Source organism: Aythya fuligula, chromosome 3 (genome assembly GCF_009819795.1).
Source record: "Aythya fuligula isolate bAytFul2 chromosome 3, bAytFul2.pri, whole genome shotgun sequence".
NCBI lineage: Eukaryota > Metazoa > Chordata > Aves > Anseriformes > Anatidae > Aythya > Aythya fuligula.
Window position 1 is genome coordinate 72,524,556 of NC_045561.1, and position 72,089 is coordinate 72,596,644.

Here is a 72,089-nt window from a genome sequence, read left to right on the forward strand (position 1 = left end):
CATCGCGATGCCCTCCCCGTCCGGCCCCACCTTCCCAGGTGCCCTTATGCAACAGGTTTGAGGCCCTGGAGCTCGACAGACCAGTAGCTGAGGAAGAGGTAGCAAGTGTTCCCAGGAGGATGCCTAGGGTGAGGAGGTTGACTCCATGCCTCAGGACTGCCTCCATCAAGAAAGACAGAAGGGTTATTGTTGTTGGAGACTCTATTCTTAGGGGAACAGAGGGCCCTATATGTCAGCCTGACCCTACCCGTAGGGAAGTCTGCTGCCTCCCTGGGGCCAGGGTCAGGGACATTGCCAGGAAGCTTCCCAACCTGGTACGCCCCTCTGATTATTATCCTCTTTTGATAGTCCAGGCGGGCAGTGACAACATTGAAGAGAGAAGCCCGAAGGCTATCAAACGAGACTTTAGGGGGCTGGGATGGTTAGTGGATGGAGCGGGAGTGCAGGTGGCGTTTTCATCCATCCCTACGGTGGCAGGGAGGGGTACAGAGAGGACACAGAAAGCCCACCTGTCAAACACGTGGCTCAGGGGCTGGTGCCAACGCAGAAATCTTGGGTTTTTTGACCATGGGACACTTTACTCAGCACCTGGCCTGATGGCCGCAGACGGTCCCTATCTTTTAGGGGAAAAAGGATCTTGGACCAGGAGCTGGCAGGGCTCATTGAGAGGGCTTTAAACTAGGTAAGAAGTGGGATGGGGCTGAAGCAAGGATTGTTGGGGCTGTGCCAGGGGGAATAATAGCAAGGCTGGGGGATAAGGTAATGGCCCAGCTGAAGTGCATCTACACCAATGCACGCAGCATGGGTAACAAACAGGAGGAGCTGGAAGCCATCGTGCAGCAGGCAGGCTACGACTTGGTTGCCATCACGGAGACGTGGTGGGACCAGTCTCATGACTGGAGTGCTGCAATGCCTGGCTATAAGCTCTTCAGAAGGGACAGGCAGCACAGAAGGGGTGGTGGTGTGGCTCTCTATATTAGAGAGTCTTTCGAGGTTGTAGAACTCGAGGCTGGGAATGACAAGGTTGAGTCCCTTTGGGTTAGGATCGGCAGGGACAACAAGGCTAGTGTCCTGGTCGGGGTCTGCTATAGACCACCGAACTAGGATGAGGAGACGGATGAGGAGTTCTACAGGTAGCTGACAGAAGTTGCAAAATCTTCAGCGCTTGTACTCGTGGGGGACTTCAACTTCCCTGACATATCCTGGAAGCACAACACAGCCCTGAGAAAGCAGTCTAGGAGGTTTCTGGAGAGCGTGGAAGATAGCTTCCTGACGCAGCTGGTTAGTGAACCTACCAGAGGTAGTGCCCCGCTAGACCTTCTCTTCACAAACAGAGAAGGACTGGTGGAGGATGTGATTGTCGGGAGCTGTCTTGGGCAGAGTGACCACGAAATGGTGGAGTTCACTATTCTTGGCGAGGCCAGGAAGGGGACCAGTAAAACCGCTGTATTGGACTTCTGGAGGGCTGACTTTGTGCTGCTCAGGACACTAGTTGGTGGAGTTCCTTGGGAGGCGGTTCTGAAGGGCAGAGGGGTCCAGGAAGGCTGGGCGCTCTTCAAGAGGGAAATCTTAATGGCGCAGGAACAGTCTGTCCCCACGTGCCCAAAGACGAGCTGGCGGGGAAGAAGACCAGCCTGGCTCAACAGAGAATTGTGGCTTGATCTTAGGAGAAAAAAGAGGGTTTATAATCTTTGGAAAAGTGGGCAGGCCACTAGGGAGGACTATAAGGATGTAGCGAGGCTGTGCAGGGACAAAATTAGGAAGGCCAAAGCTCATCTGGAGCTCAATCTGGCTACTGCCGTTAAAGATAACAAAAAATGTTTTTATAAATACATCAACACAAAAAGGAGGACTAAGGAGAATCTCCATCCTTTACTGGATGCGGGGGGAAACTTAGTTACAAGAGATGAGGAAAAGGCGGAGGTGCTCAATGCCTTCTTTGCCTCAGTCTTTAGCGGCAATATCGGTTGTTCTCTGGATACCCAGTACCCTGAGCTGGTGGAAGGGGATGGGGAGCAGGATGTGGCCCTCACTATCCATGAAGAACTGTTTGGTGACCTGCTACGGCACTTGGATGTGCACAAGTCGATGGGGCCGGATGGGATCCACCCAAGGGTACTGAGAGAACTGGCAGAGGAGCTGGCCAAGCCACTATCCATCATTTATCAGCAGTCCTGGCTATCGGGGGAGGTCCCAGTTGACTGGTGGCTAGCAAAAGTGATGCCCATCTACAAGAAGGGCCGGAGGGCAGACCCGGGAAACTACAGGCCTGTCAGTTTGACCTCAGTGCCAGGGAAGCTCATGGAGCAGATCCTCCTGAGAGTCATCATGCAGCACTTGCAGGGCAAGCAGGCGATCAGGCCCAGTCAGCATGGGTTTATGAAAGGCAGATCCTGCTTGACGAACCTGATCTCCTTCTATGACAAAGTGACGCGCTGGGTGGATGAGGGAAGGGCTGTGGATGTGGTCTACCTTGACTTCAGCAAGGCTTTTGACACCGTCTCCCACAGCATTCTCCTCAAGAAACTGGCTGCTCTTGACTTGGACTGGCGCATGCTTCGTTGGGTTAGAAACTGGCTGGATAGCCGGGCCCAAAGAGTCGTGGTGAATGGAGTCAAGTCCAGTTGGAGGCCAGTGGCGTTCCCCAGGACTCGGTGCTGGGGCCAGTCCTCTTTAATATCTTCATTGATGATCTGGACGAGGGCATCGAGTGCACCCTCAGTAAGTTTGCAGATGACACCAAGCTATGCGCGTGTGTCGATCTGCTTGAGGGTAGGAAAGCTCTGCAGGAGGATCTGGATAGGCTGCACCGATGGGCTGAGGTCTACTGCATGAAGTTCAACAAGGCCAAGTGCCAGGTCCTCCACCTGGGGCACAATAACCCCAAGCAGAGCTACAGGCTGGGAGATGAATGGTTGGAGAGCTGCCAGGCAGAGAAGGACCTGGGAGTGATGGTGGATAGTCGGCTGAATATGAGCCAGCAGTGTGCTCAGGTGGCCAAGAAGGCCAACGGCATCCTGGCTTGTATCAGAAACAGTGTGACCAGCAGGGCTAGGGAGGTGATTGTCCCCCTGTACTCGGCTCTGGTGAGGCCACACCTCGAGTACTGTGTTCAGTTTTGGGCCCCTCGCTACAAGAAGGACATCGAGGTGCTGGAGCGAGTCCAGAGAAAGGCGACGAAGCTGATGAGGGGTCTGGAGAACAAGTCCTACGAGGAGCGGCTGAGGGAGCTGGGCTTGTTCAGCCTGGAGAAAAGGAGGCTCAGGGGCGACCTTATTGCTCTCTACAGGTACCTTAAAGGAGGCTGTAGCGAGGTTGGGGTTGGCCTGTTCTCCCACGTGCCTGGTGACAGGACGAGGGGGAATGGGCTAAAGTTGCGCCAGGGGAGCTTTAGGTTAGATGTTAGGAAGAACTTCTTTATCGAAAGGGTTGTTAGACATTGGAACAGGCTGCCCAGGGAAGTGGTGGAGTCACCATCCCTGGAAGTCTTTAAAAGACATTTAGATGTTGAACTTAGGGAAATGGTTTAGTGGGGACTGTTAGCGTTAGGTCAGAGGTTGGACTCGATGATCTTGAGGTCTCTTCCAACCTAGAAATTCTGTGATTCTGGGATTCTCTGATCATGCTTCACCATGGTCCTCACCACAGGCCACAGGGGACTTCTGCACCGGCGCCTGGAGCACCTCTCCCCCTCCTTCTTCACTGACCTTGGCGCCTGCAAGGCTATTTTTCTCACTCCTCTCACTCTCCCAGCTGCTGTGTGGTGCAGCGTTTTTTTTCCTTGTCTTAAATATGCTTTCACAGAGGTGCAAAACAACATCACTTATTGGCTCAGCTCTGGAAAACAATGGGGCCCTTACCAAACATGGGGCAGCTTCTAGATCCTTCTCACAGAAACCACCCCTATGGCCCCCTGCTACCAAAACCTTGCCATGTAAACCCACTACACCAGATCACAGCATTGAGCCTGATGGAGTTCAAAAAGTATCTGGATGATGCTCTCAGATATATGGTCTGATTTTTAGGTAGTTTTGTGTGAAAACAGGATTTACACTTGATGATCCTTGTGAGGCGCTTCCACCTGAATATATTATACGATTCTAAGGACACAGCATGCAGTTCAGGGACTGTATGATTCCAGAATCACTGGGAAAATAAACTGGGATCATCTGATTTGCCTTTTAAATAGTAGGGACACCTTTTTGCCCTGAAACAAGGATACTACTATTCAGATACTACTGATGAAGCAACAGGAATTTTCGACTTACTAGTAAACAGAACTTCTAAACCTCATCAATGCTTTCACTATACGTCACCATATAAAATAAAGGCTAAATGTGTGTCAGTGTTCCATGGTGCTGTAGGAGCACCTCCTGTGGTGTCTACTCAAGCTTGAATGTACCCCCACACCTATTTAGTTAGCACACACCTTTGCATGTAGCTTTGGCTTGTGCCATATTGTAATCATTTAGATGCTGGCTGGGGCTGCTCCAAGAGATGGCATAAGTCTGGGATGTTTCCTAGTGAATACACTGAAGTAAGACCACCCTGCGGGGGAAAGGGAGAAAGTTTAGGTAGGAGTATTGCTGTATACTTCAGCCTGAGGACTGGCTTTAACCCAAGACCATTTTATTTGTTAGCACAGAAGTCACCTTTACAGATGCTTAAAAAGACAGTCTGCCCTACAAAGGTTATAGTCTAAAATTAAGGCAAGAGTTATCAGGTAGACACAAAGACAGCTTCAAGAAAACTGTGAAAGAGGAACAGCAGTAGACAATGATCTTCTGAGTCTCTGACTCCTGTTTCCACTTGAAACATTATAAGAAAAATGATTTTTGGTTTGTCTATGTGTTACAGACATTGTCTTCAAAAATACTGTAAATGCAAGGACATCTCTGGTCCACTTAAATCTAAATAATTAACATTCACTTCCAGATAACAGCTATTTACTAAAATATACAGTCATGGTAGAGTCATTTGCTTCATCATTATTTACTAGTGACTGTTTCACTGAGATACAGGAGGAGCTAGACAGCAGGAAGAGTCTCTGGTACAAGTCTGTACACTTAATGGTTATAGCTTTACTCACACCTAAGTGACTCACTGTCTGAATGTATTTCAGATTCTTTATTTTTATTTTTATTTTTATTTTTATTTTTGATTATTGTGTGAGTTGAAGGAAGTCCTTAAAATTGTATTTGCCTGCCTTTTAGTTGCCCGACTAAAGATCAGATACTCTTTTACAGAACAAATGTATAGTCATGCAAATTGGGGCAAATGCTATCCTACCATTTTTCAGCAGCACTCGTAATGACAAAGAAGTAGAGGAACTCCACTGTTCATAAAGACAGAATGTAGATCTCTTATGTGAAGGCACAGGATGAACAGTTCCTCCTTGACATCTCCCATAGATGGGCCAATTTGGTAGAGACCTTCCCCAGTTAAGTATGCCTTAGGGAGGGACTGAGGATAAACAAGTTAATTTATTATGAAAGAATTCATAGAATTTATATGAATTCAGTTTTAGTGAAAAATACTTAAGTTCTTCAAAGGGGAAGAGATTGATGATTTCTATTCCAGATATATTTTGCCTTTTCTCATTGAGAGCTTGCCTGCTCTGCAGACTACTTTATTAGCCTGCATATTAGGATTAATAATTAAAGTAGTAATATATTTTTAACTATAAAATTGCAAATGCAACCATAATGCAGTTGCATAGAGTCTACTTAGCATGCTTGCTGTAAAAAGGAACTTATGAAATTTTCATGAATGTTTTATATTGCAGATAGGCAGAATCATTCAGTGTTTAATGCTGCTTAATAATAACATTACAAACAGTTTTCTAAGGAGGCAAGCTGTGCTGCCAAATATATACGCTGTCACCCATCCCACCAAAAATAAGCCTTCTGATGATTACAAGCTTATACTGTACATAATTTGCACATGCACACTCACCGATGTGTTCCCTCATCTCTCTCTATATATATACTTACGGACCTTCATATGGAGTAAGCAGCAAAGCATGATGCTCATCTTTTAAATAGGTAATAACTTCAGCCTCACTGAGTTACCGTTTCCCCCCCACAACTCCATGCATCTGCCTGGGTAGATGACAAAAATAAGGTGAACAGTGAACGATAGAGCATTATGACATTTTAATCAATGTTTTTAGTCACATTTCAGCTAATAGAGGAGCTGAAACTAGAAAGAATGAGAGGCAGTGAGTTAAGGAGAAAAGCCTTTGACATTACATGTGTCACTCCTTATCAGCATGTTCTCTTCTAAGCAGATACCATATATCTCTTTCAACACTTTCTATACTGTCTAATATGTTGGAAATGAGGGAATAATTTACAGGAAAAATGTACATAACCTTAGAGTGAGCTTTTGTTGTTGCTCATTTTTCAAAATTCTGGCTATGTTCGTTCATGATTATGTATGTCACATGAGATTGCTCCTGCTTCCTGTCTGGAAGAATATAACTTTCCAATCAGGAAGGGGGTAAAAGGAAACCACTGAGACTTCAGTTTTATGGAGGATTAGTCAGGAGATGATTAGTCAGTAAGTGACCAAAACCTAAGTAATCTGAGAAAGGTTGTTTTTTTTTTTTTTTTTTTTTTTTTTTTTTTTTTTTTTTTTCCTGAAGTTGCTACCTACAAGATATCAGTCTTAGGTATTCAGGCTGTTGTGACACTTAGTGGCTTGAATGGGAAATTTCACTAAGTTCTCTCATCAGACAAGTATTTGAAGACCAGCTGTAAAAAGGACACATTTTGATTCCTATCTAATTCAGTGTGCCAAGACTCTGGCCAGAATTTTGCCAAGCCTTATCTTAAAAGCAGACAGTCACATTCCTGACACATGAGCAGTTTCTCCCTAATCACTGCTTTGTTATTTGAGTATTTTGATTTAAGAAACTGAAGAAGAGGCAAAAAAAACAGCTTGTTTGTTTATTTGGCCAGAAGTTATTACATAATTGCTTGCACCCATTTGTTTTCCAGTGTCCAGATGAGAGAACATATGAAGTGTCTATGTGAGTGAGCTTATGGAGTCTCCATTGATGTCTAATGCACAACAGAATCACAGTCTGCAGGGGGATGCTCTCTGACCTGTTTGGATGTAGCTGCAGAATCTGGTCATTCCTTCATATTTCAGTACATACAAATTTATTTTCCTGCAAAAGAGCAGAGCACAGTTTCTTTTTTCATAACAAACTTCCTATGATATATTTGTTCTTCAGCATTTTTGTTCCTCAAGCCTTACTTTCGTGATTATCTCAATTGTTTCTCTAAACAAATGCTCACCTGATTTAGGATCAACCAGCCCTGTTTTATAAGCTTTTGTTACACTGGAAGACAAAATTATTTTGAAAGCCAGTAAGGTGTGTGAATTTCCTGAAGGAATTTACATCTTATAGCTCTATTTTACCTGAAGATTACAAAATTATATTAATTAGTTAAATGCGGTTCATTGAATATATTGTTCTTCCCCCTCCCCTTTTAATTTAGTGAGAATTCATCCCAGTTCAGTGTGTCTGTGCAAGGTTCAGGATTTGCTAATTATATTTTGCCACTTTAGAAGTAAATACAACTTTTTTTGAGCCTTCTACTAGTGGATGCATTTACTTCATATTATGACCTGAATGAAGAGGCACTTTGTTCCTACTGCCAACAGTTATCTCATGTTATTTTTATCCATGTACTGATAGTAACATGTTATTCAAGATAACAAAATGTGTGATCCATTCATCCAGAAAATAAAGTTTATCATATTAAATAAGTATGGGTAGCAACATTTTTGAACTGCTGTAATGATGTCCTCCCTCTTCCACGTAATTATAAATAAATAAGTAAGTAAATAAATAAATAAATAAGTTAATATGAATAAGGCTGGAATGATTTAGAATATCTACAACCAGGCAAGCTTTGAGAGTAATTTTTCATCAGTCAGAACAGTGTACAATTACAGCTCAACCATCTTTGAACACTTGTAGTAGCAATGTTTGTGGGACCTAGCTCTTCTCAGTAAAAAATATTGGTTGAAAGTGTCCTTTCCCTAATTCATATTTTGGGGCTACATAATGAAATAAGATAAAACACAGCAGGACTCCCTTTTTAGTTAGCATATAAGTTATACACCAAGAATTAGACTCCCTGATGGGCCACCAAATACTTGGATTTGGAGTCATTATTGATCATGAAAAACTCTAAAGAATTTAATAGACATTATACTAATAGCAGTCTTAGGATTATTAGATTTACCCCCTGTTATCTTCCCTCTAGCAATCGACAGAAAATTGCTGCTTTCACAACACTGTAGCTGCTCTCTGCCTCCTTCCCAACTAATGAGGCATTATACTGCTTTCAGCAGCTGGAAGTGTGTGTCTTTGTCCAAGGAATGCAGACTTACACCATGGTATGTCTCCACTATGTGTGATTTGCCATTTTAAGTCACTATAAAATACCCTGTGCTCTAAAGCATCCGGAAGAAGGAGGACATAAGACAAATGAGAAAAATGAACATAAGTTGAGAGGTTGTTTATAGCTTTACTGATTTTACAGTCATACCCCTAAGTTAAATCCCAGAAAATATTTTCAACCTTATTCTCAAAAATCCAGAAGCAAATTCTCATTTGATTCTTTATGATGAACTGTTTAAAATGCTTTGTGAAACACAGTACAGTGCAAACACTGTAAACATTGTAATAGACAAATTGCAGACAAATTGAATTGTTGTCACTGAGCTATGCATTAATTATCAAATGATAAATCCATGGCTGTTTATCTGTAGGGAGAAAACATTGGACGCCTATTCATTATTTGCAGAATTTTTCAGCAGTCTTCAGTGAAATAGAAAAGGCTACTGTAGTCCTACAAAGACCTTATGTCTAATCATCACTGAAATCCAAAAATGTCCCCTTGTTAAAAATTTGTTATCGTTATCCTGTGTTTCATGATCATTTCCACATATCTGAACAGTCTTTGGTAATGGGAACCTTTAAAGGAGAGTTAGAGTACTATGTTCATTGTCCTGCCTACTACCATGTGGTCTGGCCTAGCCAATAATAAAGTAATTGATTTTACATTACTTTCCAGTGGCTTAAAGAGCAGTAATTAATCTCCTTACAGTTTTGTTAAATGCAAATCCCATAAAGCTGCCTAATGTGCTTATGAGACCAAAACATCATGCCAGTGGCTTAGGACCTGAATCATGTTGCTAAATGTACCCTTTTGCTTAGCTGCTACTGATAAGCATACAGATGGGAGTGGTGAGATATTGAAAACTGAATTCAGTGGTTTTATGATCATATCTACCACAAACACTACCAAACACAAATACAACAGGGAAACATTTTAGTTTTGGCTAGTGCTCAAGGCTTTGTGTCTGATATAGAATGGTCAATTGAAGATAATGGGGATTTCTCCTTTCCTAGTGTCATTTTGGCAGCAGATTTGAAAGATTTCCACTGAAAAATAGATGCTTTCAGCTACAGCTGATGCTGAAAGTCGTGGCTCTTCAGACATCTCTGAATATATAGAGGCCAATTGACTCAAACCTGGAGATGGAAAGAAAGAAGGCATTAGTACAAATACATCCTCTCTCTTATTTACTAACTTTCAAGACAGCAACAGTTAATAATAATAATAATAATAATAACAATAACAATAACAATAACAATAATAAATGCTTGCTGATCGAATCTGATGACCTAATCTGACCAGCTAATGTACCATTTTACCTAATGCAAAAGTGATCTTTAGCCAGAGGAACATAATACGTTATGTGGTTATTAGCTACAGAAACATTTGTTTTTTATCACAGAGCATGCATACAGAATGCAAAATTAACATGTATGCATTTTCAAAGTCTAAGTTTTCTAGCAGAGAACCTTTAAATAGCATCAGTAACAAAATAAAGGGAATGATCTGACAAGAACACAGTGCAGTCACAATGCTGAATATAGATTTGGCTCCTTCAAGTGTGGATTAAAATGAGCTTGAAATGAAATAAACAGAACAGCCTCAGAAGTTTAGAGCTAAAAGGAAGTCATCCATCACAGTGGAGGAATGTTTGATCTGATGTACAGTAGTTTAGCTCACAAACTTCATTGCTAAAAACATTTATCTCTGTGCTCACTGCAAATTCTAATAATAAAAGTCATGTCCTGAAGAAATTCAATATGACCAGTAATTGTAAGCATCAGTCTTATGGAATGTGTAAAAAATAGACATGGTGGATGTTTAGATACAGTCTGTTTGTGTGTGTGCTTAATGATGATGATGATGATGATAATAATAACAACCATAATAACACTTACATAAATTGCCTCAGTTATTTAACAAGCTTTTATATAATGTACTTAAAGAATATGTCTAAATGTTTACTTTTTAACTGTGCAATTGAATGCTCATGGGAACTTTTCTGTCTTTACTTTACCTTATTCTTTATAGTCCAATCATATTAATCCATTAAGATTCTTATAATACTCGTTGCACATTATGGTTTTCACACTATACAGATGTATTGAGAAATACAGTCTGTCCCAAAGGGATTATTAAAAAATAATAAAAAAATAAGTGAGCAACAGTTCAGAAGTAACCCAAGATGATTATGTTAATGCATAGTTAAAAATACCATCCACAAATAGTCCTCAGTAACAAAAAGAGATTTTTTGTATTTTTTTTTTTTCTCATTTATCAGATACTTTTTAGTTGAAGAACCACTTCTTTTCAGGACAACTCTTCTAACCAGCTGCTGCCATGGCTCACAAGAACATTGACACCTTTAAACCTGTCAGTTCAATTTTGCCCTCAAACTTCTTCTTTTACCATATTCTGAAAGTCTTATAATTCTTCTTGTTGTAGGTCAGGTTCTAAATCAACACATCAAAAGAAACGTACTACAGGCTCCAGAAGATAAAACACCCAAGAGATTTTAGTTTAAAATTCTGTCCAGTGGTGACATAATATCACATCAAGAACAGCTATTGTATTGGCAGTTTTATTGGAATCTTGAGTTAACTAATAGCATTGTTGATCAACTGAATTGAACATTTATGCCCAGATAGGAAAGGGATGAAAACAGTGTCAGCTAAAATGCCTCACATATCTACACAAGTTGTCACTGCAATATGGTCAGATGCCTCTAACAAAGCTCTCTGGAAAACCACAACGTTAACTATAAACATCAGTAGTGGTTTGTTCCTCAGGATGATCTAGCACTATTTTACTAGTACTGTCAGAGATGTCACTATTGGAGAGTTTACACTGAAGTTTATGACAAGTTTAAACAATCTGGAAATCTTAATGTTGTGACTACTATGACAACGGGTATGCCTTGTTAATCAGGTTGGCAGTACTATATAAAAGGCCTTTCATGAAGCCTCGCAGTGATTAAACAATACATTAAATGATTGTATCCTCAGGCTTCACTAACTACAGAGACAGGTGCTATGTGAATAAGGACACAAATTGAAAAGTAACATCACAGATTAAGCTAGTTATTGGAACACTCACAAGCATTAAAGAAGTATAACGTTTGTCAAATATGATCTTGTTGTCAACGTACTCTTCATAATTCATACAGGCAATACTGAAATCCTGTCAAAAGATGGTAGCAGTATTTTGTATCATGACTATCTAGAAGCCTTGTCTATAAAGTTTAAAACCAAATGAAACTTACAAGCAAAGGAAGGCTGAACATTGCTAATTTCAACAGCTGTAATATTATCAATCACTAAAAGTAAATAATGCATACAGTAACTAGCTGCAAAGCAGACAGGTGTCTGACAGCTAGGCTTATTCTGTAACCCAAATCCTTCTATATACTTTAATAGCAGGAAATGGAAATGAGAATACTGACATATTTTGTATGGGGCTTAGCAGCAATACTATTGGACTGCAGAGAAAATTCCTGCTTTAGACATAGTCTTTTGCCCCATTTTGTTTTGGTCAATCACCATAAGTATAAAAGAAGCTCTAACAACACAAGGAATAGCTTTTTCTTGCCACTTAAATTTTAAAAGGTAAGCTGTGAAGACCTATATTAAATAATTTAACACCATAGAATAGAAGAAATTAGTAAACAACTGCTAGAAATATATGATTGTTTTGTAACACTGTTTTTGGTGGGCATCTCAAGAAACTGCAGAATGAATTGTCTGGAACCAGAAATAGATCATCAAGACATAAAAATAAACAAGTGATTCAGATGGATCCTCTTGCTGAAGATCCTAACTGTGATGGTCTTACCTGTTGTTAAAGGATTGGCTTCTCTATTAACTGAGGAAAGATGAAAATAGTGTTAAATCTTCTTAATAAATATATGAGTCATAAAAGAGAGTACAAAAACACAGACTCTTTCTAGTGATCTAAGATGGAAAGAATAATCCTTCACTGTTACTGCAGATGAGTTTATGTATCAGCTCCAGGAAAGTTATAGAACATCAAACAAGGAATAAGTGACAGGAAAAGCAGTAGATTCATCATTGCAGAGAGTCATGTACAATGGATGAACTAACTCTGCAAACTAATTCCTTTAAAAAAGGCAAAGTAAAAGTTGTTCTTGACAAAACCTAAACTGAACAGAAAAATCATTGAAATGATCCTTAAATATATGTTACTTAAAAAAACTCCCTAAGTACTCTTGAATTCCTGAAACCAAGTTATTATGTATTGTAGTGGAAGAATTTCAGTCACATGCCTTATTCTGTCATCTGCATAACTTAAAGAAATACCTCTTCTTGCATTGTCTATCACTATTTGTTGAAGAACACATTTGTCAAAGAAACAGTTCACTCAGGAAAGTCATGTACCACTCAAATATGAACAGTGTTCAGTGTATTAGTAAAGGTCTTCACAAAAATAAAACCTCATGTGCATGTTTGTATACTAGATCACTGAAAGCTTCTTCTCAAAAGATGAAGCCCTAATGGTGGTGGTAACATGCATCTTCGCAACAAATAACTTGCCAACATTTATGTCATTATTGTTCAACATCTACAGGAGTAATCAGTTAACCAATTTCAGCTCACGTCTTAACATACAATTTAAGTCAAAACTAGATATTTATACAAGTTAAAGCCACATTAATATCTGCATGTTCCATGCTACTGATTACTGTATCATAAAGCAAACATACTGCAACCTGATTAAAGCACAATTTCACCTTTGTTGTCAGCAAGCCAACTAGAAAATAATTATCATGGCTTTGGTAGAAGCTGCATTTTTTTCAAACATACTATCTTCTCTCTCCCACTTCCATGCTGGTATCTTATCTTTCATAGGCTATTAATCCTTCCTTTCCTTGTTTCTGATAGCAAGATAAACAGCTTAATGACTCTCTTCACTTGAAACAGTCTTCTGCTTTAGAAGGTACCAGCTACCTTTTCGCACTGTCCAACCAATATCATATATTATTATGTTCAGGGCAATTTTTTTAAGCCTGTATTTAGCTTTGAAGTATGTTGACTCTATTAAAGTTCTTGCTTTCTTGAAAGCTTCCTTTTTTTTTTTTTTTTTTTTTTTCTTCCTTCCATCTTTACTAGTTACCCTAATGAAGGATTTTCTCTTTCTATAAACTCTGACTTGTATCGTATAGACATACCATCTCATTTGGAGCTATCACAGAGTAGCTCTTAATACTCTTAATATAACTCTGACAGTGAGGTCACCCTGTGTGAGTGGTGACAGCTGGATCCAAATATTTGAAAGTTCTCATTGCCATACAAATTAGCCCAAAAGACAGAAGGATTTTAAAGACGTCTTGATATACAGCAGACATTTGAGAAGAGCTCCCTCCACAGATGTCATGGCTGTCAGAACATGACTGCTAGAATAGGCACCTGAGTACCTCTTACTACAGTTTCCGAAGAGAAACACGACTACTGCAGGAGTGGAGATCTACTAAATAGAGCTGATAAGATCATGGAGGGGCCTGGTTATACTTCCTTATACAGAGACTAGAGATAACAGCTCCTTAAAATTGGTGTCTGCACAAAGCAGTATTTAATGGTTTTACTAAGTCTATCAAAAGAGTCTTGCTTAGGAGAGAAATCTAGAGGCTTTGTAGGACAAGCTTAATCGAGAAAGCTAATAATAAAAAATAAATAGGGGGAAAATAAATTAGTTCCCATTAGGGAACTAAATAAATTAATAAATTAGTTCCCATTAGTTCTGTCCTCTGACCATATAAACAGAAGCAGTGAAATCAAAGTAAAGGGAAAGAAAAGGGTTTGCAAAGAATAGAAGTTTTAAAGACAAAGTCAGTATGGGAACTGGCTTCCTGTACAGGCTTTCTTGTGGTGATAAAAATAATATACTTTAGCATGTATAATCTATAGCATTCATGTTGGCATGCACCTAATGCATAGACACTTATCTGAAAAGATCATCTGTCTTGACCTTCTCAAGCTGGCTGCTAGCAGTAGTGTCAGCCACTACTTGTGTCAACTACTGCTAGTGTCAGCTTTATAGAGCTGCAGGCTGTTTGAAGAGCTATCCTGCCATAGCAGGCTTCTGATAAATCCCTCTAGCAAGACATATTGAAACATGCACCTGATTATTGATGGTGTTACTCAGACAATACTAGTCACAATACTTTTGCTTTTCTGCTCTAGAATTGCAGATTTTGTTCTTGTTTCTCAGAGTCTGTTTTCTTTTTCAATAACATGATATTTCTTAAAAAAATATATATATTTTTTTTCCATGTAAGAAAAAGAAGTGTCAGCACAGAAAAAAAATGATTTAATTTATTGCATTTGATTTATTTCCAACATCTGAGCATTTCCTAAAAAGCAAGTGAGATCATGGCCAGACTGACAGACAACCATTATTTTTTTTTACATTTCCATAATGCACAAAAACAGAAGTGTACTGAGCCTCTTTGAACAGAGACTGTAATGGACTGTTACAAAAACATCTTAATAGAAGCCACCACCCATTGGACAAGAAATCCATTGTATAAACATATCTAGAATGTATAAACGTAAAAAATTAGATCTCATGGTAACTTCTCTTTCTTTCTAGATCAAATAAGAATGTATATTTAGAGCATGATTCAATAACAACTTCCATATACAAGTCACAAGTATTGTATATTAAAATGTCATGATTTTTATGAGGGTCTTGTGAGGTTTTGATGTTCTGATTCAGACAATTTTGGAAGCTCTGCATTGGAAAAGATGTAGCTTTCCTTTTCCAAGGTGATCTTATTGCAGCTTTGCAATATTTAAAGGAGACTTATAAAAAAGATGGAGAGCTACTATTTGCTCAGTCAGATAATGACAGAAAAAAGGAAAATGGTTTTAAACTAAAAGAGAAGAGATTTATTTAGATTAGAGGTTAGGAGGAAACTCTTCGCTCAGAGGGTGATGAGGCACTGGAACAGGTTGCCCAGAGAGGTTGTGAATGATGTGATGTGGTTGAGGTTGAACATACCTGGAGATGTTCAAGGCCAGGTTGAATGAAGCCTTGGGCACCCTGATCTAGTGGGTGGCATCCCTGGACCGTGGCAGGGAGATTACATGATCTTTGAAGTTTCTTCCAACCTGAGCCATTCTATAATTATATGATTTCACACCTATGACGATATGATTGCTGTGATCCAACTGGTCAAAGTGGTCGTAACTGTTTTTCTTAGAAAGAAAACATCTTTTCATCAATTTACAAGTTCCAGTACAACCACACAGTAAACTGTTAAGCTAGCTGGCTCTAATATTGAAATCTGAATGACATTTACAACAAGGAGAAGAAAAAGAAAAGGAAAAAAAAATAAATAAACAAAACCCACCTCCAAGAACAAAAACCTTCCTTTATAAGGAATCAACTAATCAGCTGTGATGCTTCATTGCCTGCCATAAAACATTCTTTTTCAAATTTAAACCCATTAGTTTAATGACAGAAAGACTTGTACAATTGCATCTAACCTGCAGGCAAGGTCTGGAATGAGAGATACAGTTATAACACTTTCAGTGAAGATTATAAATAGCACAAACCTTCCTAACAGTGTAATGCATAAGCCACTGCCTACTCCATTAAAAAAAAAAAAAAAAAAAAAAAAAAAAAAAAAAAAAAAAAAGATTGAAGAGTTTTATAGAAAATGTTCTGCTATTTATTGGAATTCTTTGAAGTAAGGCATGTTAATGGCATGAAGAAAAGAAACAGGATGAGGTTTTATGATCTGTGTTATAATGTATGTCAGACAAGATCATTTCAATGATTTTTCTGGCCTTAAAACTTAAGAGCTTATCACTCATTCTTACATATGTCATATGTGCAGGACTTTAACTGGCTATATTATGATGATGAATGATCTTATTTTATGTACAATTTTAATTTTTTTGGGAAAAGTAGACATACATGTATATTATCATTTTCTTAATTTTGTTCATACAACCTGAAAATACCTCCTTTTATCTTTTATTTTACACTGCTTTATAGCAACTTTACTGATAAATATAAGATAGAATATAAATATAAGATAGAATTGAGCTTCTTTTTTTTTTTTTTTTTTTTTTTTCCCAGGACTTGTGCCTTATAAATTCAGTGAAAATTATATTAATATATATGAATTTAATCATGGATTCTATGTGTTATCAACCTACACACAAAGGTGAAAGTGATATTTTCCTTTGATCCTAAGAAATTCAAGAATGTACATTTCAGTGATGTGAACAAAAAACTCAGATTTTGAAAACTTCCTCTAGTGTATTTTTGCTCATCCTTACACTTAGCTTTGAGATTAAGATTCCAAACCTTAAAAATTTCTCTTATTGAAATGAACGTATTAGAATCCACATTTATACTGAAACAAAATATTGGCTTCCAGAGTTCATCTGAAAAATACTGAGTTATTAAGTTTGTACTGTAGGTTCTTTTGTAGCCAGATAGCCAGACAGTGATTTTCCTTCTTTTTTTTTTTTTTTTTTTTTTTTTTTAAAAAAAAAAGAAGCTATAGCCATTGTTAAAAAGTGTTTTTATAATTAAAGTAACGTGGACACATCTCAGCATTGTTTCTTACTTATGATTCCTACTGCCTACAACTACCTGATACATCCACTAAAGTGAGCATGTGAAAGATATAAGCATGAGCATTGAAAGATATAAATCATGTCTTATGTTAACTTTATTCAAATTCTAAGGCAGATAAGAATAACTTAGGTTTGCATGTGGACACAGAGATCTGTACAAGACTCACATTTTCATGTCTTGCCTACTTTCATAAATTACATCTCATCATTTTAATAAAAAACATTTATAGAGTGATAAAGCTGCAATCACCTTTCAAGATATGCCCTGATTCCAACCTCCAGCATTTCCTATTATCTTTCAGGTAATAAGTTTTGTGCAGACATTTGTTTATTTGCTAGACATACGGTACCTAGCATACCATTTACTGTGGAACTCTTGCCTTAACTGACTCTCCACTGTTAATTATTTTTTTTCTCCACAAATTAATTGTTGTTTGTTTTTTTTTTTTTTTTTTTTTTTCTCATAAAAACATAAAGTAATTTAGGTTGGAAAAGACCTTCAAAATCATCGGATCCAACCATCAGCCAGACCTACAATGCCTTTTAATGCCATGTCCACACATCTTTTAAACACCTCCAGGGATGGGGACCCCACCACTTCTCTGGACAGCCCCTTCCAATGCTTGACCAATGCTTGTTGATGTAAGCATTTTTTTCCATGCTCTTCCTGACTTCACTGTGTTGTGTATGACAACCCACTAGTCCCTACTAAGGCTGCAAGGGAAAAAAATGAGGTATTCAATCCAATTTCTATCTTCCTTTATGGCTCTTCATCCAACTGTCTTGCAACAAACCATATAAAGTCAACCTAGTACAAATCTTGTCTGTCTGCCCAAGTTAAGCACTTGCCACCTAATACTCTAAAAATGGCTCTGATTTCAGTCCCAAAGCCTGCTGAGAGTCTAATGCCAACTCTCTACAAACTTTTATGCTGCAGTTTGGATTGTTTCCTTCAGTGATTGGTTGATAAGGCAATTTGATTTTAGATCAAAACTGGCTTTTTTATGCAGTGTTCTCAGCTTATTGGTTCCCTTGATTTCTGACATTTCAGATTGTCATTATCTGTCTGTGTCTGTTTCCTACATGTTGTTATTTGGCTGGAGTAGACTGTCTGGAGCACACCCGAGAACAGTGATAAGGTATCTGGAGCCCTGTTTTGCAAGGTAACATGTAGCTGACATGCTCTGACGAGACAATTAGCTATTGTGCACTGCAGCAAATGATTAAACATCAAGGTGCCTTGTCTTGGGTACCCACAAAACAACAGGGTGACAGACTGGGTGAGAGTGACAACTGAAAGGGAACAGCAAAAGTAAATTAAAAGGCCAAGAAGTATTTTGTTCTCAGAGCAGATAAATACAGTGCTCAAAATACACTTTTCATGCTGCAAAAAAAAAAAAAAATCTGCTGTTGATCTTTAGAGAAATAACAAAGATAGTGCACAGGAAAGTGCAACAGGTGAAAGCACTTTATTTACTTCTTTATTTTTACGCTGCTCCACAGTCCTGAAAACCCTTCATCCCTTCCCATCTCAGTCCCTGTTTCCTGTTCCCCATTTCCTGTTCTGTTCTGTGCAATCTTCCACCTTTAACACCAATGTTTTGCATGCAAGTGTCCCTACTCTTCTTGAGTTACCAGGAATTGGCAGATAACTGAAGAGGTCCTGCTTTAGTGAGGGGAAGAGTGTGAATCTCAGGTCTGGGCCAGAGAGGACAGCCAGAAAACAGTTTCAGAAGAGCTACTTTTGATGGGAAATGCCGCCTTCTCTCTTTCCAGTCCTCCCTCCTGTCTTTGGCAACAGTGGCAGGAACAGAATTGCAAAGATAAGATGGGGATTTGCTGATCATCTTAGAAAGGCACGTTTTTATTTCCTCAAGCATACTCAGAGCAGGCAGTTTGCCATCCCTTCTTGGCTGCAATTTATTTTGCTTCCTGCTTCACTTTGACTGGGACTGCATGAAGTTCTATGTTTTATATAAGTTATTTTATAACCTTATGCTATTCACCATAGCCTGTCCACATGTCACATTATTTCATGCTTATTCCATTGTGGGATTCTGCCTCATCTGTGCCTTTGAACTCCCAGAAATGCATCTCTCCTCTCTTATCAGTAGTATTAGAATACCAGGGCACCTTCTGTGAAGTAAAAGACAAGCAAGAAGAATGGCAGGAAACCCTTGCATTTCCTGTAAACCAGTAGGAAAATGCCAGTGCATACTAACAGTGACAAGACTGTGTGTTATCTGTGCATACATTTTGAGAGGCTCATGATAGATTGATACTTGGCCTTGAAGTTGAAAGATATGTTAGGAGTGGAAAGGTAAGCTTTTCTTTACAGTAATTGTAATAAATTGTCAGTGCTCCATGACCCCATGATTACTTTTGGTGACCTCTGGAGAGGTCATGACCCTCACACTGAAGAGACCTTGACCTAGAACATGACTTTAGAGACTCAAAAAAGTGCTGTTACTGGCTTTCCATTGCATAAGATTTTCCCTATGAATTAATCATTACTTCTCTGTCTTTGATTGACCTTGTCGGATTTATTCTTATTCTTCTAGTGATGAATGATGCTGGGCTTTTGGTGAGATATGGACAAGAAATCAATTCCTTCTTCACCATTTCAATTTCTTTCTTTTACTCCTTCAGTCCGACTGTTCAGAATTAGTATGATTTAATTAAATTTGATTGGATGACAATACCAGAATGCTCCATATGCAGACTGGCAATGATGAAGAAGGCATTGGGATCTCCCTCCAGTGAATTTTCTGAGATGGCTGATGGCACAAGGAATAAGTGGTAAGTGACAACAGTGCCCTTGCTGCAGGGGACAGAGACGCAGACTAATGACATCACCTGTTGGGACATATTTGCTAATTGTTTAGGGGTGGGTCTGGAGCATAGTGGGAAGTCAGCCAAAGCTTTTCAGCACTCAGACAACAGCAGACCCCTGCATATATGCTTTTTCATATATGCACTGATGATAGTGTCAGAAAAGACCTGGAATGTATTAACTATGACTACTTGGCTCTGGGGTAGATGGTGAAGGCAATAGGGGTTCAGATGGTGTCTTCTCGATCCTGATGGTGAAGAGGAAGAGTTTGAGGGGGAATGGATATATTCTGTGGGTCAAAAAATTCCTATGCAGCTGGTGTCAGAAGATGGGTCTTGCTTTCTATGACCACAGGACCCTTGCTGAAGATCAGAGACTACTGGAAAGAGAGGATACACTGAATCAAGTGGAGCAAAACCTTCTTTGCCAGCAGGGTTACCAACATAATAAAGACATATTTAAATTAGAAATGATGGCGGAGATACACAAAGAGTTCCTTTCAAGTGAGAAAGTGGTAGACCATGTTGGCAAAGAATAGTGTGTAGCTTGACATCACAGAATCACAGAATCTCAGAATTTCTAGGTTGGAAGAGACCTCAAGATCATCGAGTCCAACCTCTGACCTAACACTAACAAGTCCTCCACTAAACCATATCACTAAGCTCTACATCTAAACATCTTTTAAAGACCTCCAGGGATGGCGACTCCACCATTTCCCTGGGCAGCCCGTTCCAATGCCTAACAACCCTTTTGGTAAAGAAGTTCTTCAACTTCTTTATATGAACAGTATGAACAGTATGAACCTCATAATCAAGTCCAGCAAAAGGACACAGGTGATTTAGGGACTGAAACATCTGAGGAACGGCTGAGAGAACTAGGGCTGTTCATCTTGAGAAAAGAAGGCTGAGCAGGATCTTCAATTTGTGCAAACAATGGATGGGAGGAAAGGGTGGTTCCCAGCATAGAACTCCAAGTTGGTACTTTAAAACCCTATATTCTTGACATATTTATAGGCTAATTTGCATTCAGATTACATTTTTTTTTTTTTTTTGCAAAATCTGCTAAATAAATAAAACATACTGAAATAATGTAGTAAGTTTGAACAGAGCATTATATTTTTTACAAGAGGTGGCATTCATTCTTTATGGTATACAAATGACTTATGTGAGTAAGGATTATTCACAGCTTTCCAGAGTTTAAAGTCTATGTTAAATACCATTTAATATTACAATCTCTTTTCAATTTATAATGAGTTTTCCAAAACTTCCAGTATTCTCCCTAAAAGTTTTCATGTCTCTACCTTTCTGAAAGGTGATATTGTTTAGAAAATTTAATCAAAATCTCCTCCACTGTTTTTAAGTTGGATTACATGGTTGAAAGAAAAAGGAGTACCGTTCTTTTAGTTTAACACAAATTTTTAGAAACTACAGAAGACTTTGCTAAAGTTAGCTGTATTGAATATGCAACCGAGTAGTAAATTCTTCATATGCAGGACATATATCTTCTGCAATGGAGGGGAAATGCAGATTCTGCTTCTAAGCATGATTATTAGTCATCTCAACATACCTGTAGTAGAGCGTACTAGAGTCCTCTCATCTTCTTACTGCTCACTGACAGCTAACAATAACAAGTCTGGATGAAGGAGGAATTCACATGAAGATAGGTTCTGTTCAAAATATTTCTGATATGTTTAACATCAAATTAAATATAAATACATCCTTGAAATACTCAGAATGTATCCACATTGTGAAGAGACCATGGAGTGGGACACTATGAATACTGGTATTTCTTAGCCTTGGAACTCTCTGTAATGTCACTGAGAGATACAATATTGACCTAGGAGTAAGGTAGAACTCTGGATGGTATGGTTTGTTATTGTACAACAGGCTAATGTAGTTATCACGGAACTGAATCAACTACTACTTCTACATGTACTGTATACATGACAACTAGGTACTTGCTAGCTCAAGAGAATACAAAATATTAAAAAAAAAGAAATAGTGTTACCAGTGGTTTGGAGGTTTTCCAATAAATTTGGCTGAAGTGGTGTTACAAAAATCCAATCTCTTATGAAAGAAAGAGGAATTATATTTCTGCTTTCTTCTGTGAAGAAAGAATTATCTTGTGATGGTCCAGCACTTCTTTTAAGCACCAGGAAATTTCATCTAATTTTCTTTCCTGTTAATTCAAAGAAAAAAAAAAAAAGTGAGGTTTTCTTTTGGGAAGAAAAAAAAAAATCACTGAGAAGACTTGGCAATCTAGGGTAGTATGAACAAGGTCAACAATTTTTTTTTTTTTTTTTTAATTGGTACTTCAGCTCTATGTGTATGCATCTGCTGTCCTAAGTTTTGTCTGGACATTGCCTTTTGAAACATAGTCATATAGCACAGATTCATAGGAGCTAACCAGAATAATGATGACGTGTTTTAAAGGGATTTTATCATCTATCCTATTTAGATCCATTTGAAAATCTTAGCTATGGATAATGACTTTGAGTATAGCATCTTAAATAAAACCGAAGCATAAATCAAGTTCCTGACAGAAATTTCTCAAACTAGTGCTTTCCTTTCTTACACATAAATTAGTGTACAACTAACAAAATTAAAAAATGAACACAAGAGTGAAGCTCATCTTCAAGAGTCACAATCTTGTTCAAAATATTTCAGTTTATTTTTTATAATTCTACAAAATAGCGAGTTATATTCAAAAGAGAATTTTCAGACATTGTACCCATGTTGTTATTTTGTTGTGTTTTGTTGTTGTTTTTTTTTTTTTTCTTTACCCATTGGAAATTTTCCATTAAAAAAAAAAAAAAAAAAGCAATGTTTTGCAATGTAGTTTGTATTTTCTCTTTAATAACTGGGTTCTAAAACACTTCCATCCTCATTTTGGCCATAATTTCCATCTGTGTCAACTGTTGCTGTGTGGCATGGCCTGAAGAGAACTGGTGGCACAATTCTTCTGCCTGAAACCTGTCAAAGCAGCAGTGAGAAGTTCATCCATAACTTCATACCAGGCAGTACAGCTGGCAGCAAAAATACCAAAACCACAGAGGAAATGTAATGTTCAGAATCTGTGACTAGCATCTTGAGGGAACACAGAAGTTATCATATTCAAAAGTATTGAAACATACTATTCAAAAGTGTCCCAATGAATTTCAAATCTGCAACTTCTTTTTTTTTTTTTCTATTTTTTTTTTCTTTTCCTTTTTATTTTTTTTTTCAAACTTGAAATCTAAATATCAGAGTTCAGTATTCTTAGCTGGACTGACTTGTTTTGAAATGTTTCATTTAGACATTTCATGTCTGGAAATAAAAATTGCAAAATGAAAAAAGTTTTTTTTTTTTTTTTTTTTTTCATACAAAATATATTGCTCTGAGGTAGGCCTTATTAAATATCAGAGTAGTAGATGGGTTGGTGTTGTGGTTTTAATAATAATCACATCATGTTTGTTCATATAACCAAAGATACAAAATTTATCGCAGTGTAAGGATATGAGATAAAGAATAGTTATGGCCATTGTAGAAGAGAGATAAAGTTACTCACTATTATTTTTCAGACAATGGGACAGTTTAGAGAGAGGAAAGCTGCACAAGTATAAGGGGACTGATAAATCAGCGTGAAGAGTCCCATTTCCTCTGGTTCACTGCTTTTCTACTCATTCTTTTCTAACCATGCAATCCAAATTTATAACCTGGACATATCTGAACTTCTGACTTATGTCTAGATAAAAAGGGAAATTCCTATATTCTCAAAACAATTGAAAGTCTTCAGGCTTAGCAATACTACAGCTTTATATCTATAGAACATGCATTTAATTGAAAACACTTAACATGACTGTTACATTGTGTCTTAATGGACTAACATATTGTCAAGCTGCTCCTAGCATTGGGACTGGTGTAAAACAATTACCCACAGGTCAGGCTAACTTCAAAGGAAAGCCATCTCATTAAGATGATTGTTGGAAACACATCTCCCTAGGTGCTAATGGTGTTTCATTCTTTTCAGTTCCTAACACAACCAGTTTGTTTGCTCACACAGTTAATTTTGTGTCTGCAATGGAAAGAAATGACATTTTGAAAGAAATAAGATTTTAAAATAAATCTTAAAAAGATGGAACAAAAACCTCATATTAAACCTGAAAATGTCAGTACTTACAGATTTTACTGACATGAAACTGCAGATTTAAGAGTGAGAGAAAAAAGCTTTTTTTGTATATATGTATATTTTTGTTAAAGATATTACACAAACAAAATTATCAAAATTATTTGATAATCATTTTGTTTTGTAGTTTTCCACTAGCATCATAATTCCATTAAACAGTTTATTTCCAACTTAAGAATTTTCATTTTACAACATTTTTGTGCTATTCTTTATACCTTGACTTTGCTCATTCTGAACATTACAGAGATTAAAATATCTGATACCATATAACCTGTAGTCTTCCATGGACAGACCATGCTTCATGATCGCTTATCACTAGAAAGGATCTCCAACTAGATATCTGTTTTCAATTGCCGTGTTTTATGACAGGTCAGGAAAGCTCTATTTCTTAACAGGATATTCTTTGGATCCTTTTCTACAAATAAGTGGGCTAGATACAAACCAGCTTCCAATCTTTAAGCCTTTCCAAAGCTGTAGTTAAAGAGCTGTCAAAGGAAGCAATCAATCACTCTGGCTGAAACTGCGAGAATACATCTTCACAGCTGAGAAATCACCTTACCTCTTGCACACAAAGTAGTTAAATGGTTCCTGCTTCATCATTTGCATATCTAAGGAAAATTCCTTTTCTAGATGTTCTGTATGAAGATGATAATCTGGTCATCTGTGCTCTGCTATGTCTCATAGTACTTATTATTAAGACACCTATGAAATTATTATTTTTTTAATCCTGGTATTGTTTTCTCCCACACTTTTGTGTTCTTTGAGATCATAAATAGTATATTAACTAACTGAGGAGATCCAAGTACAAATGTATGTATGATAAGTATTAAAAAGTAAATATTAGAAACCCTTCCCTAAGGTTAGATATCTCTGTGAGAATTTTCTTGATTTCTTCAACAATTAATTTTGGAAAAACAGCACATTCTGAGAGCTAATACTGTAGTGTTTGCTTGTCCTGTAGCTTTTTACAGATTTGTCTGCCTTTTTACTTCTCCACCTGGGGTTTAACAACTTTTTAGAATTTAGCGATGCTTAACACAAGGGCTGCACTAAAGATGTACGAATTTTATTTCATGAAAGCAAAATAGTTTTTGTCATCTAAAATCTGCTTGTTAGATGAAACGTTAGATAAGTGAGGGGAAAAAATAAAAGTGAAGGACCCTGTTCTTTGTTGCAGTTATATTGATTTCTGTGTGTGCAAACTAATAGACATTTAACTGAAATAAAGCTCTTGCCAGAATTTCCAAAGGGAACAATATCTGGTCTGCATTGAGACCAATGTGTAATCTGAATTCAGCAGTGTCAATATTTCACCTAAATATTTCAATACACAGCTTGGACATCTGCCTATTTTCTCTTAAGAGAAAATTAAGACACTTGTGTCTCCTACACACCCACCATCATTACTTAGCTAATGAAGCTCCTGTCACTGTTCTGGAAGGGAGTCAGTCCCAGTATTATTTCCTGTGTTCACTAGAATTGCTCACTGCAGAAGAGAACACCAATTTCAACTTTTTAATCCCTACATTCTGAGTTTCATGAGCTTAATTTTACAGTGGGAAGATAATATGTGGCAGAAATGTCTTTTACCAGGAGAAAAAGTTGGGTGATATAGAAGTCTTGAACTATTCTGCTCTCATTTCATAGTTTCATGCTGGTCATTATAAATCATTGTGTTTCAGGTGTAGTATATTAAATACCTTTGCGGGGAAAAAAAAAAGTGTACCTTTCCATTTCAGGTACACCTGAAATATAATGATTTCTCTCTATATATATACAAATATTATATATATTAGTATATATTTAATATATATATATTTGCATAACTTATTACTTTTAAAATACACTACAAAAAGAGTGAAACTCTGCAAAAATAAGAATGACACTCTACCATGAAAATCTCAAAAGACAGATGTGTGTAGAAGTTAAGGAACCACATCCTAATCTTTCTCTTATATGCAAATATTTTTTTTCCTATTGACAATGACATATCTTGTCATCTCAAAAAAAGCTTCTTTCTGCTTCCAACAAATAAGGATATGCATTACATAACCTATTAATCTTCCTCACTATATAAAGGCAAGCCTCAATGACTCTTAGAAGAGTTAAAGATTCAGAATTGATAGGCATGCACAAGCAAAGTTCATAGAGGGCAGGTAGGGAAAATGTAAGACTATAATAACTTTAATAAAGCCATCTTAATCTTTCTCTTTTCTCCAACTATGATGAATATATGGCGTAAGTGAAAAAGTAATTAGAAAAAAGAATCATGATTGTACCTGTGTAATCAATAGCTTACTAATGGTGTGCAATTAAATGATGTATTTCAATAGGAATATAGAAAACTGTTGTATATTACTTATATATTACCAGTTTATGACTAGTTAACTCAGCTAGTGTCTAGTGCAAAAGACATATAATTAAGATAAGTACCTGGTACTCATTTTGACACTTCTTTTCCCCACATGATTACCAGACAAAATGAGACTTTCTTGGAGAGCTTTATTAAGGTAAATATTCATGATGAGTTTAAGAACACAAATACTTTGGCAGGAGACAAAGAGTCTGATTAAATTAATCATTCTTACAAAGCTGAAGTGTTATGGTCATCTGAAGATTGCTAACAAAAATATATGAATACTTTAGAGAGTGAGATCACAACTACACATACTGAATATGTTTTATGTGTAACAGATGTACTAAATTTGAAAATAACATTTTACATGTAATTTATACATATGCATAGTCAACATCTCCAAATATACATATTTAACTCACTATATATGTTTAACTCTTTAATGATTCTATGTTTTAAAAACATGAACTAACATAAGAATTTATCATTACAGAAGTCATTGAAAAACTCAGTGAACTTTGTAGATTAGTTTGAAAAAAAAAAAAAAAGAGATGAAGGTTTAAGCTTTAGCGAATAGCTAAACTCAGTATTCAATCAAGAATTTTTCTGAGCTTTTTCTTCAGCTAATGAATAGCATGACCTCTTCTTTTCCTGGGTTAATTATTGTAGATATCAATCATATGTATGGATTCTATAAGCAGACTCTCTAAGATCATAGATACATTCAATCATTAATGCTAGAAAAGACCTCTGAGGTAATCTAGTCTAGCTGTCTCCCAACAACCAATATTACCCTCTAAACTGTGATTCGACAACCCTGGTAGCTGAGATCTTGGTGGCTAGATCAGCTTTACTCATATTTCTCAGCAATGTGACCACCAGAGCACTCTCAATCAGACACCTCACACTACAGAGCATTAGGATTTTGTCTCTGAGCAGCAATATTGTGTTGCTCCAAGCAAACAAGAATGTAATCAAAAAGGCAGCAACAGTGACCACCCTGACCAGGGTGCACCACCCAAGAAGGACCAAGGTAGTGAAAGCCCACCAGATTCCTGGGTTTTGTCTAAATGGAACCCTGACGCAATGGGCAAACAATGAGTTGAGGGGGGCCAGATGAGGCTAGTCAAGGCAGATCCACTCACTCCAATCAGCAATTTTGTGTGCACAGAAGAAATTTATTTTGATGTTACTATACAATTAGTAATACTGCCTGTACAATTAAAACACTGCTTGCCCCTGTCTCTGCTATCCTGACTCACTAACTGCTTTTTTGGTGTTGATCCCGGACCTTGTAGGTCATTTTACTTCCAGTCCTGTTTCAGGGCCTGTCTCCTTTCATTCTGTATGGATTTCCTGGCTGGGATCTGACTCATCTATTGTATTGCCTGGGACCACTGAGGGATGCTGTCCCTACCAACATATGCTGTCCCTACCTTGGATACTGCACCCCAAAAGAAAGGACACAGCCTATGCTTCACCCTTGGTTCATGGTTCATCCTGCCCAATAGTGCAGCCTCTGCTGCTTCCTCACATGAGCTATAGCAACCAGTACGCCAGTATGTGTCTACAGTTAGGCAGAAATGGAGCAAGAACTTCACATTCATGCAAATACGATCTATTTATATAGTTGCAAATTTGACAAGCAAGTTCTACAGAAATTCAAGACTTGAATCTGAACTGAAGTGGTTGGGTTTACTCTATTTTATGTATTTTTATCAAATATATAACATTTATATTTTTGAATTTAAACTCAGATACAATTATCTATTTTAATTTTTTTGTATTAAAAGAAATATTGCTAATTCTTTTCTGTGCAGTCATCTACAAATTTTCCATTATAGTCAGAAATATCATCCCTAGACAGACTGTGTCTAGAGATAGTATTTGGATGGCTTCAGTGCTCAAATCACACCTTGGCATATGCACTACATAAAAAGAACATGTCTGGCTACCAGATTGTATTTGTAATAATGGTTTGTCATTTATTATATTCAAAATTCCTGTTTAGGGGTCTGCAGTGTCTACACAGTAAATTTATGGGTACTATTTTATTTATTTATTTATTTACTTACTTACTTTTTTTTTTTTTTTTTTTTTTTTCAGATGATATTTCTAAGGGCTTCTTTATTATTGTTTTTATTTCTTAGTATATATATGTTTATGCTGGCTGCTACCTTTTTAGAATATTGCTTTAAAACAAGACTTAAAACCTCTTCTGATTGATGGATGTGATTTTGTAGCCTAAAAACAGATGTTATTCAGATACTCTGTTTTTAAGTTTGCAACCAGTGTTTGTTCATCATTTCTTCTCTTTATAGCCCTGTTTTAGAATTTAATTGAATACAGTAGTATTGTATAGCCCCACATCTCCAAGATCAAAGAATAATTTTCACATGATCATCTACACATCTACAATCTGGTAAATATGTTGACTTTACCTTGGTACATATCACAGATATTTGCACAACCTTATCTGTTCTGTTCCTTGGGAGTGAGGATTATCAGCCACATAGCCCACAGTGTTCTAACACGGGCCTTGAAAATTTATCATACCCTTGATCTGCCATTGATAAACTCTGACAAATGTAGGTAAGATAGTGATCACATACTATTGCAATTGGGGATACGCAAGAGATAACTCTTTGTTTCATGTTTCCTATTATCTCTTTCCAAACACACTGCTATAAACCAAGATAGTCCTTTAAGGCTTTAAAGCACAGAAAATATAGAATCAAAGCAGTGTCTTCTAAAACCATATACAAATATAGTAAGTTTAGAAATAAAGATTTTAAAGGAAATCAAGGCAAGTTTAAAAATCTCAATTCTTAACACCAGTCAATTTTTTTTAAACACAATTTTTTTCCTTCCCTGTTTACTTTCACTTTGTGCTGTCCCCTGTTCATGCCTTCATCCCTCTGTTTTGAGTGGGAGCTCCTCCAACCAAAGTCTTATAACACATTCCTCTTGTCCTATTCCCTGTCAGGACAGCAGCTGGGTTTCCAGGTGTTCCCCTTAAGCAATATTCTGTAGCTTTTTTGTTTCACAGGAGTTTGGTCATAACTATGAGAGATTGGCACACTCTCATGACAAACATCTTATAAGTTAGATTGTTTCTATAGGAAGTTTTGTCTCATTTATTAAAAATAGTGCTACATTAACATCAGTATTTCTCCAGCTTTTGGTTATTACGTCTTCTTTGTTCTTGTTGCTGATACTTTCTTACCATCTTCATTTTTCTTTTGCAGAATAATTTAATGTTCTGTGCTCTTCTCTGAGTGAAAAACAAGAATTATCTGGTTCTACTGATTGATTTTTTTTTTTTTTTTTTTTCATTCTGAATACTTTGCAACTTCTATAATGGTATAAGTGTGCTTATTTCAGAAAGAGTATGATGAGGGAAGTGATGTGGTATCACTACTAGGTGAGACAACAGAGGATGGCTTAGAATTTTATTTTTATTAATTTATTTTGCCTAGCCACTACCCAAATGGCAAAAGTATAAGGGAGGACAAATCCAAATAACAGTTACCATAATTCAGTCAGTGATTTTAAAAACTCTGACTAAACTCTTTGCTCTTTAGAAAGCCTCAGAAAGCAGTAGTGGGAGTATGCTACTTCTAGCTATAGATTAATTTACACACTCTTCAAAGTACGTGTTAAGATGCCTTGCTGTAACATATAAGCATCCACCTTTATAAAGGTAGTAGAACCATTAAGGATCTCCATCCATTTCCAGTCAGACTGTCTTGAAGACAAACAGTGAGTTTGCTGCAGGCTCTATGGTGAAGTGGACAAGGATTTGCCCTTGGAAACTGATAGTTACCAGCCCCTCTCTGCACTTCACAGCTGGATCTGGTCCTAGGAGAGCTGACCTGAAGCCCTAATACAAAGAAGATATCAATGTGTTGGTGAGGTGTAGCCCTCTGAGCAGTTCCCTAAGGATGCTCATGAACAGAAGCACACAGCATTGGGACTTTTACAGGGATGTGGGAATATCACTGGTTAAAATTGTAATCTTTAAACACCAGTTAGGGAATAGACCGGTAGTTTGTTGTTTAGAAAAGCCCACTCTTCAATGTGTTGTGGACTAAAAGGCATGGAGAAGTGTCTCTATGGCCTAACATGTTCAGTTAGACCTCAGAGTTATGAGGGGAGGAATGAAGGTGTTTTGTGAACATAAGAGAAAGAAGGATCCAAAGAGCTGCATTTCTCCCGAAACTGGGTGAGATATAGTTGCTGTCTACCAGTTGCTGTCAGATGTCACATTGATGGAACCAGTGAGGTATATTAAATACCAGAGTTTCAATGAACTTTTCAAAGTAGTAACTTGAATACAGACTGTCTAACACTGGGACTCTGATAGTTCATTTGCTGTAGTCAAGGGTGCCCTCAGAAACTGCATTTTTAAGATGTCAGAGATGACCTGTACAACAACTGTGTGGTGTATTTGTGTTTTTTGTTTGTTTGTTTTGTCTTGTTTTTGAATTAAAATTTATTATCTACCTCACTTCCTTGGGCAGAGTTCTTGTCTAGAAAAAAAATTGGGTAAAGATGTCAGTGTCTGCATGCAACTGGAGATGGGGAAGAGAGGTATCTTGGAAATTAAGAGAATGGGATGGCTGATCCTATGTATGAGGGATGGTGACAGATCTACCAGCTGGGAACTCAGCTGTGCTGCCTGCATGGGTCTCCTAATATCATCTCTGGTGCCAAACGGACACCTGACAGCAGATCTGAGGCGGACACCAGACTTGGGTGCAATGTTGGCACAGTGTCAGAGGCACTTCTTCCCATTTTGAGTTTCACCATTTCCTTGTACTGACCTATCTGAAACCTGTGAGTGCTAAGTTGTACTCTCTAAGTGATAGGGTTGTGAATGCTGAAGGGTGGGTGTGTCTTTTGTGTGGAACAGTTCAGCAGGGTCTAGATGGTAAAGGAACAAAGTCATAACTAGTTAGTTTGAGTGAAAGATTGACATATAGATAATGTTATGGGGAGGGCATGTAATTCTGTAAGCATGGGTGTAGTTGTGTATGGCTCTTGGGATTAATTACAGAAAGGTGTTTATAATTTCGTAGCTGTTTATTAGTATTTCCTATGTTTCTTATACTATGCTTTCTTTATTGAATCATTGTCATTGAATTTTAAATGTATAATTTCCTGATTGACAGTAATTGTGTCATTAATAAACTTTGTACAACTCAAAAATAAAGTCCAAATATAATCATATGTGATAACATTTTGCTTTCTTTTCCCTTTTCTGTATCATCCTGTGTCTGTATTCCATCATTGAAACTCCTAAAAACTTGTTGCTTGAAACAAACAAACAAACAAATAATGGGTGTTAACTATGCCTCTTAATGTGATTATTGAGAGCTGTTTGGCTGTCTAAATGCAGGTGTCCACTTTATACGGAACTTAGGAGTTCCCTAGGCTCTGTGGCCTGGGTTTACTAGATCTCCATGACTATGTAAGGAGCTTAGACATCTAGCATGTATGAAGACCTCCTTTATATGACCTCCTGTCATGTAGGTCACTGAACCTGGAGTTGAATCCCAGCTCTTACTGTCATTAAGTATTCCCTAGAAAGGACAGAGTTTATTCCTGCAGATGAGTTTTGGGGAGTCTTATCTTCATTTAACCTGTAATATTTCATTAATTGCATCAATAGTGAGCATTGGGTATTCAAATGTGGTAAGTAGAGCTTGCATTGCAAGAATCTATTGTTTCCCATCTGTGTTCTACAAAAGAGCTGAACTGTCATCTAGGTTTTGATCATTACCTAATTGGGCTTTATTTATTTATTTACTTACTTCCAATGGGAAATGGGTCCCTTTTGGGGGTAAATAAAACAACACTGACAGGATTTTTGTGCTTTTATTTTCTAAAGCTGTTAAAAGGCAAGCCACCACCAGTCAAATACCACTTGGCAGAAGATCAGAAAGCGGTGTGCATGCCCCTCAGTGACATTGCTACTTCACAGCCTCTGCCACGAGAGCAGACTGACAAGAACTGGAGCTTGTGCTAATGCATTTTCATCTTCATGAAGCTTATTGTTGTTCAGACGTGTCCCAGAAACTTAAAGACTGCATTTTGGTCTGCCTAATCTTTTGGGGAATGCAGGTCAGCCTAAAGCAGGAGCAAAATCTATGATCTTCAATGCAGACTTGCACACAGTGCAGGAAGTTCAGGATCACAGCAGATAAATAGAGACCAACAATACTGACAGAAACACAAGAGAAAAAAGAAAAAATAAAAAAAAAAAAAAAAAGAGAGAGAGAGAGATTAAAAAAGAGAAAAGAAGAGAAAAAAAAAGAGAAAAAAAAAGTCAGATGTGCATGACAGAAAAGCTTGTCTGATGACTGACATGCAGTGGCTCACATTTTCTTTTCTGCGGATGTCTGAGATGTGATGGATAGTTGCTATAAAGGTAAACTGTAAGAGTTGTATAGCAAATTGGCACTTTTGGTTTTAAATTATTGTTGTTTTTCAGACACTCAGGAGCATTTTGATATGATGAGTGATGTACTTTGTAAAGACAAAGGAGTGGAGGATATCTTCATCTGAACACTGCCTGCATTTGCAAGTTCACCTGACATGTTGCTTGATGGACTCCTGTTATCTCTGGTACTCTTTGGAGATGCAGCAATAGTTGGAAATGTGTATCAACAAAAACTAGTTTTATTGTAAGTTCAGCCAGAAAGCAGTGGTTGTATAGTTTCATGACTGACGTCCCCAGAAATGCTGCCTAGCAACACCACTCCATCACACCAAACATGGTGCTCATATGTAGGGAGAGCAAGGGGACACGAATGGGAGGAACCTTTATCTCTTCAGCTTACTGAGACAAAATGGAATTCTATGAAGTGGAAACACTGTAAAAAAGATCTGGCCTTTCAGAGTATTTCCCTCGCTAATTATTGAATTAAAATATTAGCAATAAAAAGCATTAGCTAAGAGGATGTGCAAATAACATGAGATGTTAATATATGGAGGGCTGCTCTTGGGAAGAAGGCTTATGATTTCCATACTGTCTCTTGCTTCCTCCATTTTTTCCAGCCCTCTGGGGTGACTCTGGAGGCTGTGGAGAACCAGCCTCTTTTCTAAGGCATGATTGTATGGCCACTTACACAAATATACTGACATTACTCAAGCTAGGAGTGCTAGTGGGAAAGAGACTTCCATTTGAGGGTGGACTCCTTAAAAACTCTGTGGTGTCATAGCACCTGAGATGAAGTGGTTTCACTGCCTTAATTGAGCGTGGGTAAATAGAGTACGGACATAAAGTGTTCTCACTCTCCTGTCTCTTGGAGGAGTGCCAGACATCCATCAGGCTCTACTGTGACTAATGACATGGACTAAACCTACTGAATTGTGGTATCCACTTATATGTTAATGTCAACAATGTATATGGAAGATGGAAAAATAAGTTTTGTTGTATCTCACATTTCTGACAGTTTTCCCAATTGTTGTTTTGGTGGCTTATAATAGTTTTACTATGTACTTGGCAAAGTCAGTAGTTGAAAGACATTATTAGACTGAATTCTCATCTCACATTGGTCTGCATTTGTTTCCTCTCCTAGATAAGGACTTCCATTAGATGTGAGTCCAACAGCTTTACATTAAAGTGTGTGAAGCAGTGATTGTAACTGACTCTACAAACTGATACTATACTTAGACATTTCAGATAAACATCAAACATTTTAATATATCACCAGAAATTAAATATATGTGTATATCCATGCAGAATGAAATGTGCAATTGTGGAAAACATCATGCTATTGACATAAATACAAATATTATTCAAAAAGTCTTGATGTACTGTTCAACTTTGTAAGACAGTGCTTCTTAAGGGATCTTGAAAAAGCCATCTGTAAGATGAAATGCATCATGTCTGGGAGAAGATCAGAAGCTGAACAAACTGAAACTGTTTATAGTCATAAAATCACAGAAGTTGAAAAAAAAAAAAAAGTGAATGTTGTTGGGATTTACATATCTCTTTCATGCTCAATTTAACAGATAAACTTTTCTAATACCATTATTAAAGAAAAAAAAAAAAAAAAAAAACAAAAAACTTTTCTGATACCTTTATTAATGAAAAATGAATTTAAGTGATGATTCTGTGAATACTGCCAGATTCTAAACATGCACTTCCCTCCCCATGAAAAGCCTTTAAACTATAGCAGAGTTAATTACAATTAATTACCTCATAGTGCTCAGGAGTACCAATACATTCTTTTATTTGTGCCGTATTTGTGCAGGACAGACTTTTATTTCAGATCTATAATAATCCAAAGCTTTCTGCAACTCCACCTAAATGTTCGTGTGATAATCTAGGTGATTTTGTAAGGCTCTTGGTTCTGCCCATTTTGTGTAGGAGGGACATATTTCTCTATTAAATACAATCTTTACTGACTGCCACTATGGTTTGAGACGCTAATTTTCTCTGAAAACACTATACAGTCTGAAGCCTGCAAATATTTCGTCAAAGGCTGAACCAGAAGATATGCTTGTTTTTCTTAGTGACACTTCACGTCATGAAAAGAAAAGAGATTTCACTGAAGAGTTCCAAGTTTTGGGATTGAGCTTTGTCTCTTACCTGAAACATTACCTTAATGTGTGACTCCTGAATCTGTTGAAAGTATCAGCTAGAAGGTATGACACATAACCTGTAGGATACCCACTGCCTTCTGAAGTGGCAGCTAGAGCAAGGTTTCCTAAAATGTCTAAAATCCTGCTGAGCAGTTATATTAACCCACCCAGCTTGCTCCCTGTCATTGTGGACTATCTCTTCAAGCTGAAGGGTTCCTTCTGTAAAGCCTGTATTTGGCTTTACCTGAATTTGGTGATAGTCCAGGTGAGGGAACAGGGACTATAATTCAAGAAGTTGCAAGGGTTACTAGATCCTGTAACTTGGTTTTACTGCTTTAATACATGCTCCCTACTTGTAGGACACACACATTTTTAACTGCAAAGCAAAAACACAATGAAGAAATAATAGAATATGCAACTGAATCAAAGGATTATAATTTTTCCTTATCACTGGCTTCAGCAAGTTTGCACAGTTTTAGGATTGGGTCTGTACCATTAATCAGACAGATTCAAACAGCTTATGCAGAGAGTTCATGCCCAAGGACCTGTGGCAAGGCACCAGCCCATGACAAACATTTGGCTTCTCCTGCTTGGATCCTAAGGAGATTTCTGCTCAGTTGTGTTACTGTCCTCTTGGCTAGAATTGGGAAACTCCATCTTCTTCCTTGAGATCAAAAAGTATACTCCTTAAAATTCAAACTGTGTTTAAAGTTGTTGCTGTCAGACTAAAACCAAAAAAGGCTGTTTCCTTACCTACCCACATGTCTCTTTTCACGTGGATTTATTTTTTGCTTGACTTACTGTAAACCTCATTTTTCCTGAGTAAGCACTTTCCATAAAAATGTTTCCAGATGATTTGTTATTTCTTTCCTATTCATTCCCAGATGTGCATATACCAGTGATTACTATTATGTGCCTGACTTTCTAGAATACTTATGAATTGTGGTTTTGTAGTTTTATCATTTATTATTCCTGGACCAATTTTTCAGTCAGCATAGCTTCATTGATTTCACTGGTGCTGTTTGACAATTTGAACCATTAGAATATATTTCATTTGAGGATCTGATTCTCTATAGAAATCATCAACAACAGGCTGCTGTAAAGTGTAGTTATATGTATTTGAAACTGAATTAAGATGCTGATACAACAAAACAAGTTACAGAAACATTTAAGTTTTATAAGGCTTCAAATGTGGCCATATAGGCAATGCTACTTAAGTAGGTGTTTTAGTGTTCTGCAGGGCATGATCCAAATATCTTTGATAAAAAGTCCATAAACCTTACTAGGATCTTCCAACCGAACAGTAAATACAACATGCAAAGCACAAGTACTAACATAAACAGAGAAGGTGTCATTAAAAAGATCTGATTAAAAGAGGATAATACAAAAGTGCTTTGCCATTCTGACTCTCCCTTCCTGCAAATGAGGATCTTGAATTTTGAGTGAATGGAGAAATGTCTTAAAATAAGGCAAATTTTATTTATTTATTTATTTATTATGTGTCCTCTGGAAATGAAAACATCCTAAAAGTGACATTGTAAAGGTCAATAGAGCTCCAAACCTTTACATCAAACTTAAAAGTGAAGCTGACAGATTTGCTGGATACTTGTGCTGGTCTAATAGGTCTAGAAGATGTAAATTGTGGGAGAAGCAGTCCCAAGTCTAACTAAAGTGAGAACAAGATATGAGCCAGAGTCTGGATGGAAAGTGCAAGACTCTGTGGTAACACTAAGAATAAAATATCAGCTGGACATTAAGTTCTTCAAGATGCCCATTTTTTTCCCTCCATTTTATTTGTTTGTTTGTTTGTTTGTTTGTCTTGCATAACCTGGATTCCAGTTAGTTACATAATTTACATAGGGAAGAAAAAAGTGCAGTTATCTAAAAATGTCCCATGAAAATAAGTAAACAGTATTTCTGATCAATGTTTCAGATTGTTTTGTACTTTCGGTCAATGTAAGCGTTTTGATCACTGATTACTCCAGCAGTAGTTTAATGAGGCCAAATAATGGGTTGATTTTAGATATAATAATGAATTCTTTTCGAAGCTGTGAAGTCTGAACCAGTGAGATAAGGATTAAACTAGGTTTCATCTAACACTTCTGGTTCTTAATTATAAGACTTACAGGGAAATGGAGTGTTATTAATTCAAGTTTTACTCCATGCATTGGCAAATATTGCTTTGTTTTAGCAGATGCTATTTAATTTTATCATTGCTCAGTAAAGTTTTATACAATTTTAATTATATTTTAATATACAATTTTAATCATCAAAAGAGAGCTCTTGCAGAAAGTCTTGTTCAGCAAACTGCTCAGGAATAGTAATATGAGTTTAAAAGAAGGACCAGTGATATGGAAGGTGTCACATTTTCTGTATAATTTATACGTGAACTATACATCCCAAGCATTTCCCTCTATCTACCTTCCAGCATTTCATGCTTGTGAAGATATTTACAGATTAGTTACTGTTATGTTTATTAAAATTTAAATTGTATAGTTCCTGATTCTGAGGATTAATTTTTTTCAAATATGACTAAAATAATTACAGTTATTATCTATATCAACTTATTTGTTAAGATGCATTTCTAGAGCAGGGACAGAAAGACACTAGTGAGCAAGCTGTAACCAAGTTTTATCTTAACTTGTATATAGCAGTGTAAGAAAAAAGTAAATTGTTTACATTTTAGAAGTGTTTTTCCAAACACTCATCTTGGATGAGTTCTTATTTTCTCCACGATTCTTTTCTCCCACTACAAGCAGCATGAAATAAACCTTTTTCTTTTCTTTTCTTTTCTTTTCTTTTCTTTTCTTTTCTTTTCTTTTCTTTTCTTTTCTTTTCTTTTCTTTTCTTTTCTTTTCTTTTCTTTTCTTTTCTTTTCTTTTCTTTTCTTTTCTTTTCTTTTCTTTTCTTTTCTTTTCTTTTCTTTTTTCTTTTCTTTTCTTTTCTTTTCTTTTTTTCCTTTCTTTTCCTTTCTTTTCCTTCCTTTCCTTTCCTTTCCTTTCCTTTCCTTTCCTTTCCTTTCCTTTCCTTTCCTTTCCTTTCCTTTCCTTTCCTTTCCTTTCCTTTCCTTTCCTTTCCTTTCCTTTCCTTTCCTTTCCTTTCCTTTCCTTTCCTTTCCTTTCCTTTCCTTTCCTTTCCTTTCCTTTCCTTTCCTTTCCTTTCCTTTCCTTTCCTTTCCTTTCCTTTCCTTTCCTTTCCTTTCCTTTTCTTTTTAATAACCAAAAGCTCAATCATTTTAATAATGGGAAAATGTCTTGCCAACCAATTTCCAGAGATAAAGTATGGAGGAGACTAAGAAAAATAATTAACTTTATTATAGTATGCTATTTTTCTTCAGGGCTATAAAAAATAGCTCCCAGTGTGCTGGTAGTTTGATGTGCACAAGATTACCTGTGAAAGAGCTTCAGTCTATGATCAAGGCAGTTAAAGAAGCAGAATGTACTCTGAATTCAGGTACCTAAAAACTATATAAATCAGGGAGAACCAGATGAACTATGCAACATGGCAGACGAATGTTGATGGTATAGAAATGGAGAAAACTGCCTGTGACTTTTAAAATGTTAAAAGGTAGCTGGCTGATCCACAGTTGAGGTCATAAAAATCATTCTTCATAAAAAATTTAAATTCATAACCTTTCAAGCATGCATTCTAGAACTGAAAAGAAGATTGAAACGTGAAAATGGTTATATAGTGTGATGTCTTTTACGGGTTGGACCCAGGATTCTTGCAGGCTGATGTAAATAAACTCAAGCCTTTGAATTATTTTGCTGTAGAAAATTGACTGATAATTATTTGAATGGAATACCTGACTGCTAAGTCGCGATGTGCCAGGGAAATACTACTACAATAGCTAAAAAGAAAATATATTGTTGTGAACACATCTTAATAAATATTTCATAGGAACCCTTCTAACTTACTGATATTCCATGAAAACTTGTAGGAGGAAGGAGGAAAGAAAACTGCACTGACAACTTGGTATATTGAGCTATATTGCAGTGAAAAGTGAAAGTAGCAAAAGTGGTGTCCTGGTTTCAGTTAGCACAGAATTAATTTTCTTCCTAGTAGCTGGTGGAATGCTGTGTTTTGGCTTAGAATGAGAAGAGTGCTGATAACACCCCGATGCTTTAATTGTTGCAGAGCAGTGCTTATACTAAGCCAAGGACATCTCAGCCTTTGCTCTGTCCTGCCAACGGGCAGGCTGGGGGGTGCAGTAAGAGCTGGGAGGGGACAGACCCAGGACAGGTGACCCAAACTAGCCAAAGGGGTATTCCATACCATCTGACGTCATGCTAAACAATATATAGGGGTGGCTAGCCGGGGGGAGGGGGCCGGACTGCTCGGGGTTAGGCTGGGCATCGGTCAGCGGGTGGTGAGCAATTGCATTGTGCATCACTTGTTTGTACATACTATTATTACTTTCGTATTATCACCATTGTATCATCATTATTATTATTGTTATTATTATTTTGTTATTTTTTTTCCTGTCTTATTAAACTGTCTTTATCTCAACTCACGGGCTTCACTTTCCATTTCTCTCCCCCGTCCCAGAGAGGGAGGGGGGAGGGTGAGCGAACGGCTGCGTGGTGTTTAGCTGCCGGTCGGGTTAAACCACGACAGTCTTTTTGGCGCCCAACGTGGGGCCCGAAAGGTTGAGATAACGGCAGATCTGATCAGAGTGTGTTAAACTAAAATTGGTGTAAGGATTAGACCTGCTTAATAGTCACTTGTCATGATGCTGATTGCTTTAATCACAACTCTGCTGCGCCTGTTTTCCAAATTGAGTATTATAGTACATTATTTTCCGTATTTGCTCTCTGTAGTGTTGTTTCTCCTCTCCGGGCCCTGGTTTCAGACCATTATGGTACTAAGTGTTATAGCAATGGCTTATGAGACGATAAGATATCTGGTCATGACTCTAACTTGGTATTTATACTCAGTAACATCGTGGACTCTGTACTTTGGAAACAGCATCTTGGGAACTATTAGCAATTATACCTATTGTTTTTCTCCATTAGAGAGTCAATCTGTGGAGGGGAAAGGGGAGGATATTTTTCCTTACTTGCTTACTCTCCCTTTCTCCTTCACCACCCCTGTATCCTCCTGGGTCACTCTGCCTAATAGATGTCCTGGTTTCAGTTAGCACAGAATTAATTTGTCCTGAAACCAGGACAAGTGGAGATACTGAAAACAGGTTGAAAGCTGTGATAAGCATCTGTTCTATGCAAATATTCTCTCACCATATCAATATATCACAGTACTGCCACTTGTAACGTAACACAGTACAATCTGTATCCAAAAAAAAATATTTGAAAGCTTCTTTCTATCTTGGACATCTTATTAGCATCCAGATCACAGTAAAATAAAACAAATAATATATACGTATGCAAATATAAAACTCAATGTAAAATTTTCCAAGAGCTTCTGTTAGGTCCTATACAATTTACAGGAACTCACCAACAAAAAATTTAAAACTCCTTTCATCTCATGCAGGTATTTATCATGTGTATGTATGTTAGGACAAGACTAACAGTCTTTAAAATTAATTGTAATAGGACTCTTATCAATCAATTACCTTTTCATTACAGTGAGTTAATAGTATATTTTTACTTCAGTCAGTAGGGAACTACTTTGGTATATAGGTATGACAATGAAATTTCATTGACTCTAAAACTTTGTGTTTTTTTGATAGAAAAACTCCTCCTTAACATTTCTTCACATAAATGTTCAAATGTTTAGCAATATCCTAGGCCATTTAAAATTAATAAATATAATTTAAAAACAACAGCAACAACAACACTTTTTATAATATTTATTAATTTTAAATGGTCTAGGATAAATATATATATATATATATATTTAAATCAGAAAGCAATTTTCAAAATATTTTACTAAGAAATTGTGTAAAAGAAATCGTGTGTGTCATATACATATTTGGTTATGACAACGTAACGATTTATTCCAGAATTGTAGTTTATAGTGAGGTTTCACTAATGGAGATGTATTTTCTTCCCACTTACCCCATAAAAATTGAAGTTTTTTTTTTTTTCCAAAATGTCTTATAATGAAGAACAATTTATATATGAGAGGAAGATAAGTGTAGCATAGAAAAGCTTAAACTACTGAAAATAAATAGAAATTATCACATCAAAAGTGTTCAAGAGCTCATCTTTTCTGATATCTCTCAGAAAAGGTTCTGTAACAACTGAAATGTAATTTCCAGGTTTATTATGCAAACAACACAGAATTAAAAGGAGATTTTAGCTGCTTTGTCAGATCTATATTCACTCCATTTGTGATTTCTGTATGAAAATATTTTTTTGTCCAAAGTATCCACTGCATTCAAGGGCTGAACATACCTAGAGCATTGACCAATCTACCCCAAGAAAACTTGTTTCTATGTCAGGTTTGACATGAACGAGTTTCAAATATGTTACAATAGCAGCATATCATATTAAATTAAGCACTTTTACTGCTATATATATTTTTTTTTTTTCCATATTGTGATTTTTAACGGTATCATATTTGATCCTTTTATCACTTTAAACAAGAGGGAAAAGCCTCTACATTGATACATGCACTGTATTCTGCAAGGCTGGTCTAAAAGGACCATGATAAAAAGGCATGTGAATATCTACAGATGCAAGACTAAGTCTGTCATGTTTTAGTTTGAAAAGAAAACTCAATTTAGTTTTGTTTGGTTTTATTTGTTTGCTTGTTTTTTAATTACAATGCCAAAATCAGGGCTGATTTTGTTTTTAAACCCTCGACTTATAGAATTGAACCTCTTTTTATTGATACATTTCTTACAACTGACTACAGAGAAGTGAATCAACATTACTTTAAAAGACATATATCCTAACATTCTTTTTGATATCTCAGTTGACACTTCAGTTACTTTTTCACTAAAGTGTGTGCTTTTTTTGTTAAGTCCATGGAATAGTTTATCGAGATAACTTTGAATTACACAAATGATGAAAATGTTTTTGATTCTAGTGTAAACATATCAACTATTTTCCTCATCTTGACAGAAAACCGGTAAAAACACTGTATTCTAGTTATTTTTTCCAAGTGTTCATAAGAATTTAAACTACTTTCAATTTATTTACTTCCTTTGCATAGGTAAGATGAAATCTTCCATTGTTAGTCTCTGTTAACAGTAATTCTAGAATAGATAGATCTTTAAACTTATTTTCTAATACTGCACATGCAACAAACTATTGAAATTAAAATTCCTTCTTACAGGGTGTGCCTATGTGTCCTCCTCAGCAATTTCCAGGATTAAGAAAGGAAAAGCAAATCTGGTGTCTTTGCGGTGAAATGTCATAGTATCAGAGAGGAGAGATATAAAGTGAGGAGAGATATAAAGTGACTTAGTGTCATGGTTTTGGCTGCGACAGAGTTAATTTTCTTTGTAGAGGCTCACACAATGCTGTGTTTTGGATTTGTTATGAAAACAGGGGTGATATCAAAGGGATGTTTCAGTTGTCAAAGAGCAGTTCTCACAGAACCAAGGCCTTTCCTGCTCCTGGTGCTGCCCAGCCAGTAAGGAGGCTGGGGGTGCCCAAGGAGCTGGGAGGGAACACGACTAGGACAGCTGGCCCAGGCTGCCCAAAGGGATGTCCCACAACATGTGGCACCGTGCTCAGCAATAGCAGCTGGGGGAAAGAAGGAGGCAGGGGAGATGCTGGGGTGATGGCATTTGTCTTCCCAAGGAGTTGTGCTGCAGGATAAACCCTGCTCTCCTGGAGGTGTCTGAACCCCTGTCTGCCAATGGGAAGCAGCAAATGGGTTCCTTGTTCTGCTGTGCTTGTGTGAATCTCTTGGTTTGCCTAGTGAACTGTCTTGGTCTCAACCCATGAGACCAAGCACTTTTATCTTTCTGATTCTCTCCCACATCTCACCTAGGGGCAATGAGCAAGTAGCTGTGTGAGGCTGAGCTGCCTGCCAGGGTTAACCCACAACACTTGTGTATAGAATGACCTCATCTGATTGAAAGTAAGAACCCACAACTTGAAGCGTAGTGCAGATTTCCTGCTTATCAGATATCAGTCACCAGCAGAGCAGCAAATCCTTGGCTAAATCAAAATTCCTTTAACAGTCTATTACTTCTCTCTGTGGTGAACTTCAAAGAGAGTGGTTCAGAGATGATTCAGTGTAGGCCATCATTTAACAGCTAAGGTTGGTGCTTTGTAAATTAGTCTGTTTTGATTTAGTTTTCTTACATCCTAATTATTTCTTATATCTAGCATCCTCCCTTGAAATAGAATTTTCTCTGACAGTCTTAGTCTAAACCTCTCCAGTGATGTTATATGAACACATAGACACAAAAAGATAAAATAAAAATAATGTGACAAGAGGCCAAAGCAAACTATGCATAGTTTGTATTTCCATGTGCACAACTCCCATCACCAGTTATTGACACTCCCTTAAAAAATACCAGTCACTGAAGGAAACTAGTGGATAGCTTGCACTATCATATAACTTGTAGAGCCGGGGTGGAAGGGCTGTTAGGTTGAAGGGGGTTTTCTGTGAGGACCAAAAGATGGCAAAATACTGGGAGCAAAGACTCCAGAGTAAGGTAAGTTTTTTTCTCATGCATCTGTTCTGCTCAGTTACATTTCTTTCTAAATATGCATTCATATTCCTTATGTAAATTGTATATTTGTGAGTTCTCTGTTCCCTATGTTGTAAACAGTTTCATCATTTATTTAGATAGAAATTAAAGTTTAAATAAACTCAGAAATCTGTAAGAAGGCGTCTCGACAAATTGCATAGAATGAGTGACCATGCAGCTTTATAATCAGTAAAGGCCGAGAGACCCTCTCACTTGTAAGATGCAGGATCTGCAACCCAGAAGACTCAGACTCTAATTTCAGCGAGGCACCAAAGATTGCTGACTCTGGTTTTAAATTATTCCATCATACTTATGAGAGTGAGAAAGTGTAACTTAGCCGACCTGCATCATTAATTATGAATTGTTACATGCAACAGTTTGCAAACAAGTTTTATTCTTAATATTGTCAATAAAGATATTGAATAAGACCATCAGAACTGGCTCAGGATTAGTCTGAAAGCTAAAATAGAGGTTAAATAATAGAGACCAAAAATGTATTTCAGTCTACCTTTGATAACACTTCAGTGTCTATTAGATGCATAGTCTGATCTTCCACCATAAAACAAGAAACCGACACCTCCAACAACAAAAATAATACCTCCTCGATTTTCTCTCTTCTTCTCTCCACCCCTCCCCCTCCCTTTTTAGTTATCTTATTCTGAGTCTTTTGATTTTTTTTCTCCCACTGTTATTGTCCCCCATCTGAAGATCTATGAAGCACTTCCATTCTGTAAAATAGAAACTCTTGTGAAGTAACCAAAAATATTTTAATATTTAATATTTTTTATAAGTCACTAGGTCATGAAGCAATACACAACTCTCCTCTCCCTCTCCCTCTCCCTCTCCCTCTCCCTCTCCCTCTCCCTCTTCCTCTCTCTCTCCCTGAAAATGCCAGAAGAAGAAAACCATCCAAACAAATAAAACAAAAATCATGTCAACAATGGTAATGTTACATGAAAACTGTTGTACTTAGTTTTATTTGATATCACTCAAAAATATAGACTTTCAATGAGTTCCCTTCTCTCTTCTCTAAAATTTATTTCAGTAAAACTTGTAAGAAAAGTTTAAGGTCTTAAAATCGTATTATTTCCACTGTGGAATAATGCATTGGTAAGGAATCAGCTGAGAAGTGATTTTATTCCTACTTCTGCATAAACAAATGTATACACCTGTGTTTTTTTTGTTTGCTTGTTTGTTTTACTTTACTATGTATTACCAACCTAGTCTATAATCCAAGCATTGCTTAGTCATGTTCCCTTTCTAGGCTGTTACAAAGTCCCTTTCTTGCATCAGTGAAAGCAGCCCAGACTACTGATGAACAGTGAAACTGACAGGGTGGAAGAGCAAATGCCCAGTAGTTTTTTCACATAGACACTGCTACATTTTTTTATATATTTATATATATATATATATATATGAAACTGATAATCTCCCTTCAGCCTTTTTTTTTTTTTTTTTGAAAATTAATGATTTTATGTCTTAAAATATTAAAATGTCCCACCATCCTTGTGCATTTTAAATGCCCATGCCATAATTTGTCGTCATGTAAGGACAAAGGGTAAACTAAGAACATGACATTCCTAAATGATAGTTGCCTTCATATCACAAATCAGCATGCACAGATTGCATTGTTCTAATTTATTTTCTCAGAGCTGGAAGGAAAAAATACATTTCCTATGCTTCAGAAAAGTGGGACAGATCTGTCCTTGTGTATGAAAAGACATTTAGGCCAAGAAGTTTTCTGATCAGTTGTAGTTTGGTCTTCTGTATGGAACTTTGCAGTTGTCTTACATAGAAAATGTCATTCTGACCTTAATTAGTTCCGGCATGGTGATTACATCAACAGACAACATGGCTCTGTACAAGCTGTGCAAGGTGCTGCTTTATAGTGTAAGCTCCCACAGAGTTCAGAAACTGCTCCTTAATATTATCGGGCAAAGGGAAAGACAAAACCACTTCTAGTTGATGTCCATTTTTTTTTTTTTTTTTTTTAATTTAGTCTCATTAACTTAGCAGGAACTTTCAGTGTGAGTTGATGTCTTTATTGCTACTCGATCAGACAGTTGATCTAGATGTAAACATGAAGAATCTATGGAACAAGTAGAGCATGATTATATCAGCCATAGTTTACTGAATCTATTCCGTTAGCCACAAAACAACCCTGAGAGTGAGAGGCAGGAAGGAAAACATTTAAGAAGCAAGAAACAGAAAATGAGACACAGAACATGGAGTTTGAGTGAGGCACGCTCTCGCATTTCATACTTACTATACAACATTGACTAAAAATATACCCACTTCTCACCAATGACACCCAAAAGGTGGTGAGCCACACTTTCCTCATGAGACTTATTCTCATTTTCTTTATAAATCACTTACTCTTTGTATAAATCTACACATATTGCTCATATCAACCTTGACTGGAGCTACAATAGTAGGCCTGAACATTTTTTATTTTCTTTTTATCATAGAAGAAAAAATGAAGAATATTCCCATTAAAGATTATGTTTCTTTTAGTGTTAGGAATTCTGCCATCCCAGAATCTCAAAATATTTAAATAAGTATCTGTCTGACATTTATAACAAAAACAAATAGGGAATGTAAAGAAGAGTAAAAGAAGGAAGAAAGTATGGAACATTCACTTTTGTCCTTATGAGAAATCAGTGTTAATGTCTTTCATTTCAATATCTTTATTGCATTCTGTTGTATATTTAACCTGCTTATTTATTCTTTTCCACAGTACAGAACAGGATTCATTTTGTGTTCATTGTAGCAAGGTAAGTTATTTACTGCTACAGCCACTACCACTATATTCACACACCACTAATATGAGAGCTGCAGATATCTTAACTTTTTTCCTTTCTTCTTAGCTCCTCTTGGAGAAAGGTCAATGAGAAGTCAACACTATCTTCTTGCAATTTAGGTCAATCATCTTTGGTGGTGTTCGTTGTGTTTGTTTGTTTGTTTGTTTGTTGTTTTGTTTTGTTTGTTTGTTTTCCCTTCTATATTTTAGAGAGGATAAAATATTTTATATTTTATCTAGGTTTTCTGTATGCTACTCTTGGAGGTTTTACATAGTTCTGATATGCCTTAGGAAGTTATTCTCTTTGCTATTTACATAAGGCTACATCTTAATTTTTCTACATGCTATTTACTCAGATTTTTGAATTATATAATTTATTTTATTTATTTACCTCTATTGAGTTCAAATCCTACAAGCAGTATAAGAAGGAATGTTATAGGGCAAGTTGTCCACCTAGCATGTCTTCAATGGAATGCTAAAGTTTAAAGCTGACCTGTTTAACCTGGATCTTGTTTCCCCTTGAGTAATAGCTGACTCTTTGTAGCAAAGAAGAATAATACTTATATTCTTCTCAGAAAGGAAGAGTAAAAATGCTACTAAACACTCTTAAATTGTTGGGTAATAATGGTTTTCTTGTCCTAGATCATATCATCCCACATTATTGGTAGAGCATGTGTGGAAACTTATCAGTGAAAGGAGCTATACAGTAACTCTCAGGCAGGTAAGGAAAGGTTTTCCAGAGAATGAAATGAGGAAAATTATGATGACCTGTTTCTAATGTGGGCTAAATTAGCCCACCATTACCACAGTGGAAATAAGTAAAAGAATGAATATTGGCTTGTTGTCTGTAAAAAGATGGATTAATAGCACAGTAAAATATAAAATTACTTCATGCAATACAATTACTATTGTTTACCTTACATATGTATGCCTTACATATGTATACATGGTGCCCTTTTTTTCCCTGGAGAGCAAGCTGTATAGCAAGAGTCTTGAAAAGGTTATGCATCTTATTCCCAAGATGAAAACACAAATGTATGTGATAAAAGCTTGTAGAATAAAAGCACTTGGATAACAGTATATTAATATATCTTTAATTAGTATATTAAACATACTAATATTAGCAACAGTATATTAATAATGAAATCCACAAAATAGTAATTAAAATCAATTTAAAATTTATCTAGAAGATGAAATATGCTCTTCTTTTTTTTTTTTTTTCAAAAATGTATTGCAATAAAATAGTTTTCATTTATAGATTAGCTCTAAGAGAAAAACTAGCAGTTCTGAATCAAAAGATCTTTACTTTCATATATAAACAACTAAATAATTCAGCTTCTATTATTTCACAGAAACTTAATAAAAATATGGCAACATTGATGTCAACTCTTGTTCACTGCATTCAAAATTATGTTCCATAGTGCTTTTAACCCATGTCTGATTCCATACAGAATTACAACAACAGTAGCCCTTATATGCATATAAGTAATGGCTCTCAGAAATCTGTTTTCTGGCCTTTAGTAACACCATCCTCTTCACACTCCTTTCACTGGCAAATGACAGGAGCCATATATGATCTCAGCTCTTTAAAGGTAAAAGACTCATAGGTGAAATCAAAACCCATCAGCAGATGTTTATTAAATAATAGTAATAAATTCAACACAACTGCATCTATAAATTTGTCATCAGCTAAATTCCCTGTAAGAAAGCAGATGAAACAATCATTATAGGAATGTTTTATGGTATTTCAATATTGTAATATTAAATAGTTAAATACTCAATACAAGGATTTTTCTGCTTGACTAAAATGATAGCTGTAAAGTTGAAACAGTGCATGAAGTGCAATCAAACTGGAAACTCCTGGAGGGCTAAGTCTGTACATACAATAACAGTATGCGCAGAAACACTTATGAAGGTATTCTCTCATATTTCTAACATAAGGTTCCTACAAAAACTGGCTATCATTCTAAATTTTATCATGAATAAGAATTTCTTTCTGTGAATTGATTCTTTTCTCCTTTCTTTCAGTGTTAGTGTCTTGCAGACAGAGACGAGTTGTAATAGCCTTGCACCCACACAGTTTCCATGGCAGGATTGGGCTCTATATTTTTTCTCATCCTTCAGCTACTATTTTAAGAGTTCATATGACTGTCATCCAGTTTTCCAAAAATCTGTCAATGCTCAAAGACATAAGAAGAGTTTAATGGCAGATAGTTACAAATTGTTATTGCAGTAAACTATAAGATTCAGGCTGATAAAATGGTTGTTTTCTTCTCTTTTTAGAGCAGTAGTGAGAGAACTACCTTCTATACCTGATGACCATAAAGACAATTATTCCCCTCTGTGTTGACTGGGAACAAAGGTTTGTATCTTGAAGAGCCATAAATAGCATGTTTTTGAATTCCTGAAATTGTAACAATTTAAATACATTATTTATATGCAGCTTCAAAAATGGTTACTGGAATAACAAATCTAAAGGTTTTAGGCAATCAGGTGACAAAACGTGAAAACATCAAGCAGCTAGCATAGTTTCTCTATTCATTTTTTGAATAAAATGTTTATTAAGTGACTTTCAGTAGTAGGTGAATTAGTAAAAATATATTCCTTTAATTGAATTTTTATTAAAGTATAAAGGAATATATTGCTTGCTAAAAATAATTAAGCAGATTCTTTTTTATCTTGTCTTCTGACTGGATAGGAGACGTTGTTAGAAAAAGGCAGTGAACTCTCTCAGTTGTATATTTCCATTTCTCTATTGATAATAATGGAATAATAACATTAAGCATATAATTCACCTTAGCTTCTGCTGCAAGGTCTTCTGAAAAGTAGAAGGGAAAGCCTTCCCTGAAGTCTTCCCTGACTGAGACTAAGATTCATAATCTGAATTTCATAGGATCATATAATATCCTGAGTTGGAAGGTACCCACAAGGATCATCAAGTCCAACTCACAGCTCCACAGAGCACCACCCAAAAATCAGACCATATGTCTGAGAGCATTGTCCAAATGCTTTTTGAACTCCAGCAGGCTCTCTGCCATGACCACTGACCTGGGGAGCCTGTTTCAGTGACCTACCACCCTCTCACTGAAGAATCTTTTCCTAATATCCAGCCTGACTCTCCCCTGGCAGTCAATGTCAGTCCCTTGAGACCTGTCACTGTCACCAGAGAGCAGAGCTTAGTGCCTGCCCCTCCACTCCCCTTGTGAGGGAGCTGCAGGCAGCCATGAGGCCTCCCCTCAGTTTGCTCTTCTCAGGGCTGAACAAAGTGACTTCAGCCAATCCTCATACGTCTTGTCTTCTAGATCTTTCTAGATCTAGATCTAGATCTTCATAACCCTTTTTTTTGACGTGCTCTAGTAGCTTTTTGTTTTTATATTGTGATGCCCAATACTGTACCCAGTACAAGCTGAGGCTACACCAGTGTTGGGTAGAGCAGGACAATCCCTTCCCTTGACCACCTAGCAATACCATGCCTGATGCACCCAGGGTACAGTTTGCCCTTTTAGTTGGCAAGGCACACTCTTGACACATATTCAACTTGCAGTCAACCAGAACTCCTCAAGTCATTTCCACAGTGCTGCTCTCCAACCTCTCATCCCCCCATCTATATGTTGCATAGATGGGGTTGCCCTATCCCAGGTGCAGAATAAAACACTTGTTAAATGTCATGAAGTTGCTGATTGTCCATCCTGCTAATTTGTCAAGATCTCTTTGACAAGCCTAACCTCTGGGAGAGCCAACAGCTCTTCCCAACTTAGTCTGCAAACTTATTTAGTATGCATTCGAGTCCTGCACCTAAGAAATGTATGAAAACATAAATGGAGCTTTGGGGAACACCGCTAGAGACTGGCTGCCAACCCATTTACTATAACTCTTTGAGCCCAATACACCATCTAATTGTTTATCCATTGTAATATTTATTTGTCTATCTGTATACTAGACATTTTGTCCAGAAGGCTATTGTAAGAAACAGTATTGAAAGCTTTTCTGAAATCCAAAAAGATTACATCAACTGGGTCAACTAAGTGGGTGACCTTGTCATAAAAGGAAATTAAGTTTGTTAAACAGGACTTTCTCCTTGTGAACCTGTCTTGGCTGTGACCAATGACCTTATTGTTCTTCAAATGTTTTTCAATAATTCCCAGAATAATCCCATAATTTTACCAGGCACTGAAGTGCAGGCTTGTAATTACCAGAGTCTTCTTTCTTGACCTTCTTGAAAATTGGAACAATGTTTGCCAGCTTCCAGTCAACTGGGACCTCTCCAAATTCCCAAGACCACTGAAAAATAATTGAGAAGTCTTGCATCAGACAGTTCTCTGAGTACCTTGGGCTGAATACTGTTGGGCAACATAGACTTGCATGCATTCAGGTGGAGCAGCAAATCCCACACAAGTTTGGGGTTGGCTGGGAGTTTATTGTTACCACAGTCGTGGTCCTCTAACTCAGGGCTCCAGGGGTTCTAGAACCCATCATTGATGTTGAAGACAGACGTGAAGAAGGCATTCAAAATCTCTGCTTTGTCTGTGTTTTGTTTGTTTGTTTGTTTGTTTGTTTTGTTTTGTTTTGTTTTTCTGGCACCTGCATTTGAGAAGGTTAATTTCATTTTTCTTTTAAAACAGAGGTGTTGGTAGACAAGTCATCCAAGAAATCAGGGGCCTACTTGGAAAGCACCCCAACCAAGGTCTGGTCTGGACTGAGACTGTTTTTCAGTCTGTCATGCAGAACATAATTTGGTGCAAATCAGGCTAAAATTATAAAAGTATGGGATAAGCCTTGATCTGTAATGCTGGTGTTATTAAATGGAAAGGAAGCACATATAGTTGCCTTTAAAGTAAATGCTGCAATAATTTTGTAAATGTTCCTTTCAATATTTGATTTCTTGGGATTAAAATCTCTTTTCAATAGATTTACCTAAATTTATGGAACTAAGAATTTTCCCTTTTTAGTTCCCTATGCAAGAACATGAAGTGGTAGAGAAGAGAAGGAAAGTGTGAAGAGAGGAAAGGTAGCTAAAAATCTCTGGAGATTTCCCGTGCCTTCAAAGTACAGGAAAGTACGTTTCTGAGTGGGAGAGAATTTTAAAATAATAATTATTCAACTATTATTAAGCAGACTGAGCACCAGAAAGTGGCATCCTATTTTCTAGACCAAAATGTACAACAAAGTTAGCACAGCTGAAGAAAGTAGCTGCTAAATGCTGTTCTAGGGATTGCAGATCACCTGAGCTCATCCTCAGAAATAATTTAAAAAAGGCACTGCATTTTTCACATTATCATGTAATAAAACTTAAGAGAAGAGACCTGAATTTTCAGCAGCTTGATACAAGGCTCAGTTAAGGCCCAGCATAAACAAGGTCATTTCTAATAAAGTCACATGAGCATGTATGCAAGAACGCATAAGTTATGGAATGCAGTTGTACTGAAAAGTGTAAACCTGAAGGATGATAGGATGATAATTATTAGGAATTCATTATTTATAGATCAAAATCTACTTTTTTTTTTTTTTTTTTTTACTGTACTGGTATAGTGGTAGAAATTGATTTCAAGGAAATTTGTTACTTCTGTTTTAAATAATATTTTACAGAAAGCCAAAGAACTAACATGAATTAATATAAATGTATATTAATATTTATTTGAAATATTTTTAAATGGAAATTAAAATTACACTGGAAATTTTAATTTAGTAGCAGACTTCCATTTCTGTCAGCTTTGATTTTCATTTGTCTTTATTGTTCACCAGTTTATTCTATTGTTAAATAAATTAGTGTTAAAAGAGTGTTAAAGTAACACTCTTTAATCAATAACTGAATTTTGAAGTTTACAATGAACAGTTAATAATTATGTGATAGGTTACAAAACATGAAGAAACTGGCAGACTATTTTTGGACAAAAATAACAACAACAACAACAACAAAAACAGTGAATAAGTTATTAGTTTTGAATTACTCACTCATCCTTACTCTGGTAAGAGTTTAAATATCACTTCACCATGTTGTACCATGATGTGATGACATCTAGTGTTGCAATATTGAAATCATCTTGTTTTATCATAATGTGAAAAAATTCCAGCAATTTGGTGTGTCAAAAGAAGACTGTCTTCTGACTTAGCTAATATCTAAGCCACAGCCTTATGGGGTGTGTGGTTTTTTTTGATGTCACAAACACAAAGTTATTCTTGAATGCTTTGATGTTACAAATACAAAGTTATTGTTGAATTCTTTGTTGAATTGATAGCTGAATCTCATAAAAAAAAAAAAAAAAAAAAAAAAAAGTCTGATTAAACAAACATGAAATGCTTCCTAATGCTTCCTAGTCTTCTGGATTCAATTATCAGAAATATTTTGTTAAGAAGAAAGGAAAATGCACCAAGTTTTCAGAAATGATAAGAGCAGTGATAGTGGTTAGCAAAAGTTTCATGGTATTATGCTAACAGTTTTGGGCAGCCAATTATCATCAAGACATAGAAAATCTATAGCAACTTGATTTAAAAGAGTTTTTATTTATTTTATTTTATTATTATTATTTTTAGTATTTCCTAAATTATTATCTACCTAAGTATGGACAATAACCACTCAAATCAAAATGAAATATTTCAGTGTTATGGCTGGACTTTGTGTCGTACTTAAAAAGTATTTTTTTGAAAATGCTGAGAATTCATGATTGCTTGTGGAAATTGTGCTGAGAACAGACTCATTAACACTTCCTCAAGTCTTGATTCTGACATCTATTTATTACATACTATCACGGCATAATTCTAATATCAAAATTCAAAATGCTCTGTACTTTGACATAAGGATGGTCATTATAAGGCAGATTTTAAATGGGTCCAGGATACTGATATAAGCCTCCATAGACTTGTGATGCTTTAAATTACTTTTAAAAATTGATCAGTGAAAAACGTAGTTTTATAAAGTCAACTAATTTTGTGTCAGGGAAATTCCGGAACTTATTTTCAGTTATGCACATTGCTCTCTATTTTGTTGAATAACAGTGAATCTGCTGAATTGAAGCTGGATCATGCAAAATTTGGCACCATTCAGCAAAGCTGAGCAGAAAATAACCTCAGTTTTAAATATTCATATGATTCCTTTGATATAATCAATGACAATAAACACTTGCTTACTAATTGTACACTTAAGTGCTTTGTTAAATTGAACTTTAGCTACCCATGAAATTAGTATCCACTAACTCAGACAATCAGAAATGAGTAAAAATACACAGACTAATACTTAGATACCTAGACAAAACTGTTGGCAATCCTTTACAGATAGCTACCCTTGTATTCAGAAGGAGCCAAATAATTGAGATTCATGAGATTTTGTCTGTATAGCAAAATAATTGGCAAAATAATCTTGAACTGGTTTGGACTTCTTTTGTGATTTGTGATGTTTCCCCCAGGGTTATTAAGTCAGCTCATACATCAGAACATCTTTATGGTTATTAGTTGTAAAAACTAATGGGGAGAAGGATAAACCTCAGGTTGTGGCTTAGCAGAAGAGTTTTCTGTGCCAAAACATATCAACTTATCTTATTTTTATTTTTTTTTTTCCACCATACTTATTCCATTCCAGTTTCTCATTCTAAGGTCAGAACTTCAAACATGAATCAAACCATATATGCAGACAGACCTTGCTTGAAAAATCAGCACAGAATTTGCCTTTGAGTTCACATAGCTCAATAGTTCACATAGCTGTCACAAAGTCCAGAGCTTCGTTTCTGGAAATATCTTTAGTGAAATTATTAAAATTGTCAGGGACAGAGAAAAATAGTTTTGAGAACTTAAATGCAGTCTAAAAGACCAGATATTTATGAATAGAAAATTTAGTTCCCCAAATACTTGAGATTTTATTTCGCTAAGACATTACATACATCAGCACCTAAAATTACATGTATCAATATTTTTGAAACAAAAATAAAATACTAACACACTTAAATACACCACATAGTGTAGTGAGCTTATATTTATATGACTGCAGTAATTTGAGATAATGTCACAGAACATCATGATTACTATCATAAAAAATAAAGTTAAATAAGCCATTAATACTTATACATTTATGGCATTCGTTTATTTTCATTATATTAGTTCACTCAAAAATTGATATAAAAACTGCAGTACCTAGAGAACTCAGTAGCACTTGATAGGATGTGCATGTGTACATGCAAGGAGCCATGTGAATACTAATGTTTCTACAGCTGGAGTTGTCTTTTGGACAGCTTGTGTGTTTTAAATGCCAGCTACAATTCTTCAGTAAAGCATGGATTCACTTTGTTTTGTTATTTAATTATTATTTTATTGTACTTTATCTCTTGAAAATCTACTGCTGACAGCTGAGGCCACACAGTCTGGCAATCACTTGGCAAATGCAGTTTTCCAAAAAGATTACTACTTATTCTCCAGTACCTGCCACCTGCCAGATATTGTTTGCTTTGCAAGTGGTGAAATTTTATCTTAATGATTGGTTTAAGCCCAGGTCATTTGTGCTCTGATTTTTGTCTTGATAGTAGTGCACAGAAAATGTAAGTTAAACCCTTCAGGGGGTTAACTAGCTTGATAGTCCAGACATTTTACATGCTGAATATTATTTTCTCATTCTGTTACTTCTATTATTTTATTTTATTTTATTTTATTTTATTTTATTTTATTTTATTTTATTTTATTTTATTTTATTTTATTTTATTTTATTTTATTTTATTTATTTTTTTTTTTTATGGCAAGCAGATCTCTTAATCTTGAAAAACAGGAATGTAGGAAAACCAGTCATCCATGATGAACCTCAGTATGTTTAAACTTGCCCAAATAGCAACATTTTTTTTTTTTTTTCATTTAAAGTTGGACAAGTGTGCATATATTTGGAAACATCTACTTTATTATTTCTATGACATTATCATTTAGATGGTGAAGATGAGAAAAGAACATGGGTGTTTACAACATTTATTTACTTATTACTATCTGTTTCTACCACCAAAACCACCAAAAGAAATTTTTCAACAAGTGAAGGAAAAAAAGAAAAAAAGAAAAAAAAAAAAAAAAAAAAAGAATGAAGCAGGATGTCGTGGTTTAACCCGGCTGGCAGCTAAACACCACGCAGCCGTTCGCTCACCCTCCCCCCTCCCTCTCTGGGACGGGGGAGAGAAATGGAAGTGAAGCCCGTGAGTTGAGATAAAGACAGTTTAATAAGACAGGAAAATAATAATAATAATAATAATAATGATGATACAATGGTGATAATACGAAAGTAATAATAGTATGTACAAACAAGTGATGCACAATGCAATTGCTCACCACCCGCTGACCGATGCCCAGCCTAACCCCGAGCAGTCCGGCCCCCTCCCCCCGGCTAGCCATCCCTATATATTGTTTAGCATGACGTCAGATGGTATGGAATACCCCTTTGGCTAGTTTGGGTCACCTGTCCTGGGTCTGTCCCCTCCCAGCTCTTACTGCACCCCCCAGCCTGCCCGTTGGCAGGACAGAGCAAAGGCTGAGATGTCCTTGGCTTAGTATAAGCACTGCTCTGCAACAATTAAAGCATCGGGGTGTTATCAGCACTCTTCTCATTCTAAGCCAAAACACAGCATTCCACCAGCTACTAGGAAGAAAATTAATTCTGTGCTAACTGAAACCAGGACATCTATCCACCCCTTATTCCATACCATTTATGTCATGCTCAGGTTACACTCTTTTCCATACATTCTAATTAGTCACCTATAGTAATCATGGTAGTGATAATATACAGTATAATATACTATTTAACACGGTGCAATTCAGTTCATGGGCTATTCTCACCCAGTATTAAATCTCCTTGAGGTACACACCGGACCTCTCCGTTCTTTTGCATTACCCACCAAGTATATCCAGGTCCCTGAGCGAAAACAATTCCACGAATAGGTTTGCCTTTTCCTGAGGCAGGAGTAGCCCAGACTGTTTTACCCAGCATATTTTTTACATGCACTACAGGAACTTTATCCCCATCTACAGTACGTAACAGGTTTGATTGGGCAGGTCCAGCTCGGTTGGTAGATCCCCTAGTATTGACTAACCAGGTGGCCTTTGCCAAATGCGTATCCCAGTTTTTGAACGTCCCAGCGCCCATTGCTTTCAAGGTAGTCTTTAACAGGCCATTGTATCGTTCAACTTTCCCGGAGGCTGGTGCATGATAGGGGATGTGATACACCCATTCAATACCATGTTCTTTGGCCCAAGTGTCTATAAGGTTGTTTCGGAAGTGAGTCCCATTGTCTGATTCTATTCTTTCTGGGGTGCCATGTCGCCATAGGACTTGCTTTTCAAGGCCCAGGATGGTGTTCCGGGCGGTAGCATGAGGCACAGGATATGTTTCCAGCCATCCGGTGGTTGCTTCCACCATTGTAAGTACGTGGCGCTTGCCATTGCGAGTTTGAGGGAGTGTGATGTAATCAATCTGCCAGGCCTCTCCATATTTATATTTCAGCCATCGTCCTCCATACCAAAGAGGCTTTGACCGTTTGGCTTGCTTGATTGCAGCACATGTTTCACAGTCATGAATAACCTGTGCTATAGCGTCCATGGTCAAGTCCACCCCTCGATCACGAGCCCATCTGTATGTTGCATCTCTACCTTGATGGCCTGAGGTGTCATGGGCCCATCGGGCTATAAATAATTCACCTTTATGCTGCCAATCCAGGTCCACCTGAGCTACTTCAATCTTAGCAGCCTGATCCACCTGCTGGTTGTTTTGATGTTCTTCAGTAGCCCGATTCTTGGGCACATGAGCATCTACGTGGCGTACTTTCACAGCCAGGTTCTCTACCCGAGCAGCAATATCTTGCCACAATGCAGCAGCCCAGATAGGTTTGCCCCTACGCTGCCAGTTGTTTTGCTTCCATTGCTGTAACCATCCCCACAGGGCATTTGCTACCATCCATGAATCGGTGTAGAGATAGAGAACTGGCCATTTTTCTCGTTCAGCAATGTCTAAAGCCAGCTGAATGGCTTTCACTTCTGCAAACTGACTCGATTCACCTTCTCCCTCAGCAGCTTCTGCAACTCGTCGCGTAGGACTCCATACAGCAGCCTTCCATCTCCGATGCTTCCCCACAATACGACAGGACCCATCAGTGAACAGGGCATATTTCTTTTCATTCTCTGGCAACTGGTTGTACAGTGGGGCTTTCTTCAGCACGACCCACCTCCTCCTCTGATGATATCCCAAAGTATTTGCCTTCTGGCCAGTCCATGATCACTTCCAATATTCCTGGGCGACTGGGGTTTCCTATTCGAGCCCGCTGAGTAATCAGTGCAACCCACTTGCTCCATGTAGCATCAGTTGCATGATGCGTAGAGGGGACCCTTCCCTTGAACATCCAGCCTAGTACCGGTAATCGGGGTGCTAGGAGGAGCTGCGCTTCAGTACCGACCACCTCCGAAGCAGATCGAACTCCTTCATATGCTGCCAATATCTCCTTTTCAGTTGGAGTATAGCGGGCCTCAGATCCTCTGTATCCCCGACTCCAAAACCCCAGAGGCCGACCTCGAGTTTCCCCAGGTTCTTTCTGCCAGAGGCTCCAGGTGGGGCCGTTCTCCCCGGCTGCAGTGTAGAGCACATTCTTTACATCTGGTCCTGTTCGAACTGGCCCAAGGGCTACTGCATGGACTATTTCCTGCTTGATTTGTTCAAAGGCTTGTCGTTGTTCAGGGCCCCATTCAAACTCATTCTTCTTACGAGTTACTTGGTAGAGTGGGTTTACAATCAGACTGTAATTTGGGATGTGCATTCTCCAAAACCCCACAACACCTAGGAAAGTCTGTGTTTCTTTTTTGTTAGTTGGTGGAGACATAGCTGTTATTTTGTTGATCACATCCATTGGGATTTGACGACGTCCATCTTGCCATTTTATTCCTAAAAACTGGATCTCCCGTGCAGGTCCTTTGACTTTATTTTGTTTTATGGCAAAACCGGCTTTCAGAAGGATTTGGACTATTTTCTTCCCTTTCTCGAAAACTTCCTCTGCTGTGTCACCCCACACAATAATGTCATCGATGTACTGCAGGTGTTCAGGAGCTTCCCCCTGCTCTAGTGCAGACTGGATCAGCCCATGGCAAATGGTAGGGCTGTGTTTCCACCCCTGGGGCAGCCTATTCCAGGTATATTGGACTCCCCTCCAAGTGAAGGCAAATTGTGGCCTGCACTCTGCTGCTAGAGGGATGGAGAAAAATGCATTAGCGATATCAATTGTGGCGTACCACTTGGCTGCCTTCGATTCAAGTTCATACTGAAGTTCCAGCATGTCCGGCACTGCAGCACTCAGTGGTGGCGTGACTTCGTTCAGGCCGCGATAGTCCACTGTTAGTCTCCACTCGCCATTAGACTTTCGCACTGGCCATATGGGACTATTGAAAGGTGAATGAGTCTTGCTGATCACTCCTTGGCTCTCCAATTGACGAATTAGCTTATGGATGGGAATCAGGGAGTCTCGGTTGGTGCGATATTGCCGCCGGTGCACAGTTGTGGTAGCAATTGGCACTTGCTGTTCTTCGACCCTCAGCAACCCCACAACAGAAGGGTCCTCTGAGAGACCAGGCAAGGTAGATAATTGTTTAATGCCCTCTGTCTCTAAGGCAGCAATACCAAAAGCCCACCGGAACCCTTTTGGGTCCTTGCAGTATCCTCTTCTAAGATAGTCTATGCCAAGGATACATGGAGCATCCGGACCAGTCACAATGCGGTGCTTTTCCCACTCATTCCCAGTCAGACTCACTTCAGCCTCCAATACAGTCAACTGCTGAGATCCCCCTGTCACTCCACAAATATAGATGGGCTCTGGTCCTTTATAGCTCGATGGCATTATAGTACATTGTGCACCGGTGTCTACTAAAGCCTTATACTTCTGTGCGCGTGATGTGCCAGGCCATCGAATCCACACAGTCCAATAAACTCGATTGTCCCTTTCCTCCCCCTGGCTGGAGGCAGGGCCCCCCTAATCCTGGTCAGAATCTTCCTCGTTTCTGTGTTTGAAGGACTGTCTGCTGGAAGTTGGAGCAGCAAACTTTTCGGAGAATCCCTTTTTCCTGATTGTTTTCTTTTGCAACTCACGTACCCGTGCCTCTAGGGTCGCGGTAGATTTTCCATCCCACTTTCTCATGTCCTCTCCATGGTCTCGTAAGTAAAACCACAGGGTGGCACGGGGTGAGTACCCACCATATCGTCTTCCTTGTGTGGGTGAACGCCTACCCCTGACAGCTGAGACACTGCTTTGTACAGGTGCGAAGGAGAATAATCTCTCTTCAAGTTGGTGAACCTTTTCAGAAAGTTTCTCCCAAGTGTTCTCCTTTGGTCGGTGGGCACTGGTTGGTTCAGGTGGGGAGGACAATAGATTCTCTTCAAGTTGGTGAACCTTTTCAGAAAGTTTCTCCACAGCTGAGACGCAGGCCTGTAAGGAAGAGGAGAGACTTTCTTCGTACTGCCGGAGTTGTTTAGCCGCTTCACCCACTGTGGGTTCCTCATCCTCTTTCCAGGCCATTATTGCCAATGAGCTGGCATATGATGATGGTGCACTCCGTACAAACTTCCGCCACATGGGTCGTGTACACTTGACTTCATCTGGATCTGTGGATGTTTGTTTGAGGTCTGGATCCTCATAAATCACTTCCCGTACGGCTAATTCCCTCAGGTACTGGATTCCCTTCTCCATAGTGGTCCACTTGCCTGGTAGACATAAAATATCTTCCTTGAAGGGATACCTTTCCCTCACAGCTGAGAGGAGACGCCTCCAGAGGCTGGTGGGTCGTGCTCCATCTGCAATTGCTTTGTCAATGCCGGCGTCTCGAGCAAGGGATCCCAGCCGCTTGGCTTCCCTGCCGTCTAATTCCACACAATTGGCTCCAGAGTCCCAGCACCGGAGCAGCCAGGTGACAAGCTGCTCACCTATACAGCGACCAAAATCTTTTCGCACATCTCGTAGCTCGCGCTCGTTTAGGCTTCGGGTAGTTACTGTTGCTCTTTCGGCATCCTCATCTTCCTCCTCCTGAATCCTTGACGGCCCAGCGTCGTCATCATCTTCGTCATCTCTATACTTAGTTTTGGCAGAAGCCTTACCTGGATTGGCAGAAGACTCTCTGCGTTCTAAACGACTTGAATTTCTATACCATATTTTCACCTTCTCTACAGGGGCAGCTTGCACTGCTACTGCTCGTTTCTCTGACTTTGTTACAGGGTCTGCCACAGGGGTTGGAATGCCCTCTGCAGGGTCAACTTGCACTGCTACAGCTCGTTTCTCTGACACGGCCACAGGAGCTGGAGCGGCTACAGGAGCTGGAGCAGTTGCAGGAACCGGAGCTGTAGCGGCTACAGGAGCTGGAGTTGGAGCTGGAGCAGTTGCAGGAGCTGGGACTGGAGCAGCAGTAGGAGCTGGAGCTGGAGCGGCTTCAGGAGCTGGAGCTGGAGCGACTTCAGGAGCTGGGACTGGAGCAGTTGCAGGAACTGGGACTGGAGTAGCGGCCGGAGCTGGAACTGGAGCGACTGCAGGAACTGGGACTGGAGCAGCTGCAGGAGCTGGAGCTGGAGCGGCTTCAGGAGCTGGAGCTGGAGCAGCTTCAGGAGCTGGGACTGGAGCAGTTGCAGGAACTGGGACTGGAGTAGCGGCCGGAGCTGGAACTGGAGCGACTGCAGGAACTGGGACTGGAGCAGCTGCAGGAGCTGGAGCTGGAGCGGCTTCAGGAGCTGGAGCTGGAGCAGCTTCAGGAGCTGGGACTGGAGCAGTTGCAGGAACTGGGACTGGAGTAGCGGCCGGAGCTGGAACTGGAGCGACTGCAGGAACTGGGACTGGGGCGGCTTCAGGAGCTGGGACTGGAGCGGCTGCAGGAGCTGGGACTGGAGCGGCTGCAGGAGCTGGGACTGGAGCGGCTGCAGGAGCTGGGACTGGAGTGGCTGCAGGAGCTGGGACTGGAGCATCTGCAGAAGCTGGGACTGGAGCGGCTGCAGAGTCCACCGTAGGGGTCACAGTGGCCGTTGGATCTGTCACGGGACTTGGAGTGGCCGCAGGGTCTGTCACTAAGTTGATAGCAGTATCCATGGCAGCTCGATAGGCGTAAGCCAGGCCCCAGCATGTTACAATGATTTGTGTTACTTTGGAACTTCCCGAATCGCGACACCTTTTATTCAAGCATTCTGCCAGTTTTTGAGGATTTTGCACTTGTTCAGGGGTGAATTTCCAAAACACTGGGGGTGCCAACTGGTCTAGATGCCTGCCCATATCCTCCCATACTCCCTGCCACCCACAACTATACTGCCTCCGGGCAGATCTCCGGATGAGCTTCCTAAGTAGTTGTTTAACTTTAAGCAGAACCTGAAGTGCATTCAGGAGGCAGAACAACAGGACTATGCTGGTCTGAGTATCCCAAGGATATTCAATATCTTGGAGAGCTACTGTAATAAACTCGGAGGATAAGAGGGTGGTGAAGGAGGAAGGGAGAGTGATCAAGGAGGGTACAGGGGTGGTGAAGGAGAAAGGGAGAGTGATCAAGTAAGAAAAATTATCTTCCCCTTTCCCCTCCACAGATTGACTCCCTAATGAAAAAAGGCAACAGATACAATTGCTAATAGTTTCCAAAATACAGTTTCCAAAGTATAGAATCGAAGATGTTACTGAGTACAAATACCAGGTTAGAGTCATGGCCAGATATTTCATCATCTCATAAGCCACTGATACAACACACAGTACCATAATGGTCTGAAACCAGGGCCCGGAGAGGATAAACAACATGACAGAGAGCACATACGGAAAATAACGTGCTATAATACTCAATTTGGAAAACAGGCGCAGCACAGTTGAGATTAAAGCAATCAGCATTATGACAAGTGACTATTAAGCAGGTCTAATACTTATACCAATTTTAGTTTAACACACTCTGGTCAGATCTGCCGTTATCTCAACCTTTCGTGCCCCACGTTGGGCGCCAAAAAGACTGTCGTGGTTTAACCCGGCTGGCAGCTAAACACCACGCAGCCGTTCGCTCACCCTCCCCCCTCCCTCTCTGGGACGGGGGAGAGAAATGGAAAGTGAAGCCCGTGAGTTGAGATAAAGACAGTTTAATAAGACAGGAAAATAATAATAATAATAATAATAATGATGATACAATGGTGATAATACGAAAGTAATAATAGTATGTACAAACAAGTGATGCACAATGCAATTGCTCACCACCCGCTGACCGATGCCCAGCCTAACCCCGAGCAGTCCGGCCCCCTCCCCCCGGCTAGCCATCCCTATATATTGTTTAGCATGACGTCAGATGGTATGGAATACCCCTTTGGCTAGTTTGGGTCACCTGTCCTGGGTCTGTCCCCTCCCAGCTCTTACTGCACCCCCCAGCCTGCCCGTTGGCAGGACAGAGCAAAGGCTGAGATGTCCTTGGCTTAGTATAAGCACTGCTCTGCAACAATTAAAGCATCGGGGTGTTATCAGCACTCTTCTCATTCTAAGCCAAAACACAGCATTCCACCAGCTACTAGGAAGAAAATTAATTCTGTGCTAACTGAAACCAGGACACAGGACTATGCTTCTTAGCATGCCAGTATGTTCCAAATAGGTCACTGGTTCACTCTGAGCTTCTGGAATAGCAGAGAGTGAAATGTGAAGCTCCAAGACTTTGAAACTAAAAGTGAGAAAAGTTTTTAATGGATTAGGTTTGCAATACTCAAGCTTACAGTACAAGCTTGTTTAAATTATGTCAGTTTTTCCTGGAGCTGCAATTACACACTTGATATCAAACAGCTGAAAGTTGCAGGATTCCTAATGGTGCCATATCAAGAGGACACTCAAAAAAAAGTCTAACTCTTTTGTCCACCTGTGATAGGTTAACCCTGGCCAGCACCAGTAAGCACACAACAGTTGCTTACTCATTTTCTCCCACAGTGGCGTGTGAGGGGAGGAAGTGGAAGAGCAAAAGCAAGAAAAACTTGTAGGTCAAGATAAAGACCTTTTAGTATGTGAAAGAAAAAAAAAGAAAAAAAAAAAAGTGATGCAAAGGTAAACAATCAACACCTCCCATCAGCAGACTGATGCTCAGCCAGTCTCTGAGAAACAGACACACTTTGGAAGGAGGAGATAGAGACAGATTCTTAAATAAAAAGTAATAGGGATTCTGTGTAGGTGTTGGTACAAGATTCTGTAGTAAAGACAAGGAGCTTCTGTTTGTTTTCTGGCTGATAAGCCAGAAGGCTCTGCTGCCATTCAGCGAGACCTGGACGGGCTGGAGAGATGGGCAGGAAGAAACCAAATGAGATTTAATAAGAGCAAGTGTAGAGTCCTGTACCTCAGAAGGAACAACCCAAAGTATCAGTACAGGCTGGGGGACGACCTGCTGGAGAGGAGCTCTGATGAAATGGACCTGGGGGTCCTGGTGGACGACAGGTTGACCATGAGCCAGCACTGTGCCCTCATGGCCAAGAGGGCCAATGGCATCCCGGCGTGCATTAAAAGGAGCGTGGCCAGCAGGTCAAGGGAGGTGATCCTCCCCCTCTACTCTGCCCTGGTCAGGCCTCACCTGGAGTACCGTGTCCAGTTCTGGGCTCCCCGGTACAAGAAAGACAGGGATCTCCTGGGAAGAGTCCAGTGGAGGGCCACAAAGATGATGCAGGGCCTGGAGCATCTTCCCTATGAAGAAAGGCTGAGAGACCAGGGTCTGTTCAGCCTGAAGAAGAGAAGACTGAGAGAGGATCTCCTCAATGCATATAAATATCTGAGGGGTGGGGGACAGAAGGGTGTAGCCAACCTCTTCTCAGTGGTTTGTGGGGATAGGACAAGGGGCAATGGCTGCAAGTTAGAGCACAGGAAGTTCCGCACTGACATGCGAAAGAACTTCTTCATGGTGAGGGTGATGGAGCATTGGAACAGGCTGCCTAGGGAGGTTGTGAAGTCTCCTTCTCAGGAGATATTCAAGGCCCGTCTGGATGCCTACCTGGGCAGCCTGCTCTGAGGAACCTGCTTTGGCAGGGGGGTTGGACCTGATGATCTTTCAAGGTCCCTTCCAACCCCTACAGTTCTGTGATTCTGTGATAAGAGAGAAGAGCAAGCACGTGGAAGAATGTACAGGGCTATGTGGCATTACTTTAGTGGAAAGTATTTTCTACGGCAGCTTTCAGAATGGATATGATGATATTTATGAAAGGAGAAGACATTGTGCAAGACTATTTGAGTCTGGAGGAGTTACATGCTTTAGTTGAAAGTTTAGACAGCAAAGCTCTCAGACAAATTTTTCTGATATTTACTGTAATATTTGGACAAACCTAAGCAATAAGACCTACAATAGGGTCTGAGTTGCAGATAAGAGGACCTACAGTCTACGGATCTGAAAAAAATAAGCAATGAATCCTATCAAAGGAAGGTGTGGGGATGGAGGTGATTAAATTACTTTACCTATCTTCTTGAGCAGCTTTTGGTCTAGAGAGAAGCAGATAGGTCTAAAGCACGCATCTGGGAGTCATCCATATTAAGAAAGTCATTGTGTTTGGTTTTGCAATGAGGTTACAGAGAAATGAGTCACAGGGGAGGATGAACACAGAAACAGGTCAAAGAAGATGAGGGAGAAGTATTGGTTTTGAGATCTGGCTAACAGCCATTAGAGGCTGTAATGAGAGCAGTTTTATTTTGTGTAAAAGATAAAAGCAGATTTGGGAGGGATATAGTGTACATCTGACAGAGAGACTGTCAGCAATTATAAACAACATGTTGAATTGACTTGGAGAGACAAACAATAAAAGAAGAAAGACAAATAGCTGAAGTATTAGCAGATGATGAAATCTGGTAGTGTTTTTCAAGTACAAAAGTATTTCACAGTAAACAGTTCACCAGATAAATAATTATTTCTGGTTTACTCAAGCTTGGGATGATTTAAGTCTTACAAAACTCTGATAAATTCTTCAGGTTGTGTATCCTTTTTGACCAGTACTCACCTGCTTCTCTCAATATGTGTTTATGTCTGTCAGTGCATTCAGACCTGGACAATACGTTTTCTAGTGCACTTACAAAAGAGGAAGATTTAGATGCTCATTGAACATATTTATGTACTCACATTACTATTTTTTAATAATTTCACTGTGTCCCATGACTCCCTTAACTGTGGAAACTTTAGCTTTATAGCTAGAAAATTAAGTTAGCCAGGGAACTGATTTCTGCTTTCATTTTGAAATCTAAACTTTGTGGAAAATAGTTATTATTGAAAATTGAATAAACAGGGTTGATTTTATGAGAAATTGAGAAAAAAAAAAAAAAAAAAAAAGAGGGAAAAAAAAAAAAAGAACAAGAAATCTAATTATATTAGTATTCCACTGCAGTGACTTAGTGACTTCTCCAGCCAATGACACGTTTTCCTAGTATTGTCTTCCAGGATGTTATAGAACACGGTGAGTTGTAACTAAAAAAAATAATAATCTGTAATTACTTTAAAGATCTTTATATTTAAATATATATACATATATTTCTACTGTTCCTCATAAAACACATTTGGACACTTTTTTTTTTTTTTTTTAACATTTAAACTTTACTGTGCTATGAAGCTACATGTATAGTTTTAGTCATATAAAACATCACAAGATTGTAGTTTGTAAGATACATTGTTGTTGGCTAGATGTAAGAAATGCTTAAACATTAACTCTTCTTTCCCCTCTCCTTTTACTATTATTTTTGAAAGTGATTAGGTTGCAAGAAAATATTGTTGATTTCTTTATCTATGGTGTCAGTATTTGTGCCTCTGACTGTTGCAGTCAAGAGGAATAACTTTGCAGAACATCTTCTATTTTCATTTCCCACAAAGTCAACAATGTTAAATCATGCTAATGATGCTAGGACACTTGTTTCTCAGTCACTTTGCTATACCTTTATTCTACAATAAATAGAAATAAAAAATAAAATAAAATAATAAAATGTAAATAAGTATAGTGACAAACATTCGAGAGAAACCTCCAAACCTTTCACAAAAATGTAGTTTTTTTGTGGAGGGACGGGGAGGGGAGGGGGATAAGGCAGGGAGGTCTGAAAGACAATTATATGAACCTATGAGTCAATCTGGCCCTGAAGGAAAAGCTAATGATAGCTAGAAGATGACTGAACAAAACCATCGTTCCGTAGGAAGTATACACCTAGCCAAAAAACTTTTCACACACAGAGGTTATCTTTCCTTCCTCAGTCTTGGTAAGCACATAGTTTTTTCATTAGTATGAAACTTTCTGAATATAGTAAATCACAGTAACATGAGGCCCTGACAGTTTATTTACATTAATTATGAGGAAGTTGGTAGTGGAGAGAAGAAATAAACCCAAGTTTCCTAGGTCTCATTCAGCAACTAAATTACAGAAATTTTATCTTTCTAAAGTAATATGATTCAACTGCAATTTATTTTGACATCTTTCTAATACATTGAATGATAGAATCATTTTATTTTTTTATTTTTTTTTTTTTTTAGAATTGAAATGTACAATTACTAAGAAAGATTTAAAAATGATAGCAATAAAAGAGAAATTAAGAAGTAGTGTTCAAATTTTCAATAAGAAAAAATCGTAACTGGAATTCATTTAATTAAATTATACATTTAATCAGGGTGTTTGCCAGAAAGCTGATTAAAACCTAATGATACTAAACATCAATAACCGTTGCTATTGTGAGATTATGCTCTTGTGGGATTATGATCTTGTGGGATTCTTCAGATTGATTTAGAAGCAATCCAAATTTACTATATATGTTTATTTTTTATACAAGTTTCTGCTTCTTGACCAAAGTTTTATTTTCCTGCAGTTGTAACCCATTGATAAAATATTTCATTTCCAAATGCCTCAGTTTTGGAGTGAGTTGGATGCCATGGCAGATATTTTTTGATGAAGTGTCTGAAGGTGCTTGTCAAGTTGCAGCCTCTCCTCCCAGTTCTGTTTGGCTTATTAGCAAAACATCTCCCTGACTTGGGGTCACATCTAGTGCAACAGCTTTTAGCATCACAAAAAAGAGTTGTCCATCAGCCAACTCAGATTTGTCAAGAACAGATTTTGCCAAATTAATCTAATTTCTTTCTAATGACAGGGTAAGAGGATAGAGGCAGCAGAGGAGAAGCAGCAATGTCATACATCTGAACATTAATTGGATTTCTGATATTCTCTCAGGTGTCATTTCCATAGCCAAGCCAGGGAGCTATGGTCTTGATGAAATGACTTCTGTGTACCCAGAGAGTATCTGGGAATGATTTACTGCCAGAATGGCCGGATGTAACAAGTGGAGTTCACTAAGGTTTCACTTGGGCCTCAGTCCAGGCCTGCTCAATGTATTTAGCAATAGGTGATATAACATAGGCTAAGTCTATTAAATTTACAGAACATGAAGCTGAGAGTGCATTGGAAAACATTAAATATCAAAAAACTGGCAACAGCTCTCTGGAGAGAAATATGAATAATTTCAGTTAACCACTGCAGTATTTCTGTGTTTACTTATATTTCATTAATTGTATCCAGAATGATCTGTCCTCTCCTTGAAGTTTCTCACAAAGAAACGAAGCAAAATGAAGAAGGAATTATCTATGTTAGTGCCAGTAGTAGTTGGAATAAGGAACAGTCATTTTCAACTGCAGTTAGACATTGGGAAAAACCTCTAGTATTAGAGACGCTGAAGGCCTGAAGCAGAATGCCTAGAGGGTACATTTTTGTCATCAGTCAAAGATGGCTGAGCCCTGTGGGATTCAGGCCCCAGCAGATCTTGTCTGTCCTGGCCCCACGGGGGTGAGGCTGCTGCAGGTCCTTCAACCAGACCTCACTAGCACCTCACTGGTGTTTCCAGGAGGCGTGTGCACACACCTACACATACTTGGCTATGCAGACCTAGCACAGTCAGAGCACGGTACCTGTACAGACACTAGTGGCCCTCACACAGTCATGAGGAGTGCAGATGGCACCATCCTGTTCCTCCTCTCCTGCTAATCAGGAATGAAGCTCTTAAAAATGGAACGCATATGCCAAAACATGGACATTTTCAGCAGCTGACCTATTATGGCCTATGGCCTATTATGGCTTAAGTTTCTGGCCCTCAAACCCCGGTCTCCTCCTGTTGCTGGCCCATGGATCTATGAGACCTTGAGGGCTCACTCCAGTTTCTGGCATTCAAATCTCTTGACGGTTGGACCAGACGATCTTGGAGGTCTTTTCCAACCTTAATGGTGCTATGAATCTTGTCCTATACACTAGCTAGTGCCACTTAAAATTTGTCTAGGTTCACACATATACAGAATAGAGAGTGCATCCACGTGGAAAACACCTACAAATAAGATTTAATAAGAGTACAAGACAGACTGCAGTGATCACAGTCTGTCAGAGAAGTCTGCTGACCGGCAGCCTGCTTACATTTCAGTGGTCTCTCTGTTGTTCCATGTCTTGTCTCCCCGATCCAAACTCATCTCTCCCTTTCCCCACATTTTTCACTAAACATCCCATAATTCTCACATTTCCAAAGTCTCCTTAAAACATTCCATAGTAAGTTTAATACAAATGTAAAATTTCACTCTCTTGACAAAAAAGCCCCACAAAAAGCCCCCTTCCCCTAAATGGGATCATAATCCCCTGTAGTCTGCACAGTGTTCCCCTGACCCCTCTTAGTGGCTTTCCCACCAGGGCAATAATACTATCATTCTCCTTTGATGATTGTAGGTGTAGACAAGTCAGGGTGCTCTGTTTGTCCTGTAGAGGTTACTGGACTCCCTTTGCCTCCCCTGATCCTCTCTGAGTCTGTGTTCACTGTGTTTAACATTTAATAACATCACCTAACATATGTGTTTAAGGAAAGGTTTGATAAACTTCAAAAACATCATAATCATTAGTCTCTGTTCAGAAGAGTGATAGAGAGTCCACACGAGGACTGTTTTTGAATAACTTCAGCAGACAGTTTTATAAAGGAAGAAAAATACAATTGTATCTTACCTCCAGATGGTGTTTCTCATTTCAAACTTTAGAGGATATATAATACTATATTAAAAGGCCAATGTTCTCCTCCCCTCCCAAAATATGGAGAGAAGTCATATATCTCTGCCACTAATTTCCTTATTCACACATATTGTGTGGATAAACAATAGACTTAGGGTAAAAGGTTGAATGTCTTTCTTCTGGAGAGTATTTCATCCTCCGCATTTTAGGATTAAAAAAAAAAAAATAAGAGAAGAGAAGAGAAGAGAAAAGAGAAGAGAAGAGAAGAGAAGAGAAGAGAAGAGAAGAGAAGAGAAGAGAAGAGAAGAGAAGAGAAGAGAAGAGAAGAGAAGAGAAGAGAAGAGAAGAGAAGAGAAGAGAAGAGAAGAGAAGAGAAGAGAAGAGAAGAGAAGAGAAGAGGAAAGGAAAGGAAAGGAAAGGAAAGGAAAGGAAAGGAAAGGAAAGGAAAGGAAAGGAAAGGAAAGGAAAGGAAAGGAAAGGAAAGGAAAGGAAAGGAAAGGAAAGGAAAGGAAAGGAAAGGAAAGGAAAGGAAAGGAAAGGAAAGGAAAGGAAAGGAAAGGAAAGGAAAGGAAAGGAAAGGAAAGGAAAGGAAAGGAAAGGAAAGGAAAGGAAAGGAAAGGAAAGAAAAGAAAAGAAAAGAAAGGAAAAGAAAAGAAAGGAAAAGAAAAAAAGAAAAAAAAAGAGTTGAATGAATATAATACCACAACTTTTGTGCTTACTACTTAAAATGTCAATGAAATAAAATGTTAGCAATGAATTAAAAACTCAAAATTACTTTAAAAATGAAAGGCATGTTGTTGTAATTACATAATTAATAGAAATTTCAGTTAGACTGTGATCCCTGTCATCACAATAGTTACAAGGTAGCTTGAAGAGAACAGAAAGAGTTAGCTAGAACACATACATCCCTAGTCTTCTTATTTTTTAACTGAAATATCTGAAAAAGATAGCTGGTTTAGATTGCTGTATGACAGTGAAAATAATGAATGTTGTCTTAAAAGAGCAGGTGAAAAACTCAGATGCACATTTCATTGACAAAGTCAAATACATGTATATAAGGGTTTAGTAAATTAGCAGGAAAAATAATGTTACTTTTAGGAGAAAAATTGCATTTTGTGCCTTTAATTACATGTATATATCTTGCGTGTTTAAGTATTACAATAATTAATAGAGATAAAGGTGGGATTTGCCTGAAGGGAAAAATGTTCCACTCTCATGCATAATTACTTACACCGAGTCTTCAATAACTCTTTTGTATAACCATCACTAGCTGTCTACCCTCTGACTTAAAATACTGGATTAGATGGACCTGGCTATATTCATAACTTTCTGGTTTTGCAGAACTAGAATGCAAATGGAATACTATCATTTTTGAACAGGTAGTTACATAAACATGAACTATTAATCTCTACATATAAAATTTGATATACTTAAATTGGCCTAAGTCTCAGTTTGCAGAGCTGGAAGATGTATGTTGACTTAGAAGACAACTTCCCTCACAGACTTGAATCTATCCTCATTGAAAGATGTCTTCTAAGGACAAAAGAAAAGGATATATAGATAAATTTATCTAAGCAGTATGTAAAAATTAGTTTACATATGCATATACTGTCACATGCACTGGAAGGTCCATGTGGCAGGAGCATAGGGATTTAAGAATATTTGCTTCTAAGCCCATATTCAAAGGCACATGTACCACTGGCTTTTTGGCATGCAAAGGAAACATAAAGACATAGAGAAAAGAAAAAAAAGAAAAAAAAAAAAAAAAGTAAAGTCTTTTCATATGACAGTTATTCCAGACATATTGAGAAATTTGGTCAAACTAATGGGAAAAAAATTAAGCTGGAATCATGGCAGGAAAAAAAAAAAAAAAAGAAAAGAAAAGAAAACAAAAAAATGAATAGGATATTCCATTAGGAACAGGACAGAAAAATTTCCAAAAAGTGTTATGTGTGCCCACTTCTTAGAAAACTGATATGAATTGCTGTATTACTTAAATCACTTTATTTATTTTGTTTTAATTCTCTATCATTTCATAAAATAAATTGCTTAATAAATTCGTTTTGTATATATTAAGTGGATAAACTGGATGCATTGTTATTGCTTGAATTTATGTATTTATTGTACTGTAAATTTAAAAGGTAAGGAACTAAACAGATAACGTTCTAATGAGTTTCTCATAAATTAGATTGGTTACCCATTCTATCTGCATTGCACCAGCTCCTATCTGTTTCCTATAGGTAAATTCTTTTACATCCTCTTTCTGTCAAAGATAAGGGATGAGGGGAGCTGATACCAAACTATCTTCAACAAACTTACATCAGCGGAACTAATCTCTTTTAAAAGAATAGAGGCAGTCCATTAATATATATTATTACCATTTTCTTCATATTGACAATTGTTATGATGTAATTGATGGTAAATTGTGCGTTAAGCCTGGCAAATGAGGAATACTGAGGAATAGCTTCACCAGCAAAGCTTCAACTTCAGAAGGATTATTTTATTTTATTTTATTTTTTCTTCTCCAGAATATTAACAGGGTCCACTGAGAGAGGATGAATTAAAAATTGTTCAATACTTCATCGATTTTGGATTCTTCTTAAATTTGAATGCAAACCTGTACGCATTTTACCGTTTCAAAATTTATAAATTCTGTATTTTTTCTTTTCAAAATGATGCACATCTGCTCAGTCATGCAAAACATTTTGCAGGATCAGCAGTTATTGAACTAATCATGATGACCTTCACAAAGTTAAATAGTT

At 38.0% G+C, this 72,089-nt stretch overlaps 1 long non-coding RNA gene across 1 annotated transcript; it reads right to left on the reverse strand.

Annotated features, from left to right (window-relative positions):
* Positions 1 to 6,687: 6,687 nt before the first annotated feature.
* Positions 6,688 to 22,034, reverse strand: LOC116488260. Its single transcript, XR_004253144.1, has 5 exons — positions 21,870 to 22,034; positions 21,429 to 21,494; positions 12,252 to 12,281; positions 11,517 to 11,600; positions 6,688 to 9,556 (listed from the first exon to the last, which is right to left on the reverse strand). It is a non-coding gene; the product is annotated as an uncharacterized LOC116488260 (long non-coding RNA).
* Between the last annotated feature and the right edge of the window lie 50,055 nt (positions 22,035 to 72,089).